This window comes from Garra rufa, chromosome 4 (genome assembly GCF_049309525.1).
Source record: "Garra rufa chromosome 4, GarRuf1.0, whole genome shotgun sequence".
Lineage (NCBI taxonomy): Eukaryota > Metazoa > Chordata > Actinopteri > Cypriniformes > Cyprinidae > Garra > Garra rufa.
In genome coordinates, this window is record NC_133364.1 from 39,888,333 (window position 1) to 39,950,949 (window position 62,617).

Sequence of the window (62,617 nt, forward strand, 5' to 3'; positions counted from 1 at the left end):
TAATTTACCGGAATGCCCGAAATTGGTTCCACACTGGGATGGATATTTTACACAACCACTACGAGGAAACTCTTCGTGGGGCCAGAGCAGAGTTGAAGGATTCCTCGAAGCTGCGATGGAATGAGGCATGGCAGGTGGCAGTAAGATGGGTCCGCAAGGACCTGAAAACAGTGCATGAGTCCACAATTCAGTTGGCAGCAGAAGAAGTCAGAAAGCTCATGTTGGAAGAGGTTTCCGGGATACAGGGGGAAGTGGAGAGAGATCCACCAACAGCATCCCCAGTCCTACACCAGCATGAGGAGGATCAGCCAGCTTCGGCTGCAGTAAAAGTACGGGTAGTGCAGGGACATGGGGGACGGCAAGTCATAGCCATGGCCCAGGATCCTCCAAGTCCTTCTGGGGGACGTCATAAGGCCTCAGAGTGGCAGACGGCTGCGAGGCCTTCCCCTGGTAGGAAAGAAGAGGGAGCCTCAGGGTCAGCAAAGGATCAGGGATCTTTGGAGTCAGAGGAGCTGGAGGAAATGAACTGGTCTTGGTTGCAACCAGGCCAGACTTTGCCAATAGTTCAAGGGGGTTCAGGTGCACCGGAACTGAACAAGGTTCCTCCAGGTCAAAATGTGGAAGTGCATTATTACCCAGGGGCGAATCTGTCTCAGGCTTATAACATCATCAAACATAGGACCCCAGTGTGGGCGGAGGTTCAACATGTGGTGTTATCCTTCGGAATAAACAATAGGGACCAGGGGAATCCCACCCTCTTAAAAAAGACTTTGGAGAGATTGTTGGGGGCAGCCAAGCAATCTTTCCCTAATTCAGTGATCCACATTCTGAAGGTCAATTTCCACAAGAAGCTTCAGTTTAAGCAGCATAGGGATAACCTGCAGATTTTGAATAACTGCATTCAAGAGGCGGGCCATAGTATCCCATTCTTACCCTGGGAATTATTCTACACCGGGATGGATAAACTTTCACTGGGCACCGCGCACAGCAGGTGCGATGAGGGACCACTGGATGGCCCATTTAAACTTCAAGTGACCGGGCCCCCGGACAGGAGTCCATTTCGGAAGGGGACTGTAGTCAATTTATTAAAGACGTTTAAGTTGTCCCCTGTTCAGTTTTCTGTAATTTCTGTAATGCCTAAATAAAGGTTTATCATTTATCCCTTCCCATTTGGTCCAGAAATTTAATTTAAAAAAATTGGCAGATTTAGGCCAGTTTTTTGTTAAAATGAAGAGGGCAGTCTTCTTTGGGCCGAGTTCTAGCTCGTCCTCGGCAAAGCCTTTTTGTTCCAAATCAGATTGGACTCCACCACCACAAGATCAACCTGGAGAAATTTGGGATTTTTTCACCAAAACGGTTGATGATGTTCAGGAAATAGCTGTAGGGACACAATACCCAGTTTCTAATTTAAAAGCGGCGGAAATGCAGGCACTGCGGGAATTGAACCATAGGAGGGACATTATAATTAAACCAGCTGACAAGAAGAGTGTAGTGGTCATAATGGATAGACCACAATTTGTACCGGAGAGATGTCGTCAATTAGAAGATAGGAGTTTATTTTCTACATTGACGGTTCCTCTATTCCAGTAGTCAATTCCCCAAATTGAGCAGGTTGTGGACTCCTTGGTCAGGGAGGGATACATCTGTCGGCGGCAGGCGGATTATTTGGTGAGTGAGCCTAACCCCAGTCCAAGACGCTTTTATTTATTACCTAAAATTCATAAGCCCCTTGATAAATAGCTAAACCCTTGGATGCCCCCAGGTCGCCCCATAGTCTCGGACTGTGGGAGTGAGAGTTATCGGGTGGCAGAATTCATTGATTTCTATTTGAATCCACTACCAACTCAGCACCCCAGTTATATAAAAGATACATATGATTTCCTGGAGAAAGTCAGGGGTCTTACAGTTCCCCACAAGCGTTTTAGTTTTCATTTGATGTGGAAAGCTTGTACACAAACATTGAAACCCCCTTGGGCTTGAGGGCGGTGCAAGAATGTTTTGTCAAGCTTCCGGACACCTCTCGGCCGGAGGCAGCGATTTTGGAGTTTCTCGAGTTGAGTTTGACTCTAAACAATTTTGAGTTTGAAGGGCATTATTATTTGCAGATAAAAGGGACAGCCATGGGCAAGAGGTTTGCACCAGCATATGCCAATATTTAAATGGCACAATGGAAGGAGTCAGTCTTTGCTGAATGTCCCAAGCTACCTCTGTGTTATTTCCGGTATCTGGATAATGGCTGTGCCTTCTGGCATCATAGCAGACAAGAGTTTCAATGCTTTTTGGCGAAGTTGAATTCTCACCATTCCTCGATTAAAGTAAAAGCAGTACAAGACGCACAGGCAGTAGATTTTCTAGATACACTGGTATATAAGGGCCCGGGGTTTGGGATGACTGGAAAATTGGATGTCCAGGTAAAGTTTAAGTACACGGTTTTTCATGCACTACTACACTATCGTAGTTATCATCCCCGTCATACATTTCGGGGTATTGTCCGGGCGCAGTTGCTGCAATTCAGCAGAATTTGCACAAGGGATGAGGATTTCCAGGAGGCAAAAAGGGTTCTGTTCAAAGCTCTCCGGGGTAGGGGATATTCTAGGACATGGCTCCGGGTAGTGTACAAGGAGCAGGGTGGTCAAATGGATGTTTAACCTTCCCAGAACACCCCACAAGGTATGGTTCATGTCCCTGCCATTTTTACATTCTCACCAGGGGCCAAGAGGCTAATGTACAGTTTGAGAAGGAACTTTTCTCAAATTTTGTTAGTTACTCCGGCAGGGGAAGAGGTTACATTGTTGTCAGCCTACAGGTGCAACACAAACCTCAGGGACTTGTTGTTGCATAGCCGGCCCCCAAGGATTACACAGAATCCTAAAGGGGCGAGAATGCCATGGACCCTAAAAACCTGGGGAAAGCAGGAGGCTTTCCATTTACCGAGGATTCCATTGTCCACTAAAAATTGCATCTACATGATTCGGTGTGCCAAATGCGGGAAACAATATGTGGGTCAAATGGGCAATTCAATTAAAAATCGGTCATATCAGCACAGGTATGTAATTCGGTCTGGGTCTGGAAAGAAGGAGGGAAGGAGGGAAGGCCTTCAGTTGTGCACTTCAGGAAACATGGGGTTGATAATCTATGGATCTAGGGTCTGGAGCACAATAAACAATGGTCCACCAGACACAGATTATATAGGGAACATGTATGGATCAAGAGGTTAAATACCAGGGTTCCAAATGGTTTAAATGATAAGACAGTATGATCCTTTGTTGTGGTGGTTGGAATTTTTTTTTTTTTTTTTTTTTTTTTCATTGGTTAGGGGTATTAACCAACTGACATACATTTTTTCCTTTGGGGCTATGATGTGTTCAGGGGGATTAAAACAGAAGAAAAAAGGTTCTTGTTCCCCCACCTATACTGACTGCTCCAGAAGGTGCCACAAGGGGGCAGGGCGGGCAAGGGTAATTGCTCTTGGAATTGAGGTGCCTCTAAAAAATCCCTTGAAGAGAGGTTAAAAGCCTGAGTGGGAAATTGGGATAAAAGAAAATATTTTACAGGAGGACAGTAGAAGGAAGTTCAGAATGGAGGGGGTGAATGAATTAATCAATAAATAAATATAAAATAAATTGGGTTACTATCGATGAGGTGATTGGGCCAGGGATGGAGGTTCTGAAGTGTACACTCTGAATTTAGGCAAAGTCATTTTGCGTCTGGCGATTGTCTGGGTAAGGATAATGTCTGTTCAGTTCTAAAATGCATTTGACTTTGAGGAGGGGGTAGCTGGTAGAAGCTTGGTGCACATGACTGTGCATCCGCCAGCCTTGCACTCTCAGCCGGGGGAGGGGGAGGGGGGACCCATTTAGGGTACAGGTATTAAAGTGATACGGATACCTTGCGGTGTTAACGAAGAGTCACTTACAAGGTGAGTATCCAGCCTTCCTGGGTCCATTTGGACAGCACGCAGGGACGGTGGCCTAGGGCTAATAGGCCTTAATTGAAGCCCAACTTCTATGGGTTATTAGCACTCTCTCACACAACAGCACATCTGCATTCAACACCAGATTATGCACCCATCCTCAGTTCCGTTTGAAAAAAATGTAAAAAAAAAAAAAAAGGGGGGGAGGAATGGCTTTGACAAAACAACAGAGGGTGGAAAATAGACATCGGGGTTGGATCCCAACAGCAAAATTGTGGGTCTGGTTTAATCGGAAGGTTGATTGGCTATGAGACACACTCCAAGGCTTGATCACCCTGGGCGGGCCGCCTCTGGGGAGAATGTCTAGTGTTTAAAAGCCCGAAACATCTGAGGAACCGGAGGTACACTATCGATAATGTGTCTTAAATATTTCCCCAGCAGAATTATCCAATTGGGGAGCTCATAATATCAGAAGCAGCATATGGGGTAGTGATTATCTAACCTGTAACCAACCCTCACTCTAACCCTCACAGCCCTAGTAGCGGTGGAGCTTTGATTTAGCCCTATTAATTCTAACCCTAATCTGGTTGGCCCTAATGCGATGACGCAGTGGTAGAGCATATGTCTTGTAATAGGAAGACCCAGGTTCAATTCTCACGTTTACCAAAGTAAGCGGCTCAGGTAGATCTGATTTTATTTCTCATCTTTTTCCCAAGACTAATGAATTATTTAACCTGTAACCAATCCTCACTCTAAACCTAGCCCTCACAGCCCTAATAATGGTGGATCTTGGATTTAGCCCTATCACTTCCAGCCCTAAGCTGGTTAATTATCAAGGGGTGGCACAGGGGTAGAGCATTGGTCTTGTGTCGGGAGGACTCAGGTTTGATTCCCACCTTTTGCAAAGTTTTTTTAGTAGTAAAATAAGATTATGTTGGCCCTAGGTGGGGGAAGGGAGTGCGATGATAGATCAGGATTACCGGGCCGTGGCCTATTGGTCGCGGTCAGGTTCGCTGGTCTGGAGCAAGTCTGTTCAAGGACATTGCATTCTTGGGTTGTTTTTAAATCTAAACCCATTGGGCTTCTTATACCAGGGCGGGGTTCTACTCTACAAGATGGGATTTGAGTGGATTGGCAAAAACAGTTGGAGGAGTTGTATAAAGACATATATGAATGGGTGTGTGTATATATATTTTGTGGCTGGCCCTAGGTCGGGGAGGGGGGTGCGATGTTGGATCAGGATTACCGGGCCGTAGCCTAACGGTTGCGGTCAGGTTCGTTGGTCTGGAGCAGGTCCATTCGAAGACCTTGCATTCCAGGGATCTTCAGGGTCTCAACCCTTTGGGCTTGTCGTGCCAGGTCTGTTCTCTAGCCTACGAGATGGGATCTGAGTGGACTGGGGGGCCTGGGCGCGAAAATTTGAGTTATCTAGCCTGTAACCAGCCCGTACTCTAAACCTAGCCCTCACAGCCCTAGTAGCGGTGGAGCTTGGATTTAGCCCTATTAGTTCTAGCCCTAAGCTGGCTAACAGTCATGGGGTGGCTCAGTGGTAGAGCATTAGTTTTGTGTTGGGAGGACCTGGGTTCGATCCTCACCTTTTCTGAAGTAAAAGGTAGTTTTCTCAAATTTGCTTAAAGCCCAGACGGCCATCCAGGCATAATCCCTGGTAAGGGAAACGGTATAGTCTAACGAGCATCGGCCCGTGCATTTGCCTCAGTCTCCCTATCCCAAACCTTCCCAGCCGGGTGCTGGGTAGGGGGGAGCTGTTGTAATTTCAAAACACCTAACCCTTAGCCAGAGCCATCGGACCTGACATACCGGTGTAGCGTACACTACCAGAATGGGTGTCTCTTTTGCTCTCCCTTGCTTTCCTTTGTTTGATCTTTGTGTGTTTATGTATGTATGTGGACCGGGTTTACTCAGTTCGAGCTCTTGGGCTCGGGCTGGGTTCGCCGGTTCGGAGCAGGTTTGATCAAGTGCCTTGCATTTTTTTCACACCTGGGTAGAAAACTTGTGTCATGTTTCATCATCATTTGGAATAGAAAAAAGTGGGAAAAACATTTTTTGGGGGGCTCCCTCCGTTGTCCCCTAGGTTTTAGGACCGGGGGGATGAGGGAAAGAAGAGCGGACAAAGCCCGGACAGGCTCCTAGAGGAGACGCGTGGCCCGGACAGGCCTGTCGTCTCCTGGTCCATTTATTAATTTATTTACTTATTTATCTATTTTCGCATTTGTTAGGGGATTTGACATTTTCGGAAAGGGGGTGGTTCAAAGAATGTGGGCAAGTTGTATTTACCATTATTACTATTATCGTTTGTAGGAATTTACTGGAATGGCAGCTGATGTAGAATTTAGGAGCTTAATTTAGAGCCTTAGCAGGTTCCTGAAGAAGTTCCAACATGCTCAGATGCTCCAGCTGGCAGAGGAACAGAAGCGGGGTCCAGCCGGGTTGGAGCTTATGGCCCGAGGAATCACAGTGGGGGTGCATCCAGCTCTCCCCTCCGTGGAGACAAATGGCGCTTTTCCACTACACAGTACCAGCTCGCCTCGGCTCGACTCGGCTCGACTCGACTCGGCTCTGTTTGGTTTTCCACTGTGTAAAAGTTGTACCTGTACCGGCTTCCAGGTACTTTTTTTCGTACCACCTCCGGCGAGGTTCCAAGCGAGCTGAGGCGATACTAAATGTGACGTGAAAACACAGCAGACTGCTGATTGGTCAGAGAGAAACGTCACTATTCACTGCGTCATCATTGCACGCGCCAGCAATAGTATCCAGAATAACCCCGTCATTTTTAAAAAGTTTGGCCAGAGATTGCGTGACATATCCAATCCATTATATATTATGGCAACTCGGAAGAATACGCCGTGGTCAAACGAGGAGGTTCAGACAGCGGGTGTGTGTCGCGTAGAAGATTACATCACGGCAGTTTCTTGCAGCGTTGCTCCAGGTACTATTGTGGAGGTATAGGTACAATTTACAGTGGAAAACCAAACAGAGCCGAGTCGAGCCGAGTCGAGTTGAGCCGAGGCGAGCCGAGGCGAGCTGGTACTGTGTAGTGGAAAAGCGCTAAAAGTGTCTGATTTATGGGAATGCCCGAAACTGGTTCCACACCGGGGTGGACATCCTATATAAACACTATCAGGAGACCCTTCAGGGGGCCAGAGCAGAATTAAGGGATTCCTCAAGGCTGCGATGGCAGGAGGCGTGGCAGGTGGCCGTAAGATGGGTCCGCAAGGACCTGAAAACAGTGCGCGAATCCACAATCCAATTGGCAGCAGAGGAGGTACAAAGGATCATGTCGGAAGAGGTCTCCGGGGTAGGGGAACAAGCACAGGGGGATCCGCCAACGGCATCCCCAGCCCCACACCAGCCTGAGGATGTTCAGCCAGCTTCAGCGGCAGTAAAGGTGCGGGTGGTACAGGGGCAGGGCGGACGGCAAGTTATGGCCACAGCCCAGGATCCTCCAAGTTCTTCTGGGGGACCTCGGAAGGCCTCAGAGTGGCAGACAGCTGGGAGGCCTCCCCTGGATGGGAATGAAGAGGGGACCTCGGGTCTGGCACAAGATCAGGGCTCTGTAGGGTCAGAAGAGCTGGAGGAGATGAACTGGTCCTGGTCACAACCGGGTTAGACCAGGCCAATAGCCCAAGGGGGTTCAGGTGTTCCAACACCGAGGGAAAGGGAGGGCCCTCTTGGTCCAAAGGTCCCTAACATTGCCTCCTCCGGGTTAGCGGATCAGAGCCTGGGCAAAAGACATAATCACCATGGTGATCGATACAAGAACTGGACCCTAGAACCCAGCAGACCAGTGGTGATCCTAGGGGATTCGAATGTGGGTCGTCTCCCACCCATCAACAACAGGCAGGTGGAGGTGCATTGGTACCCGGGGGCAAATCTATCCCAGGCATATAACATATTTAAACACAGGACCCCGGTGTGGGCGGACGCCCAACAGGTGGTATTATCCTTTGGGATAAATAATAGGGATCAGGAGAATCCCTCCATCTTGAGGAAGGTTCTGGAGAGGTTGTTGGGGGCGGCTAAGCAAACGTTCCCGTATGTGGTGATTCATATTCCCAGGGTCAATTTTCACAAAAGGTTGCTCAAGCGGCAGTTGGACAATCTGCAGATCCTGAATGACTGCATCCAGGACACAGGCCATAGTGTCCCACTTTTACCCTGGGAATCATTTTACACAGAGATGGACAAGGTCCATTGGGCACCACGCACGGCAGCTGCAATGAGGGACCACTGGATGGCCCATTTAAACTGCAAGTGAACGGGCCCTCAGACAGGGGTCCATTACGGGAGGGGACGGTTGTTAATTTGTCAAAGACTTTTTTGTTGTCCCCTGTTCAGTTTTCTGTCCTTAATAAAGGCTTTTCATTTGTCCCTTCTTACCTGGTCCAGAAATTTAATAAAAAATCAGTATTGGCAGATTTAGGCCAATTTTTTGTGAAACTGAAAAGGGCAGTCTTCTTTGGGCCGAGTTCTGGCTCTTCCTCGGCAAAGCCTTTTTGTTCCAAATCAGATTGGACTCCACCACCACAAGATCAACCTGAAGAAATTTGGGATTTTTTCACCAAAACGGTTGATGATGTTCAGGAAATAGCTGTAGAGACACAAGACCCAGTTTCTAATTTAACAGCAGCGGAAATGCAGGCACTGTGGGAATTTGAACCATAGGAGGGACATTATAATTAAACCAGCTGACAAGAAGAGTGTAGTGGTCATAATGGATAGACCACAATATGTACAGGAGAGATGTCGTCAATTAGAAGATAGGAGTTTCTATTCTAGATTGACGGCTCCACTATTCCAGTAGTCAATTCCCCATATTGAGCAGGTTGTGGACTCCTTGGTCAGGGAGGGATACATCTGTCGGCGGCAGGCAGATTATTTGGTGGGTGAGCCTAACCCCAGGCCAAGAACTTATAGTCAGCTGCAAATATGGCTTGACCCCAAAAAAATTCTAACAAAAGTTTTCTCAGTGGTTTACAGTAGTATCAGATGTACTTAAAAACATACTAAAAGTTTACCAACATTGACTCCAAGAAAGGCCCCGTTTTCAAAATGGCGGCCGTCAGGTCCTTGAAATGACCATTACTCCTTTGTATTCCTCCTAGACCAGGAATACTGGTGCCGTACATGTTTTGGCCATGTGATATTTTAATTAGCATATTTGCATGATAGATACAGGTGCATCTCAATAAATTAAAATGTTGTGGAAAAGTTCATTTATTTCAGTAATTTAACTCAAATTGTGAAACTTGTGTATTAAATAAATTCAATGTACACAGACTGAAGTAATTTAAGTCTTTGGTTCTTTTAATTGTGATGATTTGGCTCACATTAACAAAATCTCAATAAATTAGAATATGGTTACTTGCCAATCAGGTAATTAACTCAAAACACCTGCAAAGGTTTCCTGAGGCTTCAAAATGGTCTCTCAGTTTGGTTCACTAGGCTACACAATCATGGGGAAGACTGCTGATCTGACAGTTGTCCAAAAGACAATCATTGACACCCTTCACAAGGAGGGTAAGCCACAAACATTCATGGCCAAAGAAGCTGCTGTTCACAGAGTGCTGTATCCAAGCATGTTAACAGAAAGTTGAGTGGAAGGAAAAAGTGTGGAAGAAAAAGATGCGCAACCAACCAAGGGAACCGCAGCCTTGAGAGGTTTGTCAAGCAAAATCGATTCAGGAATTTGGGTGAACTTTACAAGGAATGGACCGAGGCTGGGGTCAAGGCATCAAGAGCCACCACACAGAGACATGTCAAGGAATTTGGCTACAGTTGTCATATTCCTCTTGTTAAGCCACTCCTGAACCACAGACAACATCAGAGACATTATACCTGGGCTAAGGAGAAGAAGAAATGGACTGTTGCCCAGTGGTCCAAAGTCCTCTTTTAGGATGAGAGCAAGTTTTGTATTTCATTTGGAAACCAAGGTCCTAGAGTCTGGAGGAAGGGTGGAGAAGCTCATAGCCCAAGTTGCTTGAAGTCCAGTGTTAAGTTTCCACAGTCTGTGATGATTTGGGGTGCATTGTCATCTGCTGGTGTTGGTCCACTGTGTTTATTTGAAAACCAAGTCACTGCACCCGTTTACCAAGACATTTTAGAGCACTTTATGCTTCCTGTTGACCAGCTTTTTAAAGATGCTGATTTCAATTTCCAGCAGGATTTGGCACCTGCCCACACTGACAAATGCAAAAGAAGTTGGTTAAATGACCATGGTGTTGGTGTGCTTGACTGGCCAGCAAACTCACCAGACCTCAACCCCATAGAGAATATATGGGGTACTGTCAAGAGGAAAATGAGAAACAGGAGACCAAAAAATGCAGATCAGCTGAAGGCCACTGTCAAAGAAACCTGGGCTTCCATACCACCTCAGCAGAACACAGACTGATCACCTTCATGCCACGCTGAACTGAGGCAGTAATTAAAGCAAAAGAAGTATTGAGTACATATACAGTAAATGGACATACTTTCCAGAAGGCCAACAATTCACTAAAAAGTTTTTTTTTATTGGTCTTATGAACAGTGTTGGGTGTAACGCGTTACTTTTATAATATTAATAATAATAATATTACTTTTTTCAGTAACTAGTAGTGTAAGGCATTACTCGTCTGAAAATGGTAATATTATTACAGTTTTCCCGAGCTAGTTACTTGCGTTACATTTGCCAGTAGCACCTTCATCAAACACAAGGCACATGACAACACAGAGAACAGAAGGGAAGGGAAGGGGAGGGGGGGCGTGAATGGAACAGTGATTGGCCTGAGTTTGGCACGATGTATCATTAAATTACCATCACCGATTGGTCGACACCCGGCAGCCAGCAGCAGAGCGGCACTTGCAAATAGAGACCTGCAATCCCGCGGGACCCAACGCAACAGAGTGCGGCGCGGGACAAAACTTGATGGGCAAGTGCGTGTGCTGGTGCGGGCAGGTAGAGACTCGTGTGTGTGTGCGGGATGCGGGAAAATTAAACGATTCGCAGGACTCCCGCAATATAGAAATATCTAAACATAAAATATCTAAAAAACAAAAAAAATTTATTCGTCTATTGCACAAAAGCAGCAAGAACAACATATATGATTAGTAAGCGCAAGAATAGGCAGTTTCGATTTAAAACTTGTTTTGCAGCATGAGCAATGTAGCCATCTGCTGATTTTTGGAACGCATCGCCAATCAGTGGTGTTTAAGATAGAATTCACTCACTGCTCAAAAGTTTTGAACAGTGCTGAATATTGCGTGCTTACGAATCACAACACACAAAATGTAGACCTTTATGAAATATTAATTGTGCATAATATCCATTGTGTTATAAGAGCTTTATGAGATCGCGTATGCACTGAGATATCAGCTTTAAAGAAGCTTTGTTTGTTTGCATTCTGCCGTGGATGCACGCAGTAGGTCATGTTTGCTTTTTTGTTAAGAATAACAGTGTTTTGTGTAAGAAAAAAATGTAACTAGTAATATAACTAGCAATATAACTAGTTACTTTCTCCAGGGAGTAATCAAGTAAAGTAAGGCATTACTAGTTTTGAGAGTAATATGTAATATGTAATATATTACTTTTTTGAGTAACTAGCCCCAACACTGATTATGAAGTATTCTAATTTATTGAGATAGTGAATTGGTGGTTTTTTGTTAAATGTGAGCCCAATCATCACAATTAAAGGAACCAAAGACTTAAACTACTTCAGTCTGTGTGCAATGAATTTATTTAAAACACAAGTTTCACAATTTAAGTTGAATTACTGAAATAAATGAACTTTTCCACAACTTTCTGATTTACTGAGATGCACCTGTAAGTGATTACAAGTACAATTATATATTAAAGCAATTTGAAATGAGTGACCATTTAGAGGGTTCACACACAGGCCTCTGTTCAGGCTACTTCAGAGTTGTTTATGATCAAAGTTATACAGCTCCAATTTAAGGAACTTTTGGGTGCAATAACTTTTACATTGAATGTCAAGTCTGTGTTTAGCAAAAAAAAAAAAAAAAAAAAAAAAAAGAAGCTGTATGTGTCCAAAAACACGTACTTAGTAGGAGTTACATGACATGATAAATCGTTTACATCTCTGGTTCACCCCAAACAACCCCATCACTAAATCATGTATTCCATAAATATGTAATCATTTCAGTGCAATTTAGACAAATCCAATGGATTTACAGACCAAGAAAACATTGGGTTAGACACCAAGATTACTTGGCTAGGTCAAATAATGAAGGAGTTAGGATATTTTAAGGGTTTTCTGTCCACCTTGGACGCCATCTTTAAAATGACAGCTTTCTAGTGGTCAAACTTTGGTAAACTTTTAGTATGTTATTAAGGACACCCAATACTACAAAAAACAGCTGAAAAACCTTTTGTTAGAATTTTTTTAGGATTAGGTTTTTTTTTTTCATATATGCAGCCACCTATTAGAAACACTCTCTCAAAGAGAGAATCATGTGCTTGCAATTCTTATAGTCCTACTAATGTGAGGCAGCTGTGAACTGGTGATGAGATCTAATGAGAGACAGTTGATGAGTCCGTGCAAAGGATTATGGGAAATGTAGTCCTGGGTAAAGTGGCAAGAGTCTGGAGTGCCATCTAGCAAAGCTCAGGAGTGCTCCAGCTAGAGATCGTGAGAGGTTAGCTTTGGACCTTGGTCTTTTTATGACCTCTTCTAAACTTGGACATACAGGGGTTGTACAATGAAACTGAAACACCTGGTTTTAGACCACAATCGTTTATTAGTATGGTGTAGGGTCAGAGATAAATGTAGCTATAGACAAACAAACAATGCAGGACAATGACAGAAAGCTCATCCACTGCTAGAACCTGTTAACACTGGTGTTCCACCCTGTTAGAGTCATTTTAAATAATAATTTGACAGCAAAGTTTAATATTTGGCATACTTTCATCTTATTTTGTGAGGTGAGGAACATTAATGGAGAATATATATGGTAAACATGTCACTATTTTAGTAGAATGCTAAAAACATGAAAAACATACCTTTTCCCCCAAGAATTATGGATCCAAAATGTTACTGGACACCAGGAATGAGCCATAACCAGTAGTGTGCAGTTTCTGACAAGATGAGGTTTATCTTTTAGAGGCCATGATGATGACGATGAAGATGATGATGGTGATGATGAAAACTTTAATCAGCTTCTAAAACACAAGTCAAGACAATTCAAAAAGAAATCCTCAATTTATTCAGTAGTTCTATAATTTGTGGAATTACAGAAAAAAAAAATCTGCAATTGTTTTTTTTTTTTTGTAGGACCAGCATAAACCAGCAAATGAGCATCTTAAACCAGCACCACATTTTAACACTGAGTAAAAAAAGCTATTTAGATCAGATTGACATCAGTGAAAGTGGGGAAAATAATGATATATAATATTTGTATTACAGTTTCTGGACATTGACATTTTTGTCCTCTATGGACCTATGTGTAACTATTGTTTAAACTTTAAATTAACTTTAATTAATTAACTTTAAATTTTAAAATTGAGTACGGGAAATTGAATCAAGAAATCGTGACAGCATTAGTTGGATCTTGAAGATTTGGTCTTTAGAATAAAGAATTCTGCAAGAGAAGAGTTTATGACTAGTCATTTCTCCTAAAACTATGTTTCTTCTCTAACAAGGGAACATTGGTGAATTTAATGCACACAAAGAACTGCTAATTCTATTTAAAACTGGAAATGGACAGATGATCTGTCATTTCATTATCATTACTTGAAAAATTAGCCTAAACATTTTTAAGATGGAATTTATTGTACAATAATTACAAAAGACAATTATTTTCTTTCATAGCCTTAGAAAGCCAACAGAAGGATAAATATCACTTAAAATCTCAAAATGAATCATTACAAAAATCTCAGTAGTATTTATAGCTTTGGAAATCTGTAATTTATCCTTTAAATCAGTCCATCATCTGACAGTCTGAGTTTGTTTTCTGTGTGTGAATTTCTATTATGTGAAGAGGACTTTTATTTTGTTGAGGAGGGATGATGTCATAAGGCTGCGCCACACTCCTGCATCTGTGTTTCTGCTGAAGAAAGGTTTGTGTTTTAATCCTTTGTCTAGTGTTTAAACCAAAATAACTTTCTCTGAGATTTATATAGCAGCGGTTCTCAACCCTATTCCTCGTGTGTCTCTTATTTAACTCTGATTCAGATCAGCAGCTCTTTAGAAGAGAACTACATGAATGAACTGTGTTCAGATTGATATGATCCCTACATAGTGTTCATTTATTCACGCACAGACAAAGCTATATATACTTCTGGAAAAAAATACGATTTAAATTGTCTTCTTGAGAAATGTGTTTATAGATAACTGTGAATTGAGTGAATAGCTAATGAATGTAACACGAATGTATCTAACAACAATAATGAACGGTTTTTATGAGTAAACATGCGTCTCATTTCAGTCTCTGTTCATCATAAACACACTGTTTATTCACTGGCAAGAAATGATTAACAAATACAGCTTTTTCAAACTCAAAACAGTGGGTTTCCACCCAAACGTGAAGAAAATCTTATTAGAGTTTGCAAAGAAGAAACAAACATGTGAATTAGGTCTGTTTCTATCAGCTTGTAAATATAATGTATTATTTAGCATTATTTTATTAATTTGCAGTGCTAGTTTTTGAGTGTTTTTGTCTCTAATCTGGTCATTTAAGTCCATTAACTCTCACTCTGACTGACCCCCTTACTAGTGTGCTGACTACTGAACTAGACTGAGATTTAGTGTACATTTCTTCTTCTGTCTGTTAATTATTCTCATCTTAAACACAGAAAACTCTTGCTGAAGTGACGGAGATCCACGTGACACACTGATATAAAGATGACGTTTATTAAAGTGGAGAGTGAAGACTTGAAGATTGAAGAAACATTCAGAGATACTGAGGAACAACAAACAGAGATGGTGTTTATGAAAGAGGAAAGTGAAGATGTGGAGATTAAAGAGTCATTTGGTGTCAAACATGAAGATCCTGAGGAACAACAAACAAAGATGATGTTTATTAAAGATGAGAGTGAAGATGTGGAGATTGAAGAGTCATTTGGAGTCAAACATGAAGATCCTGAGGAACAAACAGGTTGGTTTCATTCTCAAAGTCCTTTTTTAGTGATTATGTTTTATAAATATCGCTATCTCTGTTATTTGTCTTATTTAGTCACACATAAATAAGTAGTTTGTCTGACATTAATCCTCATTTTTAAAAGGAAATGAGACTGAAAAACACTTTCTTCTCTTGAGAAAGAAATGCAATAAGTGCAGTTTTTGTTTGTCAAATTTCCCTGTGATGCACATGAAAGCTGGATATTCAGAATTTTATAATATTATACCATAACTTTACACATTATAGTCGAGAGAAGAGTATTTGAAGAGCTCTTTTGCCAAAACTCGATAAACGCCAAATAAATAAAAAAATTTGTTTGTCATGCCATTTTGCCGTGTATGGAACCTATTCACTGCTCCATCAATGTTTCATGCAAAATCGTTATTTTCCTTGTTTAAAATGTATTGCAAGATGCTGTTTTTTTCCAAAACGCTATAAGCGCCGAACTTGTTTTTAGCCAAAATGCGATATGGGTCATTCCAGCTGGAATCATCAAATGGTCCCCACCTGACCCCCTCAGATTTGTCTGAAAAAAAATCCATGTGATGGGTAATATGCCCAATAGATCATATACAACATTTCAGATCTCTACTGTGCATACTTTTTTCACAAAACATCTGTAAAAAAAGAAAAAAAAAAGAAGTTTGTTTTTTACACCGTTTTGGCATCTCCAGAACTAGTTGTGACTGGTCCATCAAATTTTGAGGGCTAAGAATCTTATTCCAGAACTGCATGAATTACAACTCACAGCATTGTTATTGAATTTACACCTGAATGCTGGCCCTCTACTTTTTTAAAACTGTTACTTTAAGGGTTTTCAGATGTCCATAGAAACCTCACTTTTCAATGTATAAACATCAAACTTGGTAAATGGGCTGATATGCACCATGTCTTTCACATCCATATTCAGAGCAATATTTCCCATGAATAACAACAGAAAAATGAGGAAAAACCCCTTCCTAATTTTTTCAATATTTTATCAATAAGAACACGCTCTTTCGAAATAACAAGTTTCATGTTCACAGCGGGTGTCATTCATGGGAAATATTGCTCTAAACATTGGTTTAAATGAGTTTTTTTTTTTTGGACCTTAATATCTCAACATCCATAAGACTCTGTTGTCTGATGTCAAAGGATGTGAAAGACATGGTACATATCAGCCCATTTACCAAGTCTGAAGTAAAGTAATAGTAAAGTAACTAGATAAAAAGTTTCTTAGCAAACTTTAAGTTGGCTTAAGAAAGCCTAGCCAGTAAGTTTTAAGTAGTTTTAAAAGCTTTTAGTTTAAAGAAAGTTTAAAGGTTTTCAGTTTGAAATAGTTTTAGTTTGATTAATAAAGTTTGAAGATAGATAGTCTAGATAGATATAAATAGTTTGAAAATAGATATATTTATAGATATAAATAGTTAGAAGATATAAATAGTTTGAATGTGAATAGATGCTAAGGTGTTGCTATGCGGTTGCTAAGGTACCCAGGGTGGTTGCTAAGGTGTTGCTATGCAGTTGCTATGCGGTTGCTAGCATTATTTAAGATGATATGATATGATATTAGCATGACTAGCAAGTCGCTAGCATGATTTTAGCAAGACTAGCAAGTCGCTAGCATTATTTAAGGAAGACTAGCAAGTCGCTAACATGATTTTTAACATGACTAGCAAGTCGCTAGCATGATTTTACCATGACTAACAAGTCGCTAGCATGATTTTAGCATGACTAGCAAGTCGCTAGCATGATTTTAGCATGACTAGCAAGTCGCTAGCATTATTTTATCATTATTTTAGCATTACTAGCAAGTCGCTAGCATGATTTTAGCATGACTAGCAAGACGTTAGCATGATTTTAGCACGACTAGCAAGTCGCTAGCATGATTTTAGCACGACTAGCAAGTCGCTAGCATGATTTTAGCATGACTAGCAAGTCGCTAGCATGATTTTAGCATGACTAGCAAGTCGTTAGCATGATTTTAGCATGACTAGCAAGTCGTTAGCATGATTTTAGCATGACTAGCAAGTTGCTAGCATGATTTTAGCATTATTTTAGCATTACTAGCAAGTCGCTAGCATGATTTTAGCATGACTAGCAAGTCGTTAGCATGACTTTAGCATGACTAGCATGTTGCTAGCATGATTTTAGCATTATTTTAGCATTACTAGCAAGTCGCTAGCATGATTTTAGCATTATTTTAGCATGACTAGCAAGTCGCTAGCATGATTTTAGAATGACTAGCAAGTCGCTAACATGATTTTAGCATGATTTTAGCATGACTAGCAAGTCGCTAGCATGATTTTAGCATGACTAGCAAGTCGCTAGCATGATTTTAGCAAGACTAGCAAGTCGCTAGCATAATTTTAAGCATGATTTTAGCAAGACTAGCAAGTCGCTAGCATGATTTTATCATTATTTTAGCATGACTAAGTCGCTAGCATGATTTTAGCACAACTAGCAAGTCGCTAGCATGATTTTATCATTATTTTAGCATGACTAAGTCGCTAGCATGATTTTAGCATGACTAGCAAGTCGCTAGCATGATTTTATCATTATTTTAGCATGACTAAGTCGCTAGCATGATTTTAGCACAACTAGCAAGTCGCTAGCATGATTTTAGCATGACTAGCAAGTCGCTAGCATGATTTTAGCATTATTTTAGCATTACTAGCAAGTCGCTAGCATGATTTTAGCATGATTTTAGCATGACTAGCAAGTCGCTAGCATGATTTTAGAATGACTAGCAAGTCGCTAACATGATTTTAGCATGACTAGCAAGTCGCTAGCATGATTTTAGCATGACTAGCAAGTCGCTAGCATGATTTTAGCAAGACTAGCAAGTCGCTAGCATAATTTTAAACATGACTAGCAAGTCGCTAGCATGATTTTAGCAAGACTAGCAAGTCGCTAGCATGATTTTATCATTATTTTAGCATGACTAAGTCGCTAGCATGATTTTAGCACAACTAGCAAGTCGCTAGCATGATTTTATCATTATTTTAGCATGACTAAGTCGCTAGCATGATTTTAGCATGACTAGCAAGTCGCTAGCATGATTTTATCATTATTTTAGCATGACTAAGTCGCTAGCATGATTTTAGCACAACTAGCAAGTCGCTAGCATGATTTTAGCATTATTTTAGCATTACTAGCAAGTCGCTAGCATGATTTTAGCATGATTTTAGCATGACTAGCAAGTCGCTACCATGATTTTAGCAAGACTAGCAAGTCGCTAGCATGATTTTAAACATGACTAGCAAGTCGCTAGCATGATTTTAGCATGACTAGCAAGTCGCTAGCATGATTTTAGCATTACAAACAAGTCACTAGCTTGATTTTAACAAGACTAGCAAGTCGCTAGCATGATTTCAGAACGACTAGCAAGGCGCTAGCATTATTTTAGCATGACTAGCAAGTCGCTAGCATGTTTTTTAACATGCCTAGCAAGTCGCTAGCATGATTTTAGCATGACTAGCAAGTCGCTAGTATGATTTTAGCATTACTAGTAAGATAGATAGATAGATAAGGTTTGAAGATTGATAGATAGATAGATAAGATTTGAAGATAGATAGATAGATAGATAGATAGATAGATAGATAGATAGATAGATAGATAAGGTTTGAAGATAGATAGAAAGATAGATAAGGTTTGAAGATTGATAGATAGATAGATAAGGTTTGAAGATAGATAGATAGATAGATAAGGTTTGAAGATTGATAGATAGATAGATAGATAAGGTTTGAAGATAGATAGATAGATAGATAGATAAGGTTTGAAGATAGATAGATAGATAGATAGATAGATAGATAGTTTAAAGCTTAATTGAGTATCAATGGCTTCTAGCAGTTTACATTAAACATAGTTCAAACAGACATGGACTTTTGGTCAATGAAAGTCTATGGGACCTTTTTATGATTTTTAATATTAATTTTTAAGAAAACCATAACTCAAAACAGTCTGAAAATATATTTCAACCTAAGTTAGAACAGTATGAAGATCTGACCCGAGTTTGGAGTATGTAGCTTGAACGGTCTAGGAGGAGATAGTGTCTAAATATTTTTCGGTAAAAAAAATAAGAAGGAGAAGAAGAAGAAGAAGAAGAAGAAGAAGAAGAAGAAGAAGAAGAAGAAGAAGAAGAAGTTTAAATAGGATTTCAGTAAGTTGGCTTTCCCAAGCCAACTTAACTATTACTATTAAAGTAATAGTTTCAAAGAAAAGTAGAGGGCCAGCATTCAGGTGTAAATTCAGTAGCAATGCTGTGAGTTGTAATTCATGCAGTTCTGACTAGGACTCTTAGCCCTGAAAATTTGATGGACCTGGCACAATTGTGAAAGTAGTATGCACTGTAGAGATCTGAAATTTTGTATATGATCTATTACCCATCACACAGATTTTTTTCAGACAAATCCGAGGCGGTCAGGGGGGAACTTTTCCAAAATTTGATGATTCCAGCTGGAATGACCCGTATGTCCTCTCGACCAATCAGAATTGAGCGTTGGACGCAATCCAACAAGGCGTGCTCTGAAGCGAGAGATGTTAGTCTTCAAAATGAGTTCTTTAAACTCTAACAACACTTTTGCTGGCCTAGATGAGCCAGTCAGACCTACACATGGGGGTAGAAAACGCCGACTGGACAGAGAACATCATAAAACACAACAAAAGAAGAAGGTCCGTCACTCAGGGGGCGCGTTAATACCCTCCGTGGGATGTCAACACAAGGCTGGTGCGACCGGTTTCTGTCAGGCCGAGAAACTGTCAGCGGATGACCTGATGATGAATTTTGTGAAGTTTTATGAAAGACCGAACAAGTTTGACCAGGACAGAGCCATACTTCATCTCCTGGACGTAACACGGGTGAAAAGGCAGCGTCTTAAAGTCCTGGACGTAAACAAACAAAAAGACCGAAATATATCAGTCAAGTACAGTCTTTTGTGCAGCAGTCACCCAGAGAGGGTCTCCGTTTGCAAGGCCACCTTCATTAAAGTGTTTGGTGAGTACAACTTTCGTTTCAGTGTTGCCTAGTTTAAAACCATTCAGTAGGTTTCTTCCCTGAGGCAAAGGCGTTTTGCTGTAAACAAGCATGCTAACGTGACATAAAAATACTACCCAACCGATGCAAAATTCAGAATTTTATTCAGTTCATTCAGGCTCTACAGTGCGACCATATCACTCGCATTTGCCACTGAAAATTACTACGTGCGACTATATTTAGGATCAGCATATTTGTGTTTCTATATGTTTTTGAGTAATGTATCACAGACATATCTCACCAATCCTTTCATAAACAGTGTTGTTGTTGTTTTTAGGCCTATCTAAAGGGTTAATGGGGCTTACTGATAATCAACAGGGAAAACCACAAACAATCAAGAATTCAGCATTATATGGTGTCATGGCTTTGCAATCAAAATGTGGTTATAATGAAAATCTGATGCTGCGCTAAAACTAAAAATGCGTGAAAGCCAATGTTCTTACTAATCTTTCACATGTCCAAGACGAAACGGTTGAAAAAGTTGAAAAGGTTAAAAAAAATCCAGTCCACAATTACCTGTTATATTGAAAATAAGTCATTTTGTGTGTATTTGTTTCCAAAATGAGTCACATAATTTATGAACTTGGCACATAAAGAGTCAAAATCCTGAATTTCTTCAAAAGATTTCGTAGTTTTGATCAGGACTGAGGTTGATTAACAGATTTATGCAAAAAAAAATTTGCTTTAACAGAGAAAAAGTGGCCAAATTGAGACTCAACAGCAACCCTCAGTGGACGAAAACATCCCCAACAACACATAAGGGTTAATATTTCTGTATTCAAAACTATATTTAAAACCTTAATCTCAACATGAATTTATGAATTTGATTGCACTCATGTTACCTCTGAGCCTCATTAAACATATGAAAAGGTAAAAATAAAGGTTAAATCACGTTAAGGAGTCAAATTTCACCTTGTAATGGGAAGGCAATTTTTTTATCAGATTTTTGGATTATTGTTGTTATATTGACTCTGCTCCTTTTTTTCACCTCCTAACAAGAAAAATAAGCATAGAGCCCAGTTCAGTGAATAAAATTTTTAATTGAATTGGAATTACAGGAAGTGGAACTGATTTCATTGCAATTCAGAGAAATTCATTATTATCACATATCAGTGAGGTCAATAAGTATTTGATCACCCTGTGATTTTGCAAATTCTCTGACTTATCATGGAGGGGTCTACAATTTTCAGCATAGGTGCATTTCCACTGTGAGAGACAGAATCTAAAAATAAAAATCCGGAAATTACATTGTATGATTTTTTTTTTTTGCTTATCAGCCAGATTTCTGACCCTCAAAGACCTGTTATTTTGCTTTTAAATAGTCCAGCTACATGATTCTAAATTAGTAGCACCTGTTTGAGGTTGTTAGCTGTTATAAAGACACCGGTGCACCCCACAATCAGCCGAAGTCTAAGTAGCAACATGGGCAAAACCAATGAGGTGTCAAAAGACACGAGACAAAATTGTAGACCTTCACAAAGCTGGAAAGGGCTACGGGGAAATTGCTAAGCAGCTTGGTGAAAAAAGAACAACTGTTAGACTAAATGTCAGAAAATGGAAGACGCTTATGATGACTGTCGATGTCCCTCGGACTGGGGCCCCACGGAAGATCTCTCCTCGTGGGGTATAAATGATGCTAAGAATGGTGAAGAATCAGCCCAGAGCTACACGGGAGGAGCTGGTCAATGCTGTGAAGAGAGCTGGGACCATCGTTTCCAAGGCTACTATCAGCAATACACTAAGACGTCACGGTCTTGCATCGCACAGAAGGTTCCCCTGCTTACGTCAACCCATGTCCAGGCCCGTCTGAAGTTTGCCAGGGACCATCTGGATGATCCAGAGGAGTCATGGGAGAAAGTCCTGTGGTCAGATGAGACCAAAGCAGAACTTTTTGGTCTTAACTCCATTCGCCGTGTTTGGAGGAAGAAGAATGATGAGTATCATCCCAATAACACCATACCTACAGTGAAGCATGGGGCTGGAAGCATCATGCTCTGGGGGTGTTTTTTTGCACAGGGGACAGGACGACCGCACTGTTTTAAGGAGAGGATGAACAGGGCCATGTATTGTGACATATTGGGCAAAAACCTCCTTCCCTCAGTCAGAGCATTAAAGATGGGTCTTCCAACATGACAATGACCCAAAGCACACAGCCAGAAAACCAAGGAGTGGCTCCGTAAGAAGCACATCAAGGTTCTGGAGTGGCCTAGCCAGTCTCCAGACCTAAATCCAATAGAAAATCTTTGGAGGGAGCTGAAACTCCGTGTTACTCAGTGACAGCCCCGAAACCTGATGGATCTAGAGAAGATCTGTATGGAGGAGTGGGCCAAAGTCCCGTTTGACCTCTGTAATTGTTAACACAGGCTTCTGTACCAAATATAAAATTTTTGACTCAAGTGATCAAATACTTATTTGACAGAGTAATTCACAAATAAATTGTAAAAAAAATTCATACAATGTGATTTCCGTTTTTTTTTTTTTTTTTTTTTTTATTATTCTGTCTCTCACAGTGGAAATGCACATATGCTGAAAATTGTAGACCCCTCCATGATTTCTAAGTAAGAGAACATGCAAAATCACAGAGTGATCAAATACTTATTGACCTCACTGTATCAGTGAGAATGTGATAGTTTTAACATAATTTAAAGGGAGTAACATTGAGATGACCAAAAGAAGAAGCTAATAGCAAAAGTGGCAAGAGAAACTCAGGACCTCAAATTAGCACCACAAAAGATTTATTGCTCCCAAAACCATGAATATTTACAAACATTTAGGAAAACAAAATATTAAACAATGAGAATTTATAAAACCAAGACAAATGGGAGAGGAACTGAAAGTAGCGCTAGAAAATCAAAGAAATAAATATAACAAAAAGATCCCCATGTCTCCTCCAGATCCTCTAAATAAGAAAACAAAAATATGAAATAGAAATCTTCAGCGCAAATGCGGCATAAACTTACTCTGACTAAAAAACACAAAAATACACATTTAGCGCACTTCACTTAACTAGTGTGTCTAATACAGAGTAAAATCCTGCGTGCAAGGTATGTATGTCACACGACTTACTAGGCTGTTCCAGGTCTCCCTTGTCTGTAGACAGCAATAAGATCACAAATTTAAGTGGAGCAAAAGCAAGCTAAAGGTATCAAAGATACAGCGTTAGTCTCGAACGCCCATGTCATAAGTAACAAATCTTTACACAGGTATTTCCAACAAATCTCACGCTAGTCTCGTAAGCAATTAACAATAGTAGCAGATAAACAAACAGCCAGTGACACCAAAAGTTAAAACACACACTCCGTCTTCTGGTTGCCGCTTCCAATTTAAAGGTCTCTAGGCAGATAACGATAGGCAGAGATCACACACCGTCACGGGTAACCAACGATGATTGACAGCCACACCAGCGAATAGAGTTCTGAAGGTAGGCGGTACCTAAAAAAAAAAACACTTAAGTGAAAGAACAGAGAGAGAGAGAGAGAGAGAGAGAAAGAACATACACAAGGAAAACAGTGTACAGTTCGTAACACTAATCTATTTCCTTTCACAGGCATCAGCAAAGACCGTGTGTCCCGGGTGGCTAAATATTATGCGGAGACTGCAGAGGCTCGCCCAGAGAGAAGAGGCGGTGCACGGCACAGTGAGGAGCACAACAGGAGAAGGAAACTCATTGTTGAGCACATCCAGTCTTGAGAGGAGCACCACTGACCTGAATGTTCATGCAGGCCCATAGGAACTTCGGCGTGTAACTCGTCCCGCACCGTTTGTCATAGACCCATGAATGACGTCTCAAATCGACCGGCTTATTGAGGAGAGATGTGCTTTGACTTTTCTTAGCGATCGGGCGTACGATTATCGTACAGTGGGCGAGAAATTTGGGCAAAAACTCAGATAGACTTAACATTGCCATAAAATTTGTGCGATCATATCTTTGGATCAGAAAGTCATAGAGAGCTGGCGGTTGGCTCTTTTTACTTGTCCTATCAAGTAGCCAATATATACTGACATAAACACTTCATAGTCACCGTCCTAGCAACCGAAGTCCGAGTTTTTGCCACTGCAAGCACCACTCACATTTTCTTCAGTCTTTTATCTGCAGGGCCAGCCATCATGGCCGCAAGTATCTCCCCAGTGACCTGAATGTGCACAAGATGCATGAGCTCTTTGAGGCTCAGACCAGCTACTCTCTCTATTACTCGGTGTTCTCCAAGGATTTCAGTCTTGGCTTCGGTCACCCAGCTACAGATGCATGCTCTGATTGTGCCAAACACAAGATTAGGTTTACAGATCCAAACCTAACTGAGACAGAGAAGATGGATTTATGATGATGAATATTTTTAATAATGCGTTTTTTTTTTTTTTTTTCAATGCATATGTAGTGAACAAATTTGTTACAGGTTTGACACTTTACTATAAAAAGACTTTGAATGTACTACTAAATAACTTATTGAATATTGTAATGAGTTTTCACAGGTTCGGCACTGAATGACTATTAGCCTAAATGTGTTATTAAATGATTTGAATGTAATGTTAACGTTGTATTTTTATTATCTAATGTTGTGTTCTTTTTTGTAATTATTTGTTTTATGTGGTGGACAATATTGAAACATAAAGTTGATATTTTACTATTTAGTTTGTTACTATTTATTTATATTTCTTGCATTTGTTTCATATTCCTGCTGCATGTTCTCTTGTTGTTGTTGTTTTTTTGTTTTTTACATAAACCAACGATTTCTTAAAAAAAGGATTTGTATTGTTTTGAAAAAAAAAAATACTTTGACAATTTTGTTTTTTCATTTAACAATCATTGTTTAACATGTTCAGACTGAGCCAACAGACCATTTTAACAGGATAAGTTCAATATTAACAAAATGTAAAAAAAAAAAAAAATCATTTTCATGAAAACTATTAAAATGGATTTATAGCGTTTTGGAAAAGAGCTCCTCATTTATTTGTTGTAATTTCCCACCACTAATCTGTGGTCATGGATGTTTATTTAACAAGCACATCTATCTGTCGGTGCCAATAGCCTCGTAGACAGTATGCCGACATAAAATGCTGTGGAGTTTTGGGCGTCCAAATAATTGACCTTTCCCGATCCAGTCCCCTTCTTTCTGTCCCACTTCTTTTAAAACTCTCGAATAAAAAAAGTGAAAATGCCTTGAAAAGGTTTTTGTCTATCATGCTGTTTTCATAACCTTATGTTTTGGTTTTGAGATTACAGGTTACACCTTTTGTAGTTGTTTAGTGGAAATACAGTGGCATGCGAAAATTTGTGAACCCCTTGCTTAATCTGTGGAAATGTGAATAATCTTAACAAAATAAGAGAGATCATAAAAAGAAAATATGTAGCACTGTCCTGAGTAATATGTATTACATAAAAGATGTTTACATATAGCTCACAAGACAAGAAAATAGCTGAAATTATTAAAATAACCCCCTTCAAAAGTTTGGTTTCTTAATACTGTCTGTGGTTACCTGGATGATCTACCACTAGGGACAGGACGATAAATCATTGCAGTGCGAATCGAGAAATGATTCGGCATCGATTCTGAGATTTTCAGATTGCGATTCTTTCTCAAATCGATTCTGAGTTTGGTTTTAAACAGCAGATGGCACTGCTTGCTTTAGGAACAGCCGTACTCTGCTTGCTTCCAAATCCTTACACGCACTTCAACCTGAAATAACCATTCATACAACTTTAAAATCGTATTACAAGTGTGTTCACATTGGGTTGTGTTTACATTAATCTCACGTCATAAAAGCATTCTGAGCCGAGGTGAATTTACACAACTCTTCTGCTCTCTTCTTCTTAAGCATTTGAGTGTGCGGATAAAAACTAAATTAGAGCGCCATCTGCTGTTAAAAAATCTAATCTCAGAATCGATTCCAAAGAGATTTCAGAATTGATCCGCGAACCAATTTATCGTTCCATCCTTATCTACCACCTTTTTTGTTTAGTGATAGTTGTTCATGAGTCCCTTGTTTGTCCAGAACAGTTAAACTGAGCACTGTTCTTCAGAAAAATACTCCAGGTCCTGCAGATTTTGTTCAGTTTTCAATCATATTTGAACCCTTTCCAGCAATGACTGTATGATTTTGAGATCCATCTTTTCACACTGAGGACAACTGAGGGACCACGCGATGTATTAAGAAAGTAGATGTCCAAATTTGTCTTCTTTTGTTAAATTTTTTTTTTCCACTCGGTACTGCCCTTCGGAAGCAACCAAAGATGCTTGCATATTTCCCGGAAGATAATTTAAATACAATTTACCTTGATCTTCAAACTCAATAAGTTTTTTTGCATGGTGTTTCCTTCTGGAGCATCAGTGAGTGTTTGGACCTTCTGTAATAGTTGTGTTTGAGTCCCTCAGTTGTCCTCAGTGTGAAAAGATGGATCTCAAATCATACAGTCATTGTTGCAAAGAGTTCAAATACACAAAAATGCTGAAAACTGGAGAATCTGCAGCACCTGGAGGATTTTTCTGAAGAACAGGCCTCAGTTTATCTGTTTACAATAGAGGTGCCCAACCCTGTTCCTGGAGATCTACCTTCCTGCAGAGTTTAGTTCCAACTCTGATCAAACCCACCTCTCTGTAATGATCAAGTGCTGCTTCAGATCCTAATTAGTTGGCTCAGTTGTGTTTGATCAGGGTTGGAGCTGAACTCCACAGGAAGGTAGATCTCCAGGAACAGGATTGAGCACCCCTGGTTCAGAACAAACAAGGGACTCATGAACAACTATCACTAAACAAAAAAACTAAACAAAAAACTGTTCGATCATCTAGGTAACAGAACGAAGGGTTTCCAAACATAATTCCAGCTAGTTTTTGACTAAATGTAAACATCTTTCATGTAATACATCTTACTCAGGACAATACTAAATAAAAACAAAAAAAAAAAAAACAAAAAAAAAACATGCATTTTGTATTATCTCTCTTATTCTGTTAAAATATTCACATTTTTACGGATTCCCAAACTTTCAAATGTAACTGTAGGATCTAGCGTACATGAGGTTGGATTTGATGTTTGAATTTTTTTTATGTCTGTAGCTTTTTACCAATACACAGGTGTTAACTTGTTTTTTTCTTTTTAGACCTGATGCCACTGAAAGAGGAGAGTCAAGAACTGAATGTAATGGAAGTAAAAAATGAGGAATGCCATGATTTCATGGCTGGGGAAAAATCTCTGAGCTCCTCGCAGACTCATAAAACTAAACCTGGTAAGAACCCTAAAGTCCAAAAGAAAGTACACACCGGAGAGAAGCCTTTCACCTGTTCTCAGTGTGGGAAGAGTTTTGCACTAAAAGGAACTCTTAAAGTTCACTTGAGAACTCACACTGGAGAGAAGCCTTACTCCTGCCAAGAGTGTGGAAAGAGCTTTGCACTAAAAGGAACTCTTAAACTTCACATGAAACTTCACACCGGAGAGAAGCCTTTCACCTGTTCTCAGTGTGGGAAGAGTTTTGCATTAAAAGGAAGTCTTAAAGTTCACTTGAAAACTCACACTGGAGAGAAGCCTTACTCCTGCCAAGAGTGTGGAAAGAGCTTTGCACTAAAAGGAAAGCTTAACTTTCATATGCAAGTTCACAAAGAGAAGCCTTTCACCTGTTCTCAGTGTGGGAAGAGTTTTGCACTAAAAGGAACTCTTAAACTTCACATGAAAGTTCACACCGGAGAAAAGCCTTTCACTTGTCCTCAGTGTGGGAAGAGTTTTGCATTAAAAGGAAGTCTTCAAGTTCACTTGAAAACTCACACTGGAGAGAAGCCTTACTCCTGCCAAGAGTGTGGGAAGAGCTTTGCACTAAAAGGAACTCTTAAACTTCACATGAAAGTTCACAAAGAGAGACCTTTCACCTGCCAACAGTGTGGAAAAAGTTTCAGTCAAAAAGAGAGCTTTGAAATCCACTTAAAAATCCACGCAGGAGAGAATCCTTACATTTGCTCTCAGTGTGGAAAGAGTTTTAAAGAGAAAAAAAACCTTAACGTCCACATGAAAACTCACACAGGAAAGAAACCCCACAGCTGTAAACTGTGTGAGAAGAGCTTCACGCGTAAAGAAGGTTTGAGGTGCCATATGAGAATCCACGACGGAGGGAAGCCTTTTGTTTGTAATGAATGTGGAAAGCTTTTCAGATATAAAGGAAACCTTAGACATCACATGAAGTTTCACTCTGGAGAGAAATGCTTTAAATGTCATGTTTGTAAAAAAATTTTCACCAACGAGAATACCTTTGAGAATCATGTAAAAAGACACGTCGTAGAGACGCCTCACAAATGCCATCACTGTCAAAAGGGTTTCAGCCAAATACAAATGCTGGAGGATCATATGAGAATCCACACTGGAGAGAAACCCTTCTCCTGCCCTCAGTGTGGAAAGAGCTTCACAGCTAAAGCATACCTTAATATTCATATGAAAGTTCACACCGGAGAAAAACCTTTCACTTGTCCTCAGTGTGGAAAGAGTTTTGCAGTAAAATCAAATCTTAATGTTCATATGAAAGTTCACACTGGAGAAAAGCCTTTCACTTGTCCTCAGTGTGGGAAGAGTTTTGCACTAAAAGATAGTCTTAAAGTTCACTTGAGAATTCACACTGGAGAGAAGCCTTACTCCTGCCAAGAGTGTGGGAAGAGCTTTGCAGTAAAAGCAAAGCTTAACCTTCACATGCGAGTTCACAAAGAGAGACCTTTTACCTGCCAAGAGTGTGGAAAATGTTTCAGTCAAAAAGAGAGCTTTGAAATCCACTTAAAAACCCATGCTGGAGAGGCACCGTTCATTTGCTCTCAGTGTGGAAAGAGTTTTGAAGAGAAGAACAACCTTAACGTCCACATGAAAACTCACACAGGAAGGAAACCCCACACCTGCAAACTGTGTGAGAAGAGCTTCACGCGTAAAGAAGGTTTGAGGTGCCATATGAGAATCCACGATGGAGGGAAGCCTTTTGTTTGTAATGAATGTGGAAAGCTTTTCAGATATAAAGGAAGCCTTAGACATCACATGAACTTTCACTCTGGAAAGAAATGCTTTAAATGTCATGTTTGTAAAAAAATTTTCACCAACGAGAATACTTTTGAGAATCATGTAAAAAGACACGTCGTAGAGAATCCTCACACATGCCATCTCTGTGAAAAGAGTTTCAGCCAAAGACAAAAGCTGGAGGATCATATTAGAATCCACACTGTAGAGAAACCCTTCTCCTGCCCTCAGTGTGGAAAGAGCTTCACAGCTAAAGCAAACCTTAAGGTTCACACTAGAGTTCACACTGGAGAGAGGCCTTACAAGTGCACTCAGTGTGAACAGAGTTTCAAATATCACACAGACCTGAAACGGCATATGCAAACATCCCATCCTGAAAAGAAAATGCTGATTTTAAATTCGCGATAAGAGGTTTGGGAAAAGGGGGCAGTAGTAACATGGGGCCTCATTCGTGAAACTTACATAAATATATGAGTTAATTCCGAGTAATTTGCACGTAAAACAGCCCTCCCATTTTCCTGGGACAATCCTGTATTTCAGTTTTAGTGTCCGGACTTATTTTGAAAAACTCATCAGTTGCCCTATCGTGTCTCCAATGTCTATCCTGTGGAGTTTTTGTTTTAAAGGGACAGCAGCCTAATTAAATACCTGTCTGTCATCGATGTTAATAGAACAACAAAAGATGCTACACAAATGTATCCATGTTAAATAAATCTACTGTATTTGAAAAACATTTATTTTATCTTTGTCATTTGTCTTACTATTTGTAATTTGAGAAAGAGAGAGAGTGAGATAGGGTTGGGTATTCCAATTCCTAATTCCGATTCCAAAAAGAAAGAAAAAAAATCCATTAAAAAGTTTTAAGTCAAACATTTACTTGTTAAACATGTTTATTCTGTCTTTTGCCTATGGTTTTACCAAAAAGTACCACTGAAAACATCTAGACCAATATACATTTCAAACCTTAAATTGTTAAAGTAATAAAACCAGAACAAACAACTCAATTAGCAGTAAATAAATAAAACCGAGGAAATGTCAGGTACAGAAGTAGTAAGGATCCTATGGCAAATGTCAAGATGATTAATGACTTTGACCATTTGATCTTTCCCCCTCCCCCCGCTCATTTCCCACGGTGCCCAGCCACGTAGAGCCCGACCATGTGTTTGTCCCCACGCTGAACTAGTGAACTTTACTCGCCTGGTTTGATAAATTGACAAGGTGCGACGTCAACGGATGACAGGTTTATGGGTTGTTGAGAGGATTTATGAGATGCTTACCCGTTGCGGGATTAATTTATGACAGGTTAAGCAGTTTTTGCATCAATTTATGACTGGGTTTACCAGGTGCGACGTCAAAGGATGACAGGTTTATTGTAGTAGGATGTGGCGTCAGGAAGCGCTCATGTTTGCTTATTACAGAAAGATGAACAACAACGGTTATAAAATGACAACCAATAATAGTAAACATATAATCAATATATATATATATATACTTTTAAATAATAAAATGATGATAATAATCATAATAATAATACATTTCCTAACATTTGAAAAGTGAATCATTAAATCCCTTACCTTTTTACAGTCTAGGGTAAAAAAAAAAGTCAGCGTGCGTGTGTCTGTGGCCCTCTTTGCTCTCATTCGCTGTTTGAGCTCGCGTTGCACAACAGATCATTTGAACATCTTATATAATTTGATGGCTGTATATAAAATGCTTTTTCAACGATATATTAGTTGATAGAAAAAATAGGAGTCAAATAGACACAGCAGTTACGAGTGCATCTTAGTTTGAGCGGTCTAGTCTGTATACCATTTTTACAGGGGGTCTGAATTTGTTCTCACAGTAGCTACATCTGTTTTAATAAGTCTCCCTCGCCTTTTCCAGTCTAGGGGGTAATATCTGTTTGAAGTAATATCTGGATTACTGTGTGAAAGAGAGGGTTTGCAAACATTTTAAATGTAACACATTTATTTCATAGTTACTTTAAATAAACATAATGCAACTTATTCCTCATGGCTTAGGCTTATATTTTAGCTTAACCATAATTTATTTCACATCAAACATGTTAGTTTCTTATTTTATCCATATCCGCACGAGGAAATATATCAATAAAGTCTTTCTCTAATGTGTAGTAAACGGGGCTCACGTCACCAATGACGCTGTGATTTTGGGTCACACGTCACTCAAGGTGCATTTGTGAGTCTATCAGATGACCAATTCCCACCTCGCTGGGTTCAGTGTATCAGTCAAAGACTGTTAATTTGGCAATAGGTCAATAAATTGATATTTGCACCCTGGAGGGAGTTGGTCAACTGATTTATCTGAAAGTTTGGTGGTTTAGCTAGCTAGTAGAGCCTTGGATCATCAACACAATGAAGACACAATTGTAATAAAATTAATTAAATTTATTAACAACAGATATGCAAGAGTAAATACAACACTAGTGATAAACCAATAAATGAATACACACTACTAATAGATAATAGGCAACTAAATGTGAAAGAAGATACGAAATAAAGTGTAGAAACTAACAAAATGGAATGAACGCAGAATGGCGGAATGCAATGCTGTTGAGCTGAAAGTAGCAATATAAGAGATTTCTATGGTAATGTTGTCTATGGGAAACCCACTTAATGGCTCTGGTAGGTTTAATGATAAATAACTGCGTATTTATCTCGGAACAAATATAGCTATCATTTGTAATGCTGACCACAAGTAAATGTTATCTAAACAGGTTAGAAAACATAGGCTGCAGGTATAAACTAAGCCAAGGTCTTTAGGAAAGAGGTTTGGTAAGTTTATAGTTACTGACCACTTGGTCGGGTGATCAGTCCGGCGGCAGAGACGTCTTCCACTGGTGATGCGGTTTGCATACAGTGGGGAGGGCACAGAGTTGCGTTCCGGTAGCCGTTGAGGCGCTGACCTGGAGGATGCTGGACTTCTGTTGTGCCAAAGAGGGTCCTTAGAGCGTGGACCGGGCAGCTGGGTCAGATGGGTCTCCACAGGGTCCTTTGCAGCCAGGCTGCGTCGTTGAGGAGCCGTGTGGTTAAGGCAGTGTCTGCCAATGTGGAAGTCCTTTGCGGACTGGGCTGCGCTGCTTTCGGAGTGGCAAGAGTCAGACGGGTTCGTCCCTGCTGGGTCCTTTGCAACTTAAGGGCAGCCAAATTCAATATAAAAGGTTTACTCAAGAGCTGAGTGGAACCTTAGCTGTCTTGAAGTCTCTTTCTTCGTCAGGCCAGAAACTCAGGACCTTGTATCTGTTAATGTCTCTTCCCTTGCAGGGCTCAGACTCAGAATGGTGTAGCTGTTAATGTCTCTTCCCTTACGGGACTTAGACGCAGTACGGTGTAACTGTTAATGTCTCTTCCCTTACGGGTCTTAGACGCAGTACAAGGAGTGTCTTTTCGGAGGCTACCTTTATCTCTTTCTGATGAGGAGGAGACTGGAATCTAGCGCCTCTCCATTCCAGGAATGTGATTGGCCACTTGTCTGAGGTGGCCATGGTGTTACCCGCCCTAGTGTGGAACTCATTTGCATATAGTAGAGTACAAAGTTAGACAGTGTCTTTTACAATTTACCCAATGCAACATTTCTTTACCAAACCTCTTTAAAATTGTTACCCACATTATGAGGTGCAAAAAGAGTCCAAACATGATAGAAAACTGTTAAACAATCACTTATTCATATCGTAATATGTTAATACGCCTGCGTCTGTGAACTGTTAGTTAACAGTCAATGGCCATCAACATACACTGTACTTTATCAAAGGGTGAAGTGAATCTGTTGCAGTTTACATCAATTTAAGGTCTCCAAACATATGTATGAATGGATTTGGATGGATCTTTGTGGCCTTCTTTGTTTCGGCCACTGCTGTTGCATCCTGAAGGAATTTTTATGGCAGTCATTCCCAAACCTTAGGATTGGAGAGGGTCAATCCGTAGTCCAATGAGAAGTCCTCTCTTAGGTGGTCGTGGTTGCAGAAGGTCTCCCTTCCTGTTCTGTTAGAGGTGTCTGGTAGTTGTCTTGGCATCTAATCTGATGTTTCTAAACATTTGTTTATGTTCCTCAACCAAGATCCAATCACAGTGTGGCACATCTCCCTCCACCCTGGAAGATAGGGAAAGGGGCCTGCCATAAACTGATCCTTGGAATGCCATTTCGACCGTTGTTCACTACAAATGTATTAAAAATGTAAATGATAACACTTGTTCCCAACAGTGTAGCTTATTCATGTATACATTCAGTCCTCCAAGTCTTATTCTAAACGATGTGATCACACATGATATTAATCAAAGAAAAATATTTACACTAGTTTTTAGGTAGCCGTAAATATTGTAATGGAGAGCCAGCAATGTCAAAATAAGTAAAGGGTTATATGTATTTTAACAGACCAAACCATATGGATTCTGGAGACCTGGACATGCCTGGACGTCAACCCCTTAACCTACACAATCACAGTAAACTTTCTCTATTTCTCTGTTTTTTAAAAAACATTATTTACAATATTTTTATAAAGCTTTTGTACTCTACAAAGTGAACACCTACCCTTCACACAAAAAGTTCAACATACTTCCATTTGTAATAAAATATTGTTAGTCATTTAAATTATTATAGTAGGACTCAAGACATTTCATCATAAATCACATGTGCGTTGTTATAGCATTGTAATATCCAAATTATTATAGAAATTTGTGATCTGATAAGTCCTATAAACATTTCAACCTAAAAAAGTGACTCAAGCACAAACACTCACAGAAACAAACATGAAAAATAAAACGCAAAAAGCAAACACAAAACACAAACAAACATGCAAACTAAAAACTAAAAAGCAAACACATGATGCAAACTCAAACACAAAACATAAGCAAAAGACAAATTAAAAACATGTAAAACAATATTGTTACTAAAATCTTAAACAAGTATTTTTGTTTTCTCAAAACACAAACATGTACGATCACACTGTTTATGTATTATTGTAGCCCAATTTGTGCTGAATACATTATAATCATAACCATAAATATGTTTTAAGGTACTGTCGTAAGGATGAGATCTGGATCCAATTGCGTAGAGAAGGATAGTTTATTGAAAGCACTCAGAAAGGAGAACTCAGGTAATGCAACAATAGCAGACAGCAAACGGTCTTCAAACAGGCACTCAGGTGGCTTTCAGACGAAGCAGTGTAAGAGGCAGTATCTTCAAACAGGAACAAAGGCAGGTTGCAGATTATGCAGTATAACAAACAGTCTCTTCAAACAGGAACAAAGGCAGGTTGCAGATTATGCGGACTTCTAATTGAAACATAAACGGAAACTCAGGTGGCTCGTAGATAGCGCTCAAACATAAACGGTCTCTTCAAACAGGAGCAAAGGCAGCTTGCAGGTTAAGCTAATTAGTAAACAGTCTCTTGTAGAAGGAAAGGATATACTCAGAAGAAGTGCCCCTTGGGCGCCCTGGCGGCACGCTAGATTCAAGTCCGTCACTGGGAGCTGCGGGTAAAGGAGCGACCGAGCAGTAATACCCAGTGGTCAGTCCCTTTAGCTGGGAGCGGCTGCGGCGTAGAGAACCTGTTTCCAGGGGTTTAGCAGACAGCGGGAAGACTGGACACAGTGAAGGGGAGGAGAGGGGGTAGCCGGTAGATGGTGTGCTGACCTGATCCAGGTGGTGAGGTGTGACTGTGACACGACAGGACACAACAGGACAGAGTGAATTAGCGAGATAGAGGATAACCACCAGCATCTAACTTCTAGCGAAATAATCCGACAAAAGGTGGGAAAGTAGGGAACATTAAGTAGCAAGACGGGTGAAGTGGGAGCAGGTGAAACGAGTGAGTAGGATTACAAATGAGAGACAGCTGCGGAGAGAGATAGAGGGGGAGAGGAAGGTAGTGACCAGCAGAGGGCGGCAACAGGGAGGGAAAGCCAAAGAGAAAGATAGGAACCAGACTCACAACAGTGCACCCCCCTCAACGAGCGCCCCCTGGCGCTCCCGAGGGAGGTACCTGGTGGTCCCGGAGGAAGTCATCGATCAGAGAGCGGTCCAGAATATCCCGGGAGGGAACCCAGCTTCTCTCCTCAGGACTATAACCCTCCCACTCGACTAGGAATTGATGGCCACGACGGCGTCAGCGGATATCGAGAATCTTGCGGACAGTGAAGACGGACGGGCCGGCGGCAGGATTAGGAGGACTGGATAAACGAGAGGGTGGGGTCACGACAGACTTAATGCAGGAAACATGAAAAACTGGGTGAATGCACCGGAATTTGGGGGGGAGCTTGAGTTCGACGGTGACAGGATTGATAACCCTGGAAATTTGGAAAGGTCCGATGAAGCGGGGAGCTAGTTTACGAGACGATACCTGGTGGGGTAAATTGGTAGTGGAAATCCAGACCCTTTGACCAGGGACATACCTAGGACTTTTGACACGATGTTTGTTGGCATCTCTTAATACGCGGCCTCGAAAACGACATAGCGAAGCTCTCACCCTCTTCCAAGTACGTTTACAGCACATTATATAGGCTTGGACAGAGGGAACGTTGGACTCGGTCTCTTGAGAGGGGAAAAGAGAAGGCTGGTACCCCAAACAACAATGAAACGGGGAAAGACCAGTGGCGGAGGACGGAAGAGAATTGTGAGCATACTCTGCCCAGGGTAATTGTTCGGCCCATGATGAGGGATTCCAAAACGCTAAACTACGCAAAAGCCGACCGACAGTCTGGTTGGTGCGTTCTGCCTGCCCGTTAGTTTGAGGATGGAAACCAGACGAGAGGCTGACAGACGCACCAATCAGACGGCAGAATTCCTTCCAGAACTGAGACGTGAACTGTGGCCCCCTGTCAGAGACGACGTCGGAGGGTAACCCGTGATTCCTAAACACATGCGTAACTAGCAATTGGGCGGTCTCCTTAGCGGAGGGAAGTTTTGGAAGCGGTATAAAATGAGCGGACTTGGAGAAACGGTCAACTACGGTCAATATAACGGTATTTCTAGCCGAGGAAGGAAGACCGGTGATAAAATCAAGACCTATATGTGACCAAGGGCGCGAATGGGAAGCGGTCGAAGGAGACCGGCCGGCGGAGAGTGACCGGACTTAGTCTGTGCGCAAACGGCGCAAGAGGTGACAAGGCGGCGAATGTCGCATTCCAAAGTGGGCCACCAAAAACGTTGACGAACAGACGCTAGCGTGCCCCTAACGCCGGGATGGACAGATAATTTGGAGGAATGGGCCCATTGAAAAACTGCCAACCGAGCGGGTACCGGTACAAAAAGAAGATTCCTAGGAACATTACGCGGCGCGATGGAATGGGACAGAGCGCACTTAACGAGCCTTTCTATTCCCCAGACGGCGGCACCGACTACTCGCCCCGGAGGGATTATCTCCCGGGGTGAGGAGGGGGAGTCAGAGGGGTCGAAAAGACAAGACAGGGCATCCGGTTTGAGGTTCTTATTGCCGGGTCGATATGAGATCGTAAAATCAAAACGAGCAAAAAACAATGACCAGCGAGCCTGCCGTGCGTTCAGTCTCTTCGCAGTGCGAATATATTCCAGATTCTTGTGTTCTGTCCAGACTAGAAACGGAACGGCAGAACCCTCTAACCAATGTCTCCCGGGGTCCAAAGCCAGACGTATAACGAGGAGTTTGCGGTCTCCGACGTCGTAATTGCGTTCAGCGGGTGATAGACGACGAGAGAAGTACGCGCATGGATGTGTCTTGACATCAGAAAGGGCGCGCTGGGAGAGGATAGCTCCAACGCCTAGTTCGGACGCATCGACTTTGACTATGAATTTTCTGGTTACATCTGGTGTCACGAGGATAGGCGCAGTAGTAAATAAAAGCTTCAGACGATCGAAAGCTTTCTGGGCCAGTTCTGACCATTGAAACCTTGACTTGACCGACGTAAGAGCAGTTAGAGGGGCGGCGACTTGACTGAAATTCCAAATAAAGCGCCGATAAAAGTTCGCAAAACCTAGAAAGCGTTGCAACGCGACTCGAGACTCGGAAACAGGCCATTCGGCTACGGCTCGTACCTTTTCAGGGTCCATGCTTACTCCTTCCGCCGAAATTATCGACCCTAGGAAGGAGATGGTATGGGCATGAAAGGTGCATTTCTCTGCTTTGACGAACAGACGGTTCTCCAGAAGGCGTTGGAGAACACGGCGAACATGAAGGACATGAACCTGGAGGGACGGTGAGAAAATCTAAATATCATCTAAATAGACGAAGACAAAGACGTTAAGCATATCTCTCAAAACGTCGTTGATCATAGCCTGAAAGACAGCTGGCGCGTTGACCAGGCCGAACGGAAGAAACCGATATTCAAAGTGTCCGAGTGGGGTATTGAAGGCGGTCTTCCACTCGTCCCCCTCTTTTATTCGAATCAAATGGTACGCTTAACGCAAGTCTAATTTCATGAAGACCCTAGCTCCCTGTAATAACTCGAACGTGGAAGCCATCAGCGGTAAGGGGTACCGGTTCTTGACCGTAATCTCGTTTAGACCACGGTAATCAATACACAGACGGAGAGAGTCGTCCTTCTTCTTAACGAAGAAAAACCCCGCGCCAGCAGGTGACGACGAGGCTAACGACTCTGACAAATAATCCTCGAGCGCCTTGCGTTCCGGACCAGTTAGAGAATACAAACGACCGCGAGGTGGGGAAGCACCGGGTAAGAGATCGATACTACAGTCATAGGGACGGTGGGGAGGGGGGGGGGGCGGAGAAGTGGCCCGGGGCCGACTGAAAACAGCTCTCAGATCATGATACTCCTCCGGAACCCCAGAGAGATCAGCCGGCTCCTCCTGAAAGACTGACACAGAGGAAACAGAAGGGTTAGCGGAGGATAGACAATTGGCAGACAAGTCACATTCCATGAGAGAATACTGTTATTGGACCAATTGAAATGGGGGTTGTGTTTAACTAACCAGGGGTGTCCTAACACTACCGGTGAAAAGGTAGAGCGAAAGACTAAAAAGGTAAGCATCTCATGATGATTTCCAGAAACAGTTAGAGATAATGGGGCTGACTGAAGGTCGACCCTAGCCAGGGGTCTACCGTCAAAGGCAAAAAGGGGAGTGGTCCGTCTACGGCTCCTCAAGGGAATACCTTGTTCTCGAGCATATGCCTCATCGAGGAAGTTCCCTTCGGCTCCAGAGTCCACCAAAGCCTTGCAATTCCTTGCATTCTGTTTCCGACTTTGCTACTGTTCGGACGCTTTTGCTTACTGCTCCGCGCTTTGCTCCCTGCTTTTGAACTTTTCTCAGATTTTCCTAATATTTAATTTCAGCAGATCAGCACAGTGCTCAGACAACATATTTTTGATACAAACATCACGAAAAAAGGAGACTTTTTGCCTCCCACTGCCAGCAGTTTACATTCCAGAGACGGGAAAACACAGCTGCCTACTTTCAACAGGCAAGAAAAATGCCTCTTCTGGAATCTACTTGCTGCACAAACTGCCACGGACTTTTACAAAGGATTGTGGTTTTAGAAACAAAGTTACTTGCTGGACTTCCAAAACAGGTGGAACTCACAGACGATCATCATCACGGACCCCCTCAGCACACAGCCGGTGAGTCCTGTGAATCTAGTCAATATCGACAGTTTAGAAATGTAGAGGAACAAGCCAAAACTGATTGACACACAAATCTATGGCAAAAACAGGGAGCGAGACCCAAAGGCACTCGAGACATTAGACTGTCAAGAGTATCTCGTATTGCTGCGGTATCAGCCTCTACCCCAGATATGGCTACGACAAGGCTTGCAAAAACTGTTGTTTTACCACCCCCTATACAGCTCGAAAACAGATTTGATGCATTAATGAATGTGGGTGAGGAATCCCCAAATGTGACTGAACATGTATCATATCAGCCAACTGCTAACATTGCTATAAACAGGCGCCCAAGGTCGAGCAGACAGCGGCACTCAGCTCAGAGCGCAGCCGAGCCCATGACTCTGATAGTGGGGGACTCCATTATCAGAAATATCAGTAGCAGAACTACAACTACATGCTGCTGTCCTCAAGCAACCGTCTCTGATGTGAACAAGGAACTTCAGAACATTCTAATGAAGCACAAGACTGCAAATCGAATCATCATCCATGTGGGAAAGAACGATATTCGGAAAGAGCAGTCAGAACTCCAAAAGAAGGATTTTGGTGAACTCATTGAAACACTTCGAAGACTTGAAGTTCAGTCGTTCATCAGTGGACCACTCCCAGCAAGGGGAACTAACATGTTTTCACGGATGCTCGGACTGAATACCTGGCTACAAAGAACCTGCAGTCTAAAAGGAATCAACTTCATTGACAACTTCAATCTTTTCTGGGGCCATAGACAACTGTTCAAACTGGACGGCCTTCACCCAAACAAACTTGGTGCCAGAGTGCTTAAGGACAATATCTATTTTTCACTCCAGCATCCTTCAGTAGAATGTGTGAGTCCACCCAACATGAATGGCACACACACACGTGGACAAAGTGACGACAGGACATCTCATCAGCTTCAGAGTCATCATGTGGCCAACACAACCAACAAGGACACTGACAACGCCACGCAGCCACAACAAGCACTGCTTATGGACACTTTCCTGGCTGAGCCCTGCGCACAGAGCTTATCACAGACAGACCCTGACGTACTACAACAGCTCCAAGACTCAACACCGAAGGATGACTTTCTGTTAAACAGTCAGGGAAGCCAGGATAACGACATATTCCAGCCACTGGAAACTCCAGAGCCAGAGCTCCATTCACCAGACACATTATCCCTCTCTCCAGCATCTCCACTTCTAAGCTTCTCACAGAAAATGGAGGAACTGGTATATGCTGGAACCAGACTCTCCCACTCTTTTGCTGCAAGTCCCCAGTTATTAACTAAAAAACGGCAGGCGCCAAAACCACCAAAGCCTGTGGGCCCAGCTCACCCTCCTCCTCCTGTGAGAGCTCTCCGGCCGCTGCCACAACGCCAGGGCTCAAACCCTCCTGCATCTGCTGTGAGTGAACCAAAAACAACTGATAACAGCTCTCAGTGATATGTGTCGGGTCCCCGCTACGGTAACAGTAACAATCAGGAATGTTTACAAAACAAGCGGGAACCCAGTGTGCCTGTAGCTTTCCCTATTTCTGTTTTAATATGTGATAGAAAGTCTAAGTCTACCCTTTCAAATCGTACAGTTCACACATATAATCTGAGGCTTATTAGGCATCAAACTAAGATTGCTCTAGAGACAAAAACTGATGCCATCAAGCTAGCATTTTTAAATGTTCGCTCACTAAAAAATAAATCACTTCTGATCAATGATTTTATAACCACAAACAACCTGGATTTTATGTTTTTAAATGAAACATGGTTAGAAGACAATTCCAGTGGAACAATCCTAAATGAAGCAGTTCCTTCAAATTTCACTTACATGAATGTCTGCAGAGCTGTTAAAAGAGGTGGTGGTGTAGCTGCCCTATTTAAAGATGTCTATGAATCCAAACAAGTGTCATTTGGTCAGTACTTGTCTTTTGAATATCTAGGGATTTTACTGAAAGGTGCTCCACGCATTCTGTTTATCATTATTTACAGGCCCCGCAAAATACTCTCCAGCCTTTGTTGAAGAGTTCACAGAACTGCTATCAATGATTTGTTCAGAGTTTGACAGTTTTGCTATTGCAGGGGATTTTAATGTTCACATAGACAATGCAGAAAGCAAAACTACAAAAGAAATTATAACGGTTTTGAACACGTTTGACCTGATTCAGCATGTGCATGGGCCCACACACAATCGTGGACACACTCTTGATTTACTCATCAGTAAGGGTCTAAACATTTCATCCACTGTTATCAAGGATGTAGCACTATCTGATCACTTCTGTATTTTCTTTGATATATTGATCTCTGCTACCACTGAATCTAGATCAGTCTCTGTCAGGAAGAGATGCATTAACGATAACACGAGTGTGCTATTTATGAAGGCTATATCTTCAATGCCAAGCATTTCTGCAGACTCTGTTGATTTTCTCCTGGAGTCCTTTAACTCAAAAGTTAAGAATGTAATTGATGACATTGCACCTATAAAAAACAGAAAGATAATTGGACAGAAATCACCGTGGAGAAAATCAACAGCAGTACAGAGTATGAAAAGACAATGCAGGAAAGCTGAGCGGATGTGGCGGAAGACAAAACTTGAAATTCACTATAGCATCTATAAAGACAGCCTTCATGCTTTCAATGTTGAACTAGGTAAAGCTAGACAAACATTCTTCTCGAACCTTATAAACAGCAACTTAAACAACACTCGCACTCTTTTTGCTACCGTTGAGAGACTAACAAACCCCCCTAGCCAGATCCCTAGTGAACTGCTCTCCGACAGAAAGTGCGATGAGTTTGCTTCCTTCTTTTCTGAGAAGATCAATAATATCAGAAAGACAATTAGCACACCCTCAAGTTATGCAGAGATCAGACAGTTTCGACCGCAATTTCAAAAAGAAGTCATTATGTCTACTTTTGAAGAAATCGATAGCAACATTTTGGAAGAAACAGTACAGCACCTCAAATCGTCAACCTGCCACCTTGACACACTTCCCACATCTTTTTTCAAAGGTGTGCTTAGCTGTTTAAAAGCAGATCTTTTAAAAGTGATCTTTTAGATTTTTCCAAACTCCCTGAAAACTGCAGCTGTTAAGCCCCTTCTGAAAATGAAAAATCCTGATAACACCATACTGAGCAACTATAGACCAATTTCAAATCTTCCTTTCATAAGCAAGATTATTGAAAAGGTTGTTTTTAATCAGCTGAATCACTACAAACTCAAATGGATACCTGGACCATTTCCAATCTGGCTTCAGACAACATCATAGCACAGAGACAGCGCTCATAAAGATAATAAATGATATTCGCCTAAATTCAGATTCTGGCAAAATATCAGTGCTGGTATTACTAGATCTCAGTGCTGCGTTCGACACTGTGGATCATAACATTCTTTAGATAGATTGGAAAACTGGATCGGGCTTTCTGGGATGGTTCTAAATTGGTTCAGGTCATACTTAGAAGGGAGAGGTTATTACGTGAGTATAGAAGAACATAAGTCTAAGTGGACGTCCATGACATGCGGAGTCCCACAAGGCTCAATTCTAGCGCCGCTGTTGTCCAGCCTGTATATGCTCCCACTAAGTCAAATAATGAGAAAGAACGAAATTGCATATCACAGCTATGCAGATGATACCCAGATTTACCTAGCCTTATCGCCAAATGACTACAGCCCCATTGACTCTCTCTGCCAATGCATTGATGAAATTAACAGTTGGATGTGCAAAAACTTTTTACAGTTAAACAGGGAGAAATCGGAAGTCATAGCATTTGGAAACAAAGATGAAGTTCATAAGGTAAATGCGTATCTTGACACTAGGGGTCAAAAAACAAAAAATCAAGTCAAGAATCTGGGTGTGACTCTGGAGTCAGACCTCAGTTTCAGTGGCCATGTCAAAGCAGTAACTAAATCAGCATACTACCATCTCAAAAACATTGCAAGAATTAGATGTTTTGGACTTCCGGTGCGGTGCTACAACAAGATGGTCGCATAACAGCGAGCTCCTGCAAGTCGGTTAGGAAAAAGTACCTCCTATCATTATAAATAGCGCTGATATCATTTCAATTTAAGTATGGACGGAGGGAGAAAGCTAAGGAGTCAGAGGACGAACAAGAATGAGAGTGATTCACAACAAAACCCAGAAGTGAACGAGTCTACTGAGCACGAGGAAAACGACGACGAAAACGGGGAAACAATGCTAGGTGTAGCTAGCACTGATCAGAACGTGCTGCTTCAAGCACTAGCAATGCTTCATACAGAGTTAAAAGACTTTAAACAAGGAATGAGACGAGACCTGGACGAATTTAAAAACGACGTCAAGAAAGTTCTGAAAGACGACCTCGCGGAGTTTAAAGGTGAAGTTTTGCAGGAGCTCCAGAGCCAAAATGCTAACATAGCTGAGGCACAAACCCGAATAGCTGATGTGGAGTCGGCCTGCTTGGAGATGAAAGAAACGCTACTGGCGGTGGTGAAAGAAATCACGCAGATGCGGGACAAAGTTGTCGATCTGGAGAGCCGTTCAAGACGAAATAACATCAGAATTTACGGGGTGCCAGAAGGAAAAGAAGGAGGATCTGTCATTGAGTTTGTTAACGAGTTGTTTAAACGCCACCTGGCCCTGCCGGAGGGAATCGAGCTCCGTGTCCAGCGGGCACACAGAGCATTAATCCCAAAGCCAGCTGCTGCAGCTTCCCCGAGATCAATAATTGTTAACTTTTTGGAGTTTCACATTAAAGAGTTGGTCCTAAGGAAAGCGTGGCAACAGAAGATTGAGATTAACGGCAAAAGACTTTACTTTGATAACGACTACGCGACAGACGTCATGGAGAGGCGCAAGACATACGGACCCATCAAAGCAGCTCTGAGGGAGAAGGGGATCCGGTACCAGACGCCCTACTCGAAGATGCGGGTGCACTGGGACTCCGGTCTGGTGATATACAGCACAGCGGAGGAGGCAGCACGGGACCTGAACCGACGCGGAATCAGGGTGAAGGTGATGACCAAAGTGAACGTCGCAGCGGCCGCGGAGGAGCGTCTGAACGCAGCGATGCCATGGAAACGTACCACCAGCGCTTCTGACAACACAGCTCTACGTGCAAGAGAGAGGCTGACGGAGTTTAGACGAGACACAGACCAAGGGAACCACAATGGATGAAAAGATATAGACTACGTCGCCGGGTGAACCCAAATATTATTATTATTATTTTCTACTTCAAAAAGATATTTATTTTTTGTAATATAGAGTGTTAGTACACACACATCTGGGTCATACTATTTAATGACTCACGACTTAAGTTTATAGATCAGTAAAACCGATAAGAGGGAGAGTTCTGTAGCAAGCACTAAATGTTGGACAATTCTAGTATTTGTGGGTTTTTTCTCACAACTAGGGAGGGCCCCTACTACAGTGAGGCACTAAACCCTCCTCCCACCAACAGGGACCACAAGGGATGGATAAGTACATCTCCTTTTTGGAAGCCACTTTGTTCAGTGTTCAACTGTTGTTCTTTGATTTTGTTTTTTATGTTCAGAGTTGGATTGCCGCACAAACTCATTAGAAATGATAGAGTATAATATTAAAATACTGTCGTTGAATATTAACGGTTTAAATAATCCTGTGAAACGGCAGAAGGTGATGACAAAATTAAAGAAGGATAAATCACAGATTATTTTTTTACAAGAAACGCACCTGTCTAGTCAGGAAAGTGAAAAGCTTAAAAGGTTTGGCTATACCAACTCATTTCATAGTTCATTCCGCCATGGATGTAGAAGAGGTGTGATCATACTTATCCCCAACACAGTGAAATTTGAATGTATCAAAAAAATTAGTGATAAAGAAGGGAGATTTATTATTGTGAAGGGAAAACTGGAAAACGAAATGGTGACATTGGTAAACGTATATGCTCCACCTAATAGTGCAAAACAATTCTTTAAAACCTTATTTGATACCATGATTTTAGAAATGGACGGAGTATTAATATGTGGTGGTGACTTTAATATTGTGATGAATAGTAATCTAGATACGACAAACAAGAATAAACATACCAACCATGTTACGAGAATGGTCAAGAGAACACTTAAAGAATTTGGGATAGTTGATACATGGAGGGAGCTACATCCTTCTAAGAGAGATTACACACACTATTCACCCCCTAACAACAGCTATGCTAGAATCGATCACTTCTTTATGAATAAGATTGATTTATATAGGGTAAAGAAGTGTGAAATCCAACAAGCAGATGTATCTGATCATTGTCCGGTTCATCTTGAAGTCAATTTGAAAGTGCAAGAGAAAAATACGTTATGGAGGCTAAACGTGGGAATACTAAATAACAAGTCAAGTGTGGAGGAACTAAAGAAAGACATCATAACTTATCAAAATGAAAATGATAATGGAGAGGTTAACCCTGTTATTTTATGGGACGCTCTTAAAGCAGTTATAAGGGGAAAGCTGGTTGCTAAGACGGCAGCAATTAAAAAAAACAGAGAGGAGGATTATAAAAAGGAAAAGGAGAAGCTGTTTGTAACTGAACAGCAACACAAAACCACACAGGACCCCTCATTGCTTCCAAAAATTAAGGAAATTAGGAATAATATAGATAAAATACTAACCACAGAAATTGAAAAGAAGACACGATTTCTAAAACAATCCTATTATGAAGTGGGACCAAGGGCAACCAAATTACTGGCAAAACGTTTAAAAAAACAGCAAGCAGATCGGACAATTCACAAGATAAGGGATACAAGTACGAATCAAATAATTTACGACCCCAAAGAGATTGCAACTCAGTTTATGAACTATTATAGAGACTTGTATAGCCAGCCCCCCTCTGCTGACCTCGACCAAATGAAAACTTTTCTTGAGAAACTGGACTTACCATCAATTGGAAAAAATCAAAATGACCATCTGACTTCACCCATCACAAAAGCAGAGATAGAGAAAGCAATAAACTAACTAAAAACAAACAAATCTCACGGCAGTGACGGTCTACCATCCGAATGGTATAAAAAATTTAATGTACAGCTTATACCTCTACTCGAAAAATCATTCAACTATACACTTGAATACGGTGAAATGCCCCCTTCCTGGAAAGAAGCTGTAATATCAGTGATCCCCAAGAAAAACAACAGTGAGACTTGTTCAGACTATAGACCCATATCACTACTCAATGTTGATTATAAATTGTACACCACAATCATTTCAAAAAGGTACGAATACTTTATCAGTGACATTATCGATGAAGACCAGACGGGCTTTATTAAGGGACGTCAAGCCCAAGATAACATAAGGAGAACTTTACATATTATCAACCATATTCTAAAAAAGGGGAAATGTGCAGCCCTAATAAGCCTTGACGCAGAAAAGGCATTCGATAGCGTAAATTGGACTTTTTTATATCAGGTACTTGAGGAATTCGGACTTAATGACAAAGCAGTCAGATGTATTAAAACACTTTACCAAAACCCGACCGCAAGGATAAGAATAAACGGCAGTCTGACGGAGAGCATAACTTTAGGACGATCTACTAGACAGGGCTGCTGTCTCTCTCCAACCTTGTTTGCAATTTTCATAGAGCCCCTGGCACAAGCAATCAGGCAAAATAGAGACCTTAAAGGAATAGAGGTCGGGGGAGAGGAACATACCATTGGACTTTTTGCTGATGATGTGGTCTGTTTCTTAGAGGACCCAGACACATGCATCCCCATACTAATAAACCAACTAGAGATGTTTGGCTTTTGTTCTGGATACAAGCTTAACTTGTCCAAAACACAGATTCTAACTTTCAACTACTCCCCATCCAAAATTATACAACAAAAACATAAGCTGAACTGGAGAGCAACAAAAATGAAATATCTTGGGGTCACTTTAACACAAAACATTGATGATCTATTTGAAGTTAATTATGCCAAACTGGATAAGGAAATTAAGAGCGATTTGGACAGGTGGGCTATCCTTCCATTAGACATAGGTTCACGAATAGAGACCATAAAAATGAGTGTCCTACCCCGACTTCTTTACCTCTTTCAGTCACTACCCATTGAGATACCCGAAAAACAATTCAGATTGTGGGACAGAATCATTTCAAGGTTTATATGGAATGGTCACAGACCGAGAATCAAATTTGAAACATTACAGATTGGAAAGGATAAGGGGGGTTTGGCACTGCCAAACCTCAAGGGATATTTTCAAGCTGCACAAATTAGACATGTAATTTGTTGGTGTGACAAAGAATATGTAGCCAAATGGAAGAATTTAGAAAAACTGGTACAAGGAAGAGAAATTCAAAGTCTTATTGGAGACAGAGAAGAAACAATGAGTGTAATTAAACAGGTGAATACAGTCACTCAGTTCACGCTAAAACTATGGTTTAATCTGGTACGAAAGTATAAACTAGAGAAAGAGCTCGGACTGCTTCGGTGGATATCTTATGACAAGGGTTTTGTCCCTGGTTCTCTTGACCAAAGATTTAAACAATGGATTCCTAATGGATTAACAGCGATATGTACAGCAATCAAAAATGGGAATTTCATGAGCTTCCAGGAGATTAAACAAAAATATGATTTAAGTAACCAAGATCATTTGAGGTATTTGCAGATAAGGAACTTTTTCAATAAAGAAATAAAAAATAGTGTAAATCTGGACAAAAATTTAATAATCAAAACCATAACTGAGGCCTACAACGGAAAGAAATTCAGAATAATCTCTACAATTTATGGGCATATAATGGAGGCAAGAGGGAAAACGACGACATATGTTAAACTGAAGTGGCAGAACGAGCTGGGTGTGAACATATCTGATGATGAATGGTCACATATATGGAAAACACAGCAGTCAACAACATCATCACGTGTTTGGAGATTACATTGCTGGAAAAATTTAATTCGATTTTTTATAACACCCAAAATTAGGAATAAACATACTAAATTACCACAGCCATGCTGGAGAAGCTGTGGAGATGTAAATGTGAACCATTCACATGTGTTCTGGCTCTGTCCTAAAATCACAAAATTCTGGGAAGATGTTCATTTGGCTATAGGCAGAATTTTGGGTTATGATGTATCCAAGTCTTGTACATTATTATATCTTGGTGTCATTACGGAAAATGTTGTGTTGAAAGATGATAGATACATATTGAAAATTATGTTAGTAGCCTGTAAAAAGGCAATCACAAGAAAATGGTACAAGACAGACCCACCGTCACAGGAAGATTGGTTGAAGGTTATGGACGAAATACATATTATGGAACAACTGACTTATAAAATAAGGACTCAAGAGGACCAATACTGCCGGAAGTGGGAGAAATGAACTGAATACATAAAAACGACAGGACAAGGACCATATTGTCATTGAAAATGATCAAACTGTAGATGCATGGTGATCCAACTTGTTCTTTTTTACATTTTATTTTTAATTTAATTTTATTTTTATTTGTTTGTATTGTTGTTGTATAACGTTTAAGCAATGCTAAAGAAAAACAATAAAAAGAAAGTGTCAAAAAAAAGAATTAGATGTTTTGTTTCCCGTCAAGATTTGGAGAAACTTGTTCATGCCTTTATCACAAGCAGGGTGGACTATTGTAATGGTCTCCTCACCGGCCTTCCCAAGAAGACCATTAGACAGCTGCAGCTCATACAGAACGCTGCTGCCAGGATTCTGACTAGAACCAAACAATCTGAGCATATTACACCAGTCCTCAGGTCCTTACACTGGCTACCAGTTATGTTTAGGATAGATTTTAAAGTACTTTTACTTGTTTATAAAGCACTCAATGGCCTAGGACCTACATACATTGCAAATATGCTCACTGAATACAAACCTAACAGAGAACTCCGATCACTAGGATCGAGTCAGTTAGTAATATCAAGAGTTCACACAAAACAAGGGGAATCCGCTTTTAGCTATTATGCCGCCCGCAGTTGGAATCAGCTTCCAGAAGAGATCAGATGTGCTAATACATTAGCCACATTTAAATGCAGACTCAAAACTCACCTGTTTAGTTGTGCATTTATTGAATAAGCACTCTGCTACGTCCGAACAGATTGCATTATCTTATGTATAATCATTTTACTGTGCAAATTAATTTTAAAATCATTTTTTTCTGTTTTTATTGTTGTTATTGTTAACCATTCCTGCTGTTTTTAATTAATTTAAATCAATTTTAAAATCATTTAAAATGTTCTTCTGTTTGTGTGATTATTATTTTAAATTTTTATGACTATAATTTTATGCTATTCCTGTTGTGTAGAGCACTTTGAATTACCATTGTGTATGAAATGTGCTATATAAATAAACTTGCCTTGCCTTGCCTTGCCTTGCCTTGCAAGAGACAATTCTGCCGGCCCAGCTTAAGGTGATGGGAACAGTCGTGCAGGAAAAAGTTGAGGAGAAAGAGGTTGCGCTCACCAGTATCCCCTCTTCTACTGGCGAGCGTTGGCTTTTACGGGGCATCTAACTTCTAGTGAAATAATCCGACAAAAGGTGGGAAAGTAGGGAACATTAAGTAGCAAGACGGGTGAAGTGGGAGCAGGTGAAACGAGTGAGTAGAATTACAAATGAGAGACAGCTGCGGAGAGAGAGAGAGACAGCGAATTGTCACGAATTGAGCCTCCGTTATCAGTACTCTTGCAAAACTCATCATGGACTTCATCCCCCACAAGCCACTGAACTCATTACTGCTCACACCTGCAGCTCATTCAAACACACACACACACACACACACACACACACCTGCAGTTCATTTACACACTGCTTATAAGCCACTCTCTCAACTAGCTTCTTTGCGAAGTCTTGTATTGCCCCGGCTGCTTTTCTGAGCGTTTCTTCCCGTGTTTATTTCCCATGTTTTGACTCCTGGTCTTCCTCCCGTGTAAGATTCTCGCTGCCAGCCCCGACCATTCTGCCTGTGTTTTTACCACGATTTCTGCCTGCTCCTGTGTGTTCGTTTTGTTTGTTTAGTCTTAATAAATGCTTCGAATGAATCCGCTAGCCTCAGACTGTTTGTTACAATAAGGATGTTACAGATTTGAGAAAAGACACCCCCCAGATGCATCTCATGGCATTCTTCGTATACCTGCTGACTCGTGAATCACACAACACATGTGAGGAGTGTCTACTAGGGTCAGTGGCTCTCCTGAGAATATACAGTTGTTCTGAAAAAGCTAAATGAAAAACATTCGGACGTATATGAGACTCCAAATTTAAGGCGAAATCTCCACTGTCCGGCTCATGAACACTTGACAGTAATCTTGGAACACACAACACTATTATACACTTACTGTTATTCATTTATTCAATGATTTAACCCACATATTATATTAAAATTTTGCACCTAATATACTGGTACTTTATCAGTCTGATAAATGTGTGTTCAATACTGTTCATGATAAAATGGCAATCACGCTACCGAGTAAATTAGACACAATGTTTTTAAATGCTACTAAGCCAGATAACAGATTATTCCTTCTTCTTAACATTTAAAGTTTTATTCCGAGGCTCCAACGCAGGGGAACCAGCTGAGATATGTTAATCCCTTCACCATATTATATATATATACAGGGGCGGATTAAGGTCGTCAGGGGCCCCTAGGCTGCTCTTTGTGTGTGCCCCCCTCCCCCCTCCCCCTCCCCTTTCCTTCAAGTGTAACTTTAGTAATTTACGTTTTCTGCTCCACTTTCATGCTTTCTTTCTGCCATTCTGCCACAATGCCGTCCAGCAATAGCAGTGACGTAAATGAAAATGATTGACATGATTTGACCAGCAGCAGTTGATTGGATAACCAATTCACATCTACCCAATAACCTGCTTGTTTTTTTTTTATGTTTCTTATTGGCCAATTAGGGTCTTCTTTTGTTCGCGCCCTGACGGGCCTAGGCCCACCCACTTTTCAACAGGCCCATCCAAAATTTTTCTTAAAAAATATATATTCTAATTTTGTCAAGAATTAAAAAAAAAAACCTCAGTAAGCTCATACTTTGTGTTAAAATAGTCTAAATATTAGTTTTGAAAAGTTAATTTTAAAAAGCTGGTTATGTCCAACCGTTCTTTGATGTTTCTGCGCAAGTTAAGCAGACAGTGGTTCGGGTTTGTTCCAATCAGAGCATGTGAGCGGAAAATGCATTTCTGAATATTCCGCTTGCTCATTCCACTCAGGGTCGCTGGCTCAACCCAGAATGGACTGCAAATATGTGGAATAAGGGCTGCCTCCGACTAAAGCTTTTTCTAGTCGACTAGTTTAGTTGTTCATTTTAGCCATTCGTGGACAAATCGCCCATTTATATTAATTTCATTACTTAGGCTATATACCCGATAGATGAGTGTTTACGTAACATAGCCGCACTCAAACGCACGACCACAAGGAGACATTTAATTATTTATTAATAAACTTGTGTTTTTTTTGTGTCGCAGCAAAGATGAAGCTGATGATGTGGTCTGGCCATGAACGCCAGAGAGAAATGCATATTTCATATGATTACATATTCAGAGAGAAGGGTAGCCTGTTTATTTTAGTGTGAATATTTTCGTTTAAAAGTAGACATTTCAAACTTTCTATAATAGATAGCCTATATTTCTCAAATCTGTGAGGCACAAGCTGAGTTTCGGCGCCCTCCGGTTCACATGCAATGCAAGTGATTGTGTCGGCGCCTTATTACATTGTCTGCTATATATTTGCTTGTTATTTATTAAAAACAGGCAATTGTTTGATAAAACACTGATCAAAATTAAGATACAATTTAAACAAAACGAAAATCTTTTAAAAAAGAGTGGTCAAAAAGTGGTCAAAATGTTTTACCCATGTCTCCAGATATATTGCACATCTCATGATGTATCATTTCTTTCTCATGCTGCATGCTCACTGCATGCTCACTTTCATGATCAACATTAATTTAAAAAAAATAATAATAATGACGTCACATATTTTCCAACCCAGCCCTCGGCCCTGCTGCAACATTCGTTGTTTAGGTTGTTTAAACGCGCACCTACAGTCTCGGAGTCATCGCTGCAACCAGGAGATAAAGAGAGCCAAGACCCACATCACCTAGCACACATATTTGTCTCTGCCACCCCAGGATGCTAGCGCGACCAGCGCCATTGCTAGGAGGGCACCAGCGCCTCTGCCTCTCAGCGCCTCTGCCTCGCGAGTGGATGATAGCCCTGAAGACGCCTAGCAATGGTTTAACCTTTAGTTAAGTTATACCTTAAGAGTCTTCGTAGCGTGCTAAGAGACAACGTAATGGAGATTCCAAAGCGCTGTTCTTTGGTCAGAACCACGGAGAGCGATCACGGAAAGGTCCGTCCTAGAGGTCTGCGCCGGACTGCTTTTCTAGTCCCGCTCCCGCGAGGTTTTATTCCGCACCCACCTGCTCCGGCTAGGGGTGAGCGGGGCACAAACTAACGCGGGGTTAATTGTAACACGCGTGGTTTATATATTTCCACACACGCTAGCATAACCAAATTTATGGTGTTTACTAGTTGCCATAGCAACATTATGCAGAGAAAAAAGAGCGCCAGAATTCAAAAGCCTTTTGAAGATATCGCTGAATATTTATTTTACCATAGTAAAAGTACATTTCTGGCTGAAGTAAACTTTTCATTTCAGTTTTAAATATTCATTTAAAATTAGACAAATCTGCTATTATTTTAATCTCCAATTTGTTATTTATCAGTTTAGATAGTTTACTAATGCTTGACAAACCGGCAGAAGACACTAACCTGTTTTAAACTCCAGTCGCGCAGCTGGGGAAAGATGTAACACTGTGTTACAATATTCCCCGCTGTTATTAAACTATGCTATTCTGTGACATTAGCGGTGCAGTTTACACAATTTACTTCTAAGGATTTCGATAAGATACCTCAAGAAACAGGTGAATAAAGGCTGACACTCAATGTTTAATGTTCAGAAGTTATTATTTCAAGTAATGTAAAGCATTTTGGTTTGTTTATGTGTGTTGTGTTCTATGAGAGCTGTGTGTGGAGGAGTGGAGTGTTCTTCTGAATGTCTAAATGTGTTTCATCTATCTGTCCACATTGTTTTGAACTACTGTACAGCTGTGTGTTGCGATCAGGGCCGTTCAAAGCATTGTTGCAATGTGTTCATTTTCAAACTCCAAAATTAGATCATTTGAAAAAGTTAACTCATGTATTTTACTGACAAAATATTTTAGTTTGTTGTGTATATTTTTTTACATTCGATCAGATAACATTTTAAGCTGTCATATGGTCGTGTTACAACGTGCCCCTCAGATGTTACAATGTACCCCACCTACGGGGCATGTTGTCACGTTTTACTTCCTTTCTTTTGAGGCAAATAACGAAAAACATATACACTGTAAATATGAAACAAAGCGATATATTTGTACTAGACAAGTGTGAAAATAACGTGGATAAAAAATTGTACTCTGAACCCCACGTGGATTTACATAAACCGCGAAATTCAAAAAGTGTTAGGTTGTGCCCCGCTCTCCCCTATATAGTCACGCTTTGTTGACCTGCTGCCCGCTTAAAATAATTTTCTTCCCGACCATTCCCGCTAAATTTACTTCTCGTTTCCAGAATCTCACATTTAACTTTTAGGAAACAATACAGAGCATAAAAAACTTTTTTTCGCTGTACATCCATTATATTTCCATGTTCCACTTTTAAGACGTATTAGCCTATATCTTGCATTCAGCACGTCATAGATCAAATGTTAGATCAAAATTATATTTTAGACATTCAATGTTGATTTGAAAAAAATTGCAGCAAGGCTAAAGCTTGCCACAAAGCACCGGCAAAAGAAATTACCATGACTGTGAAATAGCAAGGAGATATTTAAATTATTTATTTATAAACTAGTGTTTTCTGAGTCAGTGATGATGAAGTTAACAATCCTCGTCATCCATCTCCTCATTAGAGAGAGATACATCTACAGATTAGCTACATAATAAAAGAGTTTTTGTTTTCTATTTGTTTTATTTCGTGAAGTACTAAGTTTAAACTTTCTTCATATATTTATCATGTCTGAGAAAAAACGAAAAATCAGTCAGCATAACCTTATGAAGATACTGGCACTCCAAAAATGGCTTTGCGCTCTGGAGTAACGCTGATAAACTGATAAACAGTTGTCCACAGAAAAAAAACACCATCAGTACCCGCACTTCCCGCGCATATGAGACCCTGCCAATAAAATGCATGACGCAGAAAGCACTGGTCTATGAGTGCAGCGAGTGTATAACAGTTTTGAGCGCAGGCTGTAGCCTACAGGTGCTCGATAAGAGTGAGTAAAGCGCATATTTGCTGTTCAGAAAAGACGTCGGGAACGGGATATTGTTACCTACCGCCCGCTCCCATTCAATTACACTAGAGTTTCCAACCACAACCGCTTTTATTTGGAAATTTATTCCCGCGGCGCAAGAAATGTGGTCGGGTCCCTTGGTTTGCAGGAATGCAAATCTCTAGTCCGTCCTATGCACCGAAACTTTTTTACAATGCAACAAAATATTTAAAGAGCAAGCTATTAAAATCTATATTATGTATTAGTCACAGATCATTTAACAGTATATTAGTCAGTAATGTTTATTAGGATAAACAGTGATTAGATAACGTTTTTAATTTAACGTTCACAATTGGTCTGGCCCATCCAAACTGGAATCACTGCGCCGTGCCGTGCCTGGTTCACGTATATAAAAAAATATATATATATTGTCTGGCCAATCCGAGGCCCCCTGAACGCATGAGGCCCCTAGGCTGCAGCCTATGTAAGCCTGTGCGTTAATCCGCGCCAGTATATATATATATATATATAGAGCTTTGTATCGTAATTGTATCGGATGAGCTTGTGTCAACTGTTTATGATCATTTTCTGAGGTTATTGTTTTTGACCCACAAAGGTATAGAGTCAACCTTATCGTCCTTGCTATTCCTCTACATACAAACCCCAAGCACCAACCTAAATTTACTAAAACCAGTTACACGTCATGTTAGAAAGGTGTCATAATGCATCCCCCTCATGATCTATTTTGACTGACATTTTATGTCGTCAAATGATCAGGATGACTCTGTTCACATCTTGTTTGTAGGATTGTATATGACTTTAGGCGAGTCCTTCTCAATGAGAGCCGTCAGCATTCAGCGATTATAAATAAATTGAAAATTCTGAAAATCACTCTCTACTAAAGAGAGGTTAACTAAATGGGTATTACTTTTAGGATGTTATTTCCATAATAATAATAATACGATGAACCGTCAACACAAAAAGTAAAGGCTCGATGTTTTTACTACTATTACAACTGAAACATATCATGCCATTGTGCTCAAGACTACAGGTTCAGTAAAGTTTGAGGCTCCACACTCTTGAAAAAGGATACAGACACAACACAAAGGAATTTGTGCACACAAAACACCCTATATAACTCAAGAGCCCAAATCACCGAGAAAATTACCGTATGAATGCAGAAAGTTCATTTGTGATCGTTTGGGTATATTTTTATGTAACGTTTTAAATAATTTTATTCACTTATGACACTATATCGTGACTAGGGATGGGGATCGAAAACCGGTTCTTGTTGAGAACCAGTTCCCAGTGTTTCAATTCCATCGAATCCCTTAACAATTCCAGTGGGCACGAATGAGGTCATCACGCGCATTGCGTAGCTTACGCTCAGTGAATAAGCACTGCCGCCTAAGCGGAACAAACGCTCAAAAGTCTGGTAGTATTTCACCAAAAAAGACGAAAATAGGGCAACTTGCAATACTCGCAGCGTAGATATTTCCTCAAAGGGAGGAAATACCACTAACATGCTAAAACATTTGCGCACACAGCATGCAATAACAATAAAAGAATGTTGCGTTTTCGATCCGCTCCGGACTAACAGTTCTCAACCCAGCAGCGGCAGCAGCAGCAACAACGTTAGCATGTCCTCGGCTAATAAAGCTGCAGGACTCATTCATTCCAATTATATATTTTCTAGGGAGATGACAAAGATTCTCAGCCCTAAGTACAAAGCCCCAAACAGAGACAGTTTAACTATGCTAATCAACAATTTGTTGTCCCTTTTCTTCCAGATGAGAATCGATAAGGGAATCGATAAAGAATCGAATCGTTAAGCAGAATCGAAAATGGAATTGGAATCGTAAAAATCTTATCAATTCCCATCCCTAATCTTGACCTCTTGTAGCTGACGACAATGCTCATGCTTTATTCTGTGTGCTCATTCCTGTCGACATTACCACTTGACAGAGTAAACCTATGTGTACTATCCATCGGCCATGTGCAATAGCATCTACCTGTTTTTTTCTGTTTAAGTTGCTTTTGTAAGATTTGCCAGGGGTACTATGTCACCTTGTTGTAACGTGATTGCAATTAAGAAACATAACATTATGCTACATCCCCTTGAAAAGGATAAAGACATAGTCTTTTATGCAAGAAAGATGTATCAGCGTACACCGAACACTGAAATCCTCTCTTCTAAACTGTTTTTTTATGTTGAGGGTGCAAAAACATTTCAATATTGAGAAAATCGCCTTAAAAGTTGTCCAAATTAAGTTCTACCAGAAAGACTCGGGAGAATTTATACTATACCGATTACGTTTATGTAGAAGCTCAGCAGCAATCCGGTTCTTTGGCGTAGGCCCCGTTCGTAACTCGCATTCCGAGGGTACGGCAACAGCGAGTCCCGCCTGAAGACGAAGGCGGGGGTGCCGCTAACCCCCCGCGGAGTCAGGAAAGGGGCCAACTGGTGATGGTGGGGATTGAGGAAGACAATCTGAAGTCTTCGCGAGGAGGGGATAGCCTGATTGATGGATGTGGTAAATAGAGGGATGACCCAGCTTGGTGGAATAGAGGAGTTGGAGGAAAGATTCCATCTTGGTGGAGGTGGGGAGGATGGAGGTGCTGGAGCGACAGCATCTGCGAACTCAGACATGGTAAGCGCTACCCTTTAAAGCTACAGTAATGATATGATTGGAAGATGAGGAGGTAATTAGTGACGCAAACGATTGAGTCTTCCTGCCAGAACTTGCGCTAGCTTCATTTCTACCAGAAAGACTCGGGAGAATTTATACTATACCGATTACGTTTATGTAGAAGCTCAGCAGCAATCCGGTTCTTTGGCGTAGGCCCCGTTCGTAACTCGCATTCCGAGGGTACGGAAACAGCGAGTCCTGCCTGAAGACGAAGGCGGGGGTGCCGCTAACCCCCAAAGATAGGTGGACTTGAGGATCCACCAGAACGGGGCCCACCCCCAAAGGACGGTTTTAAAATTACCTTACGGTCGTGAATCCTGGGGTTCCTGGCTTAGATGGAGAAAGAAAGAGAAACAAATTAGATTTAGATGAGCGCCATTCATGGTTAACTTAAATGAACCACTAGCTGTGTTTTTTTTTTTTTTTTTTTTTTTTTTTTTGAAAATGAACATATGCTCCTGGTATCCTTGATTGCGACGTGAAACTGGGCCATCCTTTGATAGAACACGTGGCCCACAGGCCGTCTTTGATAGAACGCATGGGCCACAGGCCATCTTTTGATAGAACGCATGGGCCACAGGCCATCTTTTGATAGAACGCTTGGGCCACAGGCCATCTTTTGATAGAACACATGGGCCACAGGCCATCTTTTGATACAACGCTTGGGCCACAGGCCATCTTTTGATAGAACGCTTGGGCCACAGGCCATCTTTTGATAGAACACATGGGCCACAGGCCATCTTTTGATAGAACACATGGGCCACAGGCCATCTTTTAATAGGACGCGTGGCAGCTGGCCGTCCTTTGATAGAACGCATGATTGAATACACAGGCCATCTTTTGATAGAACGCATGATTGAATACACAGGCCATCTTTTGATAGAACGCATGATTGAATACGCAGGCCATCTTTTGATAGAACGCATGATTGAATACGCAGCCCTCTTTTGATAGAACGCATGATTGAATACACAGGCCATCTTTTGATAGAAGGCATGATTGAATACACAGGCCATCTTTTGGTAGAAAGCATGATTGAATACACAGGCCATCTTTTGATAGAACGCATGATTGAATACGCAGGCCATCTTTTGATAGAACGCATGATTGAATATGCATGCCATCTTTTGGTAGAACGCATGATTGAATACACAGGCCATCTTTTGATAGAACGCATGATTGAATATACAGGCCATCTTTTGGTAGAACGCATGATTGAATACACAGGCCATCTTTTGGTAGAACGCATGATTGAATACACAGGCCATCTTTTGATAGAACACATGGGCCACAGGCCATCTTTTGATAGAACACATGGGCCACAGGCCATCTTTTAATAGGACGCGTGGCAGCTGGCCGTCCTTTGATAGAACGCATGATTGAATACACAGGCCATCTTTTGATAGAACGCATGATTGAATACACAGGCCATCTTTTGATAGAACGCATGATTGAATACACAGGCCATCTTTTGATAGAACGCATGATTGAATACGCAGCCCTCTTTTGATAGAACGCATGATTGAATACACAGGCCATCTTTTGATAGAACGCATGATTGAATACACAGGCCATCTTTTGATAGAACGCATGATTGAATACACAGGCCATCTTTTGGTAGAACGCATGATTGAATACACAGGCCATCTTTTGATAGAACACATGGGCCACAGGCCATCTTTTAATAGGACGCGTGGCAGCTGGCCGTCCTTTGATAGAACGCATGATTGAATACACAGGCCATCTTTTGGTAGAAAGCATGATTGAATACACAGGCCATCTTTTGATAGAACGCATGATTGAATACGCAGGCAATCTTTTGATAGAACGCATGATTGAATACACAGGCCATCTTTTGATAGAACGCATGATTGAATACACAGGCCATCTTTTGATAGAACGCATGATTGAATACACAGGCCATCTTTTGGTAGAACGCATGATTGAATACACAGGCCATCTTTTGGTAGAACGCATGATTGAATACACAGGCCATCTTTTGATAGAACGCATGATTGAATACGCAGGCCATCTTTTGATAGAACGCATGATTGAATACACAGGCCATCTTTTGATAGAACGCATGATTGAATACACAGGCCATCTTTTGATAGAACGCATGATTGAATACACAGGCCATCTTTTGGTAGAAAGCATGATTGAATACACAGGCCATCTTTTGATAGAACGCATGATTGAATACGCAGGCCATCTTTTGATAGAACGCATGATTGAATACACAGGCCATCTTTTGATAGAACGCATGATTGAATACACAGGCCATCTTTTGATAGAACGCATGATTGAATACACAGGCATCTTTTGATAGAACGCATGGGCCACGGGCCGCCTTGATAGCTTTGGTATTTATAATTACGATAGCGCGTGAAGGCAGCATAAGCTGCAGCCACTTGAACCTATAGCGTGTACAGCTGTTTGACGGACGTATAATCCGCAGGCCATCTTGCTTTAGTAGCTAGCCATACAATTCGTGAAAGTGCCAACCGCTTTGGCAAAACACCACCACCAGTAGAAAAAATAGGATTTACCTAGATCGAGGCTGGAGAGCTTGCTGGGCTTCGAGGATGGAGGTACGGGAGCGATAGCATCGGTGAGCACCGCGGGTTCGTGTCGACGCTCGGCTCTCTCCGGCTCGGGTTGGCGCGTGTAGCGCGAGCGCGCTGGCGATCAGAGCCTCATGCCGCCGCTTGAGCAGCTCGAGCTCACAGATTCGGCAGACTGGGCTCTAGCCGCTGCTTCTGTCTACCGCCGCCAGCGAGACGACGGTACATTGTTACGACTCCTGCGCCGCAAACACATCCGCAGAGGGGGAGAACCGCACGGTTCACGTTAAACTATGCCGACAGCCGTTTTTAATGAAGTAACCATGGTATCCGTGATAAATCCTGTCAGTTTGAGAGAGTTGACGGCTCCGCTCCTTGCAACTGCGGCTGGAATCCAGTTTCACGGCTGTGTGCTGGAGCGACAGCATCTGCGAACTCAGACATGGTAAGCGCTACCCTTTAAAGCTACAGTAATGATATGATTGGAAGATGAGGAGGTAATTAGTGACGCGAACGATTGAGTCTTCCTGCCAGAACTTGCGCTAGCTTCATTTCTTAGCAATGCATATTACTAATCAAAAATCAAGTTTTTATACATTTACGGTAGGAAATTTACAAAATATCTTTATGGAACGTGATCTTTCCTTAATATCCTAATGATTTTTGGCATAAAAGAAAAATCGATAATTTTGACCCATACAATGTATTTTTGTCTATTGCTACATATATACCTGTGCTACTTAAGACTGGTTTTGTGCTCCAGGGTCACATATATTAAAATAATATGGTAAGAAACACATTTGCAGTATCAGTCAGCAAAACGAGCTGTTTTGTACAACTAAAGTTTGCCGGAAGCAGATGAGACTGGAAGCCAGACCCATTAAGTTTCTCGAATTTGGTCTTTTTATACAGTATCACTGTCTTTAACCATTAAGCCACGTTAAACGTTTTCTTTAAAAATGCTTTTCTATCAGAGGAAAACACTTTAACATGCATGCACTTTGTGTTCAAATCCTGGGCTGCTATCGTCAGTATTGAGTTTTGGCCTTTTAATATTAGTTTCTTAATGCATTAAGCAACGTTAGGTTTTTGTTTATAACTCTATGGGAGGAAAATGCTTAACATAAAACTATATGCATATTCTGGAGTTCTCTGCTTGCAAACTCCTTTTGGAAAGGCAAAGAATATCCACATAGTTTTAAGGTGAATTTAGATTACATTTACATTTAGACATTTAGCAGATGCATTTATCCAAAGCGACTTACAAAAGAGGACCTGGGAGCAATCAGAATCAACAAAAGAGCAATAACATGCAAGTGCATGACAAGTCTCATTTAGCCTAATGCAGTATAATAGCAAGGGATTTTTAAATTAGATAGATAGATAATACACAAAGTGTGATTGGTTATTTAAATTTATGTTTAAAATGTTTAATTGCAGATAAAAGTTTTTTTTTTTTTACAGGACCAACATAAACCAGCAAATAACCATCTTCAACCAGCATAACACACTTTAACACGGTGTAAAAAACAACAACAAAAAAGCTATTTAGATTAGATTAGATCTGATGCAGGGGGAAAAAATAATGAAATATAATATTTGTATTTGTATTTTGACATTTTCGTCCACTATGGAGCTATGTGTAACTTTAACTTTTTTAACTTTAAATTTTAAAATAGAGTACTGGAATTGAATCAAGGAAGATTTGGCCATAAGAATAACGAAATCTGCAAGAGAACAGTTTATGACTAGTAATTGTATTCTCCTTGAATCATTCCTAATACTACATGTTTCTTCTCTGACAAAGGCACATATGTGAATTTAATGCACACAAACTATTTGCTAAATTTATTTAAAACTGGAAATGGAAAGATTATCTGTCATTTCAGCATCATTACTTGAAAAATTAGCTTTACTGTTTTAAGGCTGGAATTTATTTTACAATTTTTTTTTTTTTTTTAGAAGAAGAAATGACCTGCAAAGCTCAATTATTTTAGTCAATGCTAATAGGCTCTATGCACGCGTACTTCCGCGTTTGACGCAAGGCTGCTATTCCGTTTCCGGTTGGAGAGGTTTGAAGCGGAGAAAAACGCGATTATGGCAGAGTCGACGAATTTTACTCGGTGTTTGCAAGAGTTGCCCAAATGTACAATCACTGATGTGCAGTACAACGCCACAGAGCAAACTTGAGAAAGGTTTCAAGTTTTATTTGTCTTCGTATCTGTGCAATTATGAAGGTAAATTCAGCTAACCTGAACCGCCTGAACTGAACTTCTATTATTTTTTTACGATTCGTCCAGCAGCAGGCGTGTTTGTAATTTTGTCTGAAAGTGTGAGGTAAAATCAGGGCCACAAATGAGATCTCAGTGAAAGCTCACTGCTACCGCTCTAATATGAGGAAAGCAGAGACTCCACACCAACTGAGAGTAGAGTAACGTAGCTTAAAAGTGACGTTCAAAGTTCTGTTGGACATGTTCAGTCCAGTTCAGTTTTTACTTTTCTAACGTTACCACTGTTCAGCTTGGATAACCACAGCTGTTATCTTAGCTAGTATGGATGATTATTGTACAAAATAATAAGAATAAAAAATGTAATGCAGTTCTACGACAGATGAATAGCACTGCATTATCACTGCTAATTATAGCTGAAACAGTGGTAATGGAGATACAAGGCGGCAAAGTTGGTTTTATAATCACACATTCTTTAGGAAACGTGTGGAAACTTAGAAAAGTGTTAAATTTAGCAGATGCTGTACACTGCGGCACACAGCAGTGGTGGCTAGAGGGGCTGTCCTCCCGTCTTTGAAAAGATACTTTCATACGTTTAGATGTCATTTTATATGTTTATTTAATATAATAAAGCAAATAAGCATCAACAAAATGAGTGGAGTCTGTTTTTGTGACTAACGTTACCGTAGTATAGAAGACAATACAAGTTATTAGAAAAAATAGTACACAGCACTCTACAATCGCGCCGGAACGGAAGTAATCCAGCATCCTTATATTCCACCGGAAGTACGTCATTCACCGCCGTGCATGCAGCCTATTCATAGCCTTAGAAAGTAAACAGAAGAATGGATATCACTTAAAATCTCAAAATAAATCACTTAAAAAAATCTCAGTAGTATTTATAGCTTTGGAAATGTGTAACTGATCCTTTAAATCAATCCATCATCTGACAGTCTGAGTATGTTTTCTGTATGTGAATTTCTATTATTGTTTTTATCGCGTGGAGAGGACTTTTATTTTGTTGAGGAGGGATGATGTCATAAGGCTGCGCCACACTCCTGCATCTGTGTTTCTGCTGAAGAAAGGTTTGTGTTTTAATCCTTGGTCTAGTGTTTAAAACAAAAATAGCTCTCTGAAAATTATATAGCAGCAGTTCTCAACCCTATTCCTCATGCGTCTCTTATTTAACTCTGATTCAGATCACCAACTACATGAATGAACTGTGTTCAGATTGATATGATCCCCACATAGTGTTCATGGCTCACACAGACAAAGCTGTATATACCTTT

At 40.9% G+C, this 62,617-nt stretch overlaps 1 protein-coding gene across 1 annotated transcript; it reads left to right on the top strand.

Moving 5' to 3' along the window:
- Positions 1 to 14,721: 14,721 nt before the first annotated feature.
- LOC141334016 (uncharacterized) lies at positions 14,722 to 29,736 on the top strand. Its single transcript, XM_073839162.1, has 2 exons — positions 14,722 to 15,019; positions 27,151 to 29,736. Exons 1-2 carry the CDS (start codon positions 14,767 to 14,769, stop codon positions 29,436 to 29,438), a joined length of 2,541 nt encoding a protein of 846 aa, XP_073695263.1. The 5' UTR covers positions 14,722 to 14,766; the 3' UTR covers positions 29,439 to 29,736.
- The last annotated feature ends 32,881 nt before the right edge of the window (positions 29,737 to 62,617 follow it).

Excerpts from the sequence above, each read along its gene's own strand:
- LOC141334016 (XM_073839162.1), top strand. The coding sequence starts at position 14,767 with ATGACGTTTATTAAAGTGGAGAGTGAAGACTTGAAGATTGAAGAAACA. Across the intron at positions 15,020-27,150 it reads AGATCCTGAGGAACAAACAG|ACCTGATGCCACTGAAAGAG; the intron begins GTTGGTTTCATT and ends TTTTCTTTTTAG.